Below are 60,948 nucleotides of genomic sequence, written 5' to 3'. Positions count from 1 at the left end.
TGCTCTATTTCAGCACTTTGTTTTTTAACTCGCACTTCATTTACTCTGCTCCCACTCGACCTGTGCATGGAATCAGCGCATAGGCACCCCCTTGCCTCTTCCTCACATCCCCAAGTGGAATAAAAACATGTGCCGGGAAACCTTCAATTTTCAAGCCAAAATCCTAAAATATTGCCATATTAAATTCAATGTCAAATGACGAACTTTAAAAAAAGGTACACATATCTTCCCCCCACCCAATTCCGTCTCTCCCCCTCCCCGACACTGATAGTTTTGCAAATTTGCTCTGGCCTTCCTGGAGTCTTCAAAGGGGCATTAGGTAGAATGAACTTCCAAATGAAACTTGGCAAATTCCCTTCCTCTTTAGCAAATTCACATGTATACCCAAGCATGCATCCTCAAAGGCTCTTTGAGATTTCAATTTAATGCATGCTTACATGGGACTCAGGCATGTTGAATTCACTGGGGCTTACTTTTGAGTAAATGCGCCAATTGAAAACAATCTGATGAGAGTTGTTCTTTAATACCTAGTTCTTATAGTTTTGACAGAGCATGTTTTAGCTGGATTGAGGCCGCTGGAACTTGCTCCTTAGTTAAGACTAATGTCATGTGTGTAAGTCGTTTAGGCAAGTATATTTACTTCCTGGGAGTAGATCAAGATGGGTAGCCGTGTTAGTCTGTCTGTAGCAGTAGAAAAGAGCAAGAGTCCAGTAGCACCTATAAGACTGACAAAATTTGTGGTAGGAGCTTTCGTGAGCCACAGGTTCACTTCTTTCACATCTAAAGAAGTGAGCTGTGGCTCATGAAACCTTAAACTCTACCACAAATTTTGTTAGTGTTATATGTGCTGCTGGACTCTTGCTCTTTCCTGGGAGTAATTTACTTCCACAGGCAGAATAGAGAGCTCTTTTGAGTTTTAAAATATCTTTTTGGGGAAAAGCATAGTGGAATTTTATGTTTGGGAAGGAAGTCTTACAGGTTCGTTAAAAACTTGGGAACTGAAAAAAAAAACTAAAACATCAAATTGGAGGTGAAAAATATCCATGAAAGCAAAGGAGATTTATTCCTCTCGATTTGCAATCAGTTGTAATATTTACAGAATTTTCTTGACTAAAGCACATCATGTGACTACATCTGACGAAGACAGCTGTGGTTCTCGAAAGCTTATGCTACAGTAAAGTTGGTTAGTCTTAAAGGTGCTACTGGACTCTTTTCGATTTTGCTACTACAGACTAACACGGCTAACTCCTCTGGGTCATGTGACTACAGACTTTCGGCCTGATCCTGTGCATGCTTACTCAGAAGTAAATTCAAGTAATTACATAGAATTGCAGCTGGGGAGGGGCAGAAAGAGGAACTACCTGTCTTGACTTTATCATGCAGATTGGAATACAATTTATATTTACTGAGAAGCAACTGGAAAATGAAGTTATTCCCTTTCTCTTTAGGTTTTCCCTAGATTTCCAGTATTGTCTTGCTGTTGCAGGAGAAAACACCCACAGGGCATGATCCAGCTACTGATAAACTCAACTGAATTGAGTGATTTCAATAGAACGGCATGGGGGGCCCTGCCCCACTGAAATCAAGGTTGGTTTTTTTAAGTGCTTCGTTTTGCCTGAAGAACACCCACGTTAAAACTGTTGCAATTCAGATTTTTTAAAAAAAATTTATATAAGCATCAATGGCAAAATTTTGTGTATATTTTTATTAGGAATTTTAAACGAGAATAAAAAAGGAAAAACAGCACATAGATATAAAGAAAAAAAATAGCAATGAACACCAATTTTCTCTGCAAAATATAGATATATAAGTGTTGCCTATTATACACTAACTCCAAAATTCCCATGAGTAAAAAATTCTCCTTTTCGTCTAAACATTTTTTTTCCCTCTTAATTTTCAAAAGCACAAACCATCCGCTCATTTCTTTCTGTTTCCTCCCAAAAGTCTATAACAGGTTTCCAGGTTACAATAAATTGAGCTAACATCTTTTCCTTAATCGAAGACGTACGTTTGGCCATCTCTGCAAATCCCATCGTCTTCACCAGCCGTTCCTCTGTTGTAGGTAATGTTGTCGCTTTCCATTTTTGAACATATAACAATCTTGCTGCTGCTAGCATATACAAAAACAATGTGCCATGAATAGTTATCAGTGGCAAAACTTGAGCATTGTCACATGCAAACTTAAAAGATTTGCAAAACATTCCCCTTTCCCTTTCAAACAGCCCTGTGAGGTAGGCTGCCATCTGACTTTCTAGCAAGCTGAAACTGAGTTCTGTGACTTGCTCCAAAGCCACTCCTTGCATTTGATTATTCAGGATCTAAAATCAGTGTTGTGTCTATATATTGGCCCAAAGATCCAGGCAGTGTAGAAGCCTCTGGCCTTTACCAGGCAGACCTGGACAAATGCAAAAATCTTTCAGCGCAGAGGAGTTGCAAAGCTCTGGTTTCTTTTCTGGAGGTTCCAGTTTTTCAGCCGAGGTTGGAAGCACCGGAGGCCAGAAATGTTTGCAAAAGGAGAGTGTCTTCCCTAGAAGATGGAGGCTAAGCTAAGGAGCTGCAAACTGAATGGGAGCTAGCGCAGCATAAATAGCGCCCTGAATCATAATGTCCCAAGGTTGAGCAATCGCCTTCCCTGTAGCTGTAGGCGCACTGTGATCTCTCACCCCCATATCCCTAATGCCAGGACATCAGTAGCAGATCTACTTTACAGGACTGTTGTGTACATTGCCAAACAACTAACATTCGGAATGTTCTAAAGTTGGCATTATTTGTGGAAGTCAGCAAGCAGCCTGAATAGCCATGAGTTGTTCTTCCTCTTCTACTCTCCAGTTAGGGTTGCCAGCTCCAGGTTGGGAAATTCCTGGAGATTTGGAGGGGTGGAGCCTGGAGTGGGCAAGGTTTGAGGAGGTGAGGGACCACATTATAGAATCATAGAATCATAGAGTTGGAAGGGGCCATACAGACCATCTAGTCCAACCCCCTGCCCAGTGCAGGATCAGCCTAAAGCATCTCTGACAAATACAGTCCACCCTCCAAAGCAGCCATTTCCTCTGGTTGTGATTCCAGGAGATCTCCAGCCACCACCTGGAGGCTGTCAAGCATATCTCCAGTAGAAAAGAGCAAGATTTCAGTAGCACCTCTAAGACTAACAAAATTTGTGTTTGGGTATGAGCTTTCATGAGTCACAGCTCACTTCTTCAGACTCTTGCTCTTTTTTACTGCTACAGGCAGACTAACACAGCTACCCATCTTGTTCTACTCTCCAAACTTACTATTTTAGTGGATTTAGGTGCTGCTGGGTAAACCAGCAGAGTGGGAATTCCAGTGAAGCAACATTACAGCGAAAGATCAAAGATTCAGAAGGAGCCAGCCACAAGGCAAAATTCATTGTGATGAGTGTACTCTTCATACACTGTATTTTCCACTGACTTCCTTTAAAAGTCAAGGCGGCTTGCATACCAGAGAAGATAGTTTCAGGCTATGTCGACCTGCAGCTGAACAGCAGGATTTGAGTTCAGTGGCACCTTGGACACCCACAAGATATTCAGGGTGTAAGCTTTTGAGAATCACAGCTCCCTTCTTCAGAAGGTATCACTTGTTTCAAATGCTCCTATACCACAGAAGAGTATCATATATATTTAAAATACTTTAAATTACATACAAGATTCTGTGGGGGGAAAGCAAGGATGAATTGGTAGATAGTTTTAGGTGGGTAACCTTGTTGGTCTGCTGTAGAACAGCAGGACTCATCCTGGTGAATTTGTAGGGTTGGTATCTGCAAAATTAGAGGGGGTGCCAGGTCTCCGGGATTGCTCTCGATGAATGGAGGATACAATCTTGCCAAATGGGCAAGGCAAGAATTGCAATTTCCATAGTTATTTGAGGAAACAAAACACGAAAACGAAGAAAGCTGTTCTGTTTGGAATCCTTTCTTTGTTATTTTGGCTTTTTGTACTGCAATGATTTTTTTAAAGCTTTAAATAAACTTTGTTAAAACAGAGAAAAATTGTATAATAACAGCTTAAAAACCACATACATCAGACGTTAGAAATCAAAATATTAAAAGATGCTAAATATTAAATATATACACAAGAATTACTAAATAATTAAGAACAATGGGTCAACTAAATTTACAATCATGGATAGAACTACAGCTAATGATATATCTACATCATAGATGTATGTTTGTGGTGGGTAAAGTGGAATGTTCCTTCATTTGTTGCTATAAAGTCAATTATCGGTTGCCACGTCTCAGCAAAATCAGAATGATACCGGTCTGACTCGATCAGCTTTTGTTTCCCAAATTCTGTTTATTGTTTGCAAAATCTCAATGGTGCAAATAACTTTTTACAAAGATAAGTATCTATAAGCAAATGTTACATTCAGTATACGTTTTCTAAATCATTGTACGTTCATACATTCAACGGTAACATATATTTACAACTTGTAATGCCAATAAAGGTTGCTGTTGTTGTTGATATATTTACAACTTGCATTCGACCTTCTAGTAATGATTAGATCTTACTGTAATGAATATCTATCCTATTCTGTGCTGTTGTACACGAGCATGTGAAAGTGAGTGTGTATATCTAGTAGTGGGGATTTCAATAATAGTCATGTTTTGAGGTGAGATAGAGAAACGGTATACTTTCAATTTACCACAGATCTAGATCTTCAAGTCTTTGGGGGATTTCTTGTTTTATTAGCTATTCTAAGATTGGGTATGAGCTAGGTATAAAGTCTCTTGCTTTTGTTGATCTAGAATTTTCTCCATTACAAATGTGTCCCATATCTTCTCGTACCGATCAGATAACAAAGGGAATTCACTGCTCGTCCAAGCTGTATTGCGATGTTTATAGTAGTTAGTAGTTACCTAAAAAAAATTAAGTAGTCTTCCATTAAACCTGTATCAAGAAATCAAGTGGTGCTTGTCTGAGGAAAAGTCATTATGGAAACAACCTAATTCTACTTTTTGTACCTGATGGGAAGTTTACCACTAAAGCGGAGCGGTTAACATCGGAGGAACAGAATTGACCAAGAACCAACTTCAGATTTTAATGGTTGATGGTCACAGTGAGGGTGGGGGCTGGAATGGAAGAGGCCATTTGACGCTCCCTTAGAGAAGATTCCTGCATATCAATAGTTCCGGGAACTGTCTCAGGAGGAGGGGAAAGGCAGGAAATCTGTGGCCTATAGGGGGTTGGGGGGGGGAAACGGTCTGCATTTGAAAGAAAGTTGAATAGACAGAGGGGCTTTGTTATGGGAAGATTAAGTGCTTCACCATCAGCTACCTCAAGCCACATACTCCCCTCCCATCACTTTCCCCCCCATCATAATCTTTTTGAGGTAGTTTTAGAAGCCTGGAGCCAAGGTCGACTTGTAAATAGGTCCTTCTCATCAACCTTCAATTGGGAAGCAAATGAATCTCGGCCAAAAAAAGGTGGGTGGGGTCCTCTTGTTACACTCTTTTGCTCAGGGGCTTCTTCTCTTGAAGAGACTCCATTTTTTTTGTGCTTTCCTGTATCATACAGGCCGTGGTTGTAACCCAGGCACAGCGGCCTACCACAGGTTCCATAACTCCCCTTGTTTTTGATACCTGTGCCCGAGAATGTGAAAATGGAGTTACCAAGCCCTTGACAAGCCTCAATCTTTCGGAGGGGTCAGAGTCTGCTCAGGTACATCCAAATTTGGGAGATTGCAGGAGTTGTTTCAGCACCCCACGGCTGAGACGGGCGGAAGCTCTGATGGGAAACAAGCTTGACCTTGAAAGTTCTTAAGAAACTCTTTTTATACAAAATGGCACAGCCCTTCACAAAGTTATACCCTTCTAAGCCCATTGACTTCTGTGGTCTTTGAGGGGTGTAACTCTTCTTAGGTGTGCATTGAGTGGACTTTAAAGACTAAGTTATTGTGGAACAAGCTTTTGTGGACCACGGCATACTTTGTCAGATCTAGTGGGCTTTGGTTCACTACACATGAATGCCTCTGACGAAGAGAGCTGTGGTTCTCGAAAGCTTATGCTACAGTAAAGTTGGTTAGTCTTAAAGGTGCTACTGGACTCTTTTCTATTTTGCTACTGCAGACTAACATGGCTAACTCCTGGATCTATGACCATGAATGCATAAGTGCCTCAAATTGAGTCAGACCTTTAGTCTAACAAGGTTAGTATTGTCTACTCTGACCTAGTATCGGGACGTGCCAAGGATTGGACCTTGGGGTCTCTGCAAGATGCTCTACCACTGAGCTACAACTCTACCCCTGTATAGCTCTTGCTGTGATAAAACGGTTGGCTGTTTTGGATGACAAAGACTCACGCAGCTGCCCTCTGGATTTCTTCTTCCACTGCCCTATATTTACTGCTGTGGGATGGAAAGAGTGTCATTTGTTTTGATATCTCCCAATGTTCCTTTCCCATTCAAGCACATGAAATGGTCTTCCAAACCTCTGGAGCTTTCCTGAATTTATACCCTGGAACAGGATGTTCAAAACCCTTCCTACATCAAGCGGTCCAGATCAATCTTTCCTCCTCCCTCTGCCTTCTACTTCAACTGGGTGAAAATCCACTATTCAACACTGAATAATGGATTTTCACCCTTTTTATTTAGTCAACGATTAGTTTAACCATTACACCACACCAATTGAAGCAAGATGCATGGGGGGAAAGGAGAGGTTGTCATGAATTGTGTGTGTGTGTGTCATGTGCTGTCAAGCTGCCTCCGATCTCTGGCGATCCTATGAGTGAGAGACCTCCCAAATGTGAATCACTCAATACGAATTGAGTAATGTGAATTCACCAAATGAGAATTACCCAGTGAAAAGTTTTCCTGCTCCTTAACCAGAAAAAAATTCTTCCTGCCTTGCTGACAATATCACTGGCTTGTCCCATCAGAGGCTGCTTCCACACACGTTGGATAATCCACTTTCAATCCTCTTTAGTGAACATTTGGAACAGCTTTTCCATGTGCGGAACAAAAAATCCATTTCCAAAGGATTGCTAAAGCGCATTGAAAGTGCATTATTCAACGTGTGTGGAAACAGCCAGATTTCTAGTCCTGATGCTAGAAATCAACAACTGGGACTTGGGACCAAGGACACAGTTCTAGCAATTCCTATTGCCATTTCAGTGCTATTACGGCTCGGTTCCGGCAAATGATACACAGAGACCACTGTATGGTTGGAATGGCCACAACTTTATTGATTACAGCAGATGGGAGCATTGGCAAGGCATATGGACACAGATCCTCCGTTGGCATTGACAGATCCACATGCTGTTCAATGCATAACACTCCAGCCCAATGCTGGCCTCCGCTCCAGCCCAGTGCTGGTCCCCATGGGATGGCAAGCCGTGTTCCGCCACCAGCCATGCTGATTGGGCCTTGCCTCCCTTTTCCGCAGGGGTGAGCAGCCCGGCTGCTGCACTCACCCTATTGAGGATCCAGCCCAATGCCTCAAAACTGCCCTCCTGCCAAAGCATTGCTGGAATGGTGCCAACCACATTGTGCCCCCTTCGGAAGAGGCCTCCAGGTGTTCATCCTCTTCCCTCTCTGTCTGCGCCTCCACTTCTGCCTAGCTTTCAGTGGCAACACAGCCCGTGCACTGAGAGCCAAGCTCCAAGTGACGCCTGACACAGGTTGGACACTTGTCAGCTTCCCTCAAGTTTTGATGAGAAATGTAGGCGTCCTGGTCTCGCAGCTGTAATGGAGAGCCAAGCTGTAAAACCAGGACGCCTACACTTCCCATCAAAACTTGAGGGAAGCTGACAAGTGTCCAACCTGTGTAAGGCCTCACTTGGAGCTTGGCTCTAAGCCTGCGAGCTTCCTTTTAGGGAGAAAGGAAACATGACATTCCTGTTTCCATTTCACCCGCTAGATCCCATGGGGTCCAGGGTACAAATTCTGGATCTGAAATTGAATGCATCCCCTTTAGTTTCAGCTGTGTATTTTATGAGTCTCTGCTACTGAGCCAGTGTTATATAGTGGTTAGCGATCCAGAGGAGTTAGCTGTGTTAGTCTGTAGTTGCATCTGACGAAGAGAGCTGTGATTCTCGAAAGCTTACGGTTATACTACAATAAAGCTGGTTAGTCTTAGAGCCAAGCTACATGTGACGCCTGACACAGGTTGGATACTTGTCAGCTTCCCTCAAGTTTTGATGGGAAATGTAGGCATCCTGGTTTTACAGCTTGGCTCTCCATTACAGCTGCAAGACCAGGACGCCTACATTTCCCATCAAAACTTGAGAGAAGCTGACAAGTGTCCAACCTGTGTCAGGCGTCACTTGTAGCTTAGCTCTTAGTGCTACTGGACTTTTTACAACAGTGGTTAGCATGTCAGATGAGGATTTGGGAACTCCAGTTTGTATCCTCTCTCTTCCACAGGAGCTCAGAGTGACCTTTGGCCAGCTACATACTCTCAGCCTAACCTTCCTCACAGGATTGTTGTGAGGATAAAATAGAAAAATAGAGAACGATGTTGTAAGCTGCTTAGGGGCCCCATTGGGAAGAAATGTGGGGTATGAATGAAGCAAATAAATACATGTTGGGTCTGGGTCCCCCCCCCCCCGATCATCTCCAGTTGGGAGATACTGGGTTTATATCAACACAGGCAGGATGTTCTCAAACTGCCGCTCATGTCCAAAACGCTTAGATGGATTTCCACCAGTCTAGACCTTTTCCCACCCCAGCTGTTGGGAGAATTTACCCTCCATGGCTGGATGGGATGGGCCGATTCCCTGGGGATTTCCTGAGCTTTGCAGGGATAGATCATTAATTAAGCTATTGGCCAAGGGTGGGACAGAAGATGCTCCAGGGAGTGACTCAGTCTTTATCACCCAACTCTTTGTGTCAATTCTATCACAATCCAGGCAAAGGTGACTGACTCACACCCAGCTCCAATCCAATCATCTCTGGTGTTTGTTCACCCATCTGAAGCATTTTCAACTGCGGACAAGGGAAACACTTAAGTCTCACTTTAACTATGTTTTCCAGCCATTATGCATAACCAGCAATGAGAGTTTCCGACTCCTTAACTGAGCTTCTTTCCTGACGCCTATTAAGGTGAAGATAATACTTAGCAATGTGTATGGCTGGCGGTTTTTTTTTTAAATGTTTTCTGAGTTTATTTAGATTCTAAGATCTTGAATACTTTAAACAACACAAAGCGATTCCTTTGTGATTAATTTTCTTCACAGAGGATTAAAACCTTGTCAGTCGAGACAAGATCAATTTAGGTTAGATTGATCCTGATTTTCATTTGCTTTGTGCGCCCCCTCTGTTAATTTTTAAACGCCAAATCTCTGTGTAGGGATTTTCTGCAAGAGCCTCAGCTTTGCAGAGAAATCTTGACATTTAAAATGGCTCCAAAGCAAAAAAATATTGGAGCCATTTAAGAAGTATTGGAAACATTTAAGCATTTTTTAAATTTCTGAGAATTGCCTGCCATTGGGGAACCTGCCTGATTCCCCCCTCGCCCCCTTCATATTTAGCTAGGCTTAGATGCTTTGCATTCTCACTTGAAGACTATGCCAGATTTTTATTCTTTGTGAAACTGACTTTTAAGGTTATGATCAACCAAAGGATTTCTGCTTTCCTTTCTTGATTCTCAGTGCCTTGTTGATCCCAGAGCAACATGTGTAGGGCCACAATTGGTTCAGATTATACATCATATTTATTTAGGGCCTTAATATGCCATCTCTCTAGAAGAACTGAAACGGAGGGGATGCAATGATGTTCTAGACCTATTGGGCAAATTCAAAACTAGTAAGTTTTCTGGTTCAGATGGTGTACGCTTGAGGGTTTTTAAGGAACGCAGATGTGAAATTGTTGATCTACTGACCAGTATATAGATCCAGAGGAGTTAGCCGTGTTAGTCTGTAGTAGCAGATGAAGAGAACTGTGATTCTCGAAAGCTTATGCTACAGTAAAGTTGGTTAGTCTTAAAGGTGCCACTGGACTCTTTTCAGTTTTGACCAGTATATGTAACTTGTTGCTAAAAATCAACCATGTACAAATGTAACACCAATTTTTGAAAAAGGGATCCAAAGGGGCACCAGGAAATTTTGGTCTGTTTAGCATAGCATCTCTTCCAGGCAAATTCGTAAAAATTGTCTTTAAGTATAGAATTAATAAGCACATAGAAGAAAAAAGCCTGCCGAGAGAAAATCAGCATGGCTTCTGCATAGGATTGCCAACTCTGGTTTGGGAATTTCCTGGAGATCAGGGGGCACAGCCTAGAGAAGGTAGTGTCTGAGATGCCTCTACAGAAGATGCCTCGGTGTGTGTTCATCAAGTGTAGGGAGACACAATGTTAGCTGAGAAGCATAGTTTAAAAAGAAAGAGCCAGTGCAGATAGCTACTCAGAGGGATTGTTAATTTCACCTTCACCTCCTGGAAGCCTCTGTCAATTTCAGCCCATTTTAATCTCTCCAGGTCCAAGCTGAAATTTCCCTTCTGGCATTTCACAGCCCCTTCACACAGCTCCAGTGTACAGCAAAGCCTATGCCCTGCTGCCGGCTCTGTCTTTTTAAACTACCCTTCCCAGCTAACATTGCATCTCCCAATATGTATTCTTCACATGTCAGATGTCCCGTGTAGATAGACTCTGAGGAGGGGAAAGAGCACATCAGGGATATGAAGCCACAGAACCCACCCTCTGAAGTTGCTATTTACTCCAGGGGGGCTGATACATAGAGTCTAGAGATTAGTTGTAATTCTGGGAGAATTCCAGCCCCTACCTAGAGGTTGGCAACTCTTCATTCTGCAAAGGGAAGGCCTGCATCACCAACCTTTTGGTATTCTTTGAGAAAGTGAACAAGCATATAGGTGATGGTGATCCAGTAGTCATTATATACTTGGACTTCTAAAGGCTTTTGACAACATACCTCTCCAAGGACTCCTGTGTAAGCTTAGCAGTCAGATAAGAGTATGGGTCCTTTTATGGATTAAACAAATGATAAAGCGAAATGAAAGAAAGCAGAGAGCAAGAATAAATGGACAGTTCTCTCAGGGCCAAGCTACACATGACAAATGACACTTGAACAGCAAGTGTATTTCTCTCTGTTCACTTGCCCTCCACTCAATCCACTTGCCGTTCAAGTGTCATTCATCATGTGTAGCTTGGCCCTCAGTGAAGGGAAATGAGCAGGGGGGTCAGGATTGGGGCCAGCGTGATGCTATTTATTGTTTATAAATGATCCGGGAAGAATATTAGGGAAATTTTATGGTAATACCTCTCCATGCATCTCTTCCGATAATCAATCAACTCCTTACATTTTTGAAAGAGTGCACACATGTTGTGGCATCAGACCTAGTTTATTATTCCATTCCTCTAAACTCATGTTCAGAGAATTATGCTAAATTAGGAATGTTTGCAAACTTGCTTCGCGTGAGTCAATTTCTCTGGTGGCCAGGTTGTGCTTTTTATGTGTGTGTTTATGTGCTTTGTTTAATTGTTTTAAATATGAGCAGGTTTGTTAATGATAGGATGTTTGGGAGGTCTTTCATTCATAGGGTTGCCACAGGTCGGAGGCAGCACGTAACACACACATGCACGTGTATGTGTGAGTATGTATTGTAAATGCTGTTTTACACATTTGAAATTTTTTAATGTTTGCTGCCTTGGGGACGCTGAGTTGGGTTGAAAGGCAGCATTGAAATGCTTTAGATCAATCCATCGATCAATCGTGGTGTTTGCTGCATGCTAAATTTTAATTAGACGATTGTCCTGACACTGTCCTAAATTTCTAGTGTCTGACATATGTTACTGTAAGTGTTAATATTTTTTAAATTAATGATATTTGTATGAGTTTTTCCAGGTACACAGCCATGATGACAGATGATATAAAATTTCTCAGGATGGTGAGAATTTAGGCTGACTGTAAAGAGCTCCAAGAAGATCTCTTCAAATTGGACGAGTGGGCAATATTTGGCAAATGAAGTTCAGTGTAGGTAAGTATAAGCTGATACACACTGGAACAACAACAACCCAAAGTCCCAACTTTAAGTATGTGATGATCGACTGCTGAAAATGAGAGGTCATAGCGATAGCTCAGGGCCAAGCTACACATGACGAATGACACTTGAACGGCAAGTGTATTTCTCCCTGTTCACTTGCCCTCCACTCAATCCACTTGCCGTTCAAGTGTCATTCGTCATGTGTAGCTTGGCCCACAGTGTGCCACACCAGTGGAAAATAAAATTCTAAACCATATTCTGTGCACGCCTTATGATTACTATATTTAAGAACTTTTTAAATAACGATCTCTACTTTTATCGTTTTATCCTGCAATCTGTACCAATTTTATACTGCAATCTGTACTGTCTCTTGTCCCACGTTAGTTTTGTACTTTTTACCGACTCTTATGCCATTAAAGGTGTTGAATTTGAATTGGATTACTCTGTTTAATGAAGGCTGAAGCGCATGCATTTTAGTAAGAATAGTTTATTGTATATTTGAGATTTGAATAATGATGGTTTATTTGCACATGACATTTTTAAGTGCGCAGTTCCTTGTTGGTCTGGTGAAAGAGAACTTTGCTTGTTCATCCAAAAAACAGGGTACTCTTTCACCAGATCAACAAGGAACTTGTGAATATACATGAATAACTACTTGTTTGACTCTTGAGCAAATGATTATGTTATATTTATTACTTGGTTATGACTTATATTTAGTAAGATTTCGCGACTTGTTCTCGGGGCTGTAACAGCAGTGGGGAAAGCAATTTCTGTGCAGGGAATTAATAGGGAAAAGATGGAAAATAAAAACTTCCAATATTATCGCTTTTTTATAATTAAAGTTTTATTTCAATGGATAACTCAAAAACGTACAACATAAAATACAATCAGTCATCCAGACCGTATCGCTTCCATTATCCACAACTACAAACAGCAATAAATATCGAGCTCCAAAACTTCCAATATTATCAAGTTACTGTATAGACCTGGGCTGACAACACCTGGGAACTATTCTGGGACAAGGTTATTTCTGGTCAAAACACCGGAAGTGATGTTACATGTCACCGTGATGCTCTAGCAACCCTTAAAACCACAGAGATTTTTAGGGATTGTTAGAGCATTGCAGTAATGCGTGTATGAGACTGGGAGTGATGTTGTGGCGTTGTCACAACGGTGCTCTCCCCTGCTGCTGAACCAGGCGGTGGTGGGCAGCAAGAATTGGGGACAGCAAGACATCTGGTCCCCCTAATTCTACATCTTAACCTCATTTTTTCCAGTCTCATTGGTGCTCTCAAAAGGCAAACAGGAGAATGCAACTGACATGATTCTTTATGATTGAGAGCATACCATACTTTACTCAGAAGGATACACACCCTTGGTTAAATATAATAACTTTAATTTTATCATGATCTTAATTAAATTTAATGAGGTCAAGAATGAATAATATCCCGTTACAGTGGAGGGTTTTTTTGGCCAGTCAGCATTGGAGCAAGTTTGTAGATGCTGGACTTCGAGGCTGGGATTACTGATACTGGCTGGATACTCTCTGGAGTTCAGGGCTGTGTGATTTGGGGTGATCCAAAGATTGTTTTGGGGTGCTTGGATCAGCACCAACACATGACCTCTTGTAGGGGTCAGTCTCTGGAGTTCAGGGCTGTGTTATTTGGGGTGATCCAAAGGGGTTTTTTTTGCTGCTGCAGCTGCCCCCCCCTTTCTGCTTATTGATTTGTTCTGGGGGCACCCGACTTTTTAGCTGTTAACTCAAGAACTGGGCTTTGCAGGATGACCCAGTCTAGGTCCACTTAGAGGACGGACTCTGCTCAATATGGAGGTGTGTGATATGTGCCCCTACAGTCTTTATTTTGGGTTACAAAGCTTTTCAGTTTCCCCCAATATTTGTATTTGGCTTTGCGAATAAGGAACTAAGAACTGCAAATAAGGAACTGGGAACTGGGCACCAACTTCAGCTTCTTGGCTGGATTTGAGCCCGGTGACACCTGGCTGCACGTAATGTATTTTCAATGTCCCTCCTGCGCTTTGTTTTAAATTCAGATGGACTAGCACCACAGTCTCCATTTAATTTGAGAAAGGAAGGGAGCAGAAGGGAAAGACTCATGAAATCAAAAGACATTGCTATGGGTTGAGACAGCTAGATAAGAAGGCTTTGGAGATGTACAAATGTACGTCTCATATCCTTTTGTTTTTGGGTGACATCACAAATACTTGTGGCATATGCTTTTGTGGCACATAGCCCTCTTTGCTCAAAGCCTGTTATCTTTACCTGGCAGACCCATATCGAGAAACTGAGAAAAAACAAACGGAAGAATCACCCAACATGCTTCACTTCAGAAAGGGAATTTGAACTCAAGACCCTCAGATCCTAGCCCAACTCTCCAACCACTATACAGCAATGCTGTGGGAGAGCTGGAGTCTTATCTATGTGCACAAGAGTGTTGTTATTCCTGCAAATCAGTCAAGTTTGTTAATTTTCAGGCTCTTTTGCCTATCACTTTCCTAGTGGAATGATGCAGAGGAGTTCGCCGTGTTAGTTTGTAGTAGCAAAATCAAAAAGAGTCCAGTAGCACCTTTAAGACTAACCAACTTTATTGAAGCATAAGCTTTCGAGAATCACAGTTCCCTTCTCTGGCGAAGAGAAATGTGATTCTCGAAAGCTTATGCTACAATAAAGTTGGTTAGTCTTAAAGGTGCTACTGGACTCTTTTTGATTTTGCTAATGGAATGAAACTTAACTGGATTCCTACTTATGAAAGAGGCACTGAAGCAGCCAGCTACAGCAGTTTTGGTGCTAGGGGACAGACGGGTGTCTGCAGTTAGTATTCTTTCCCACAACTCTCCCCCACCCTGCCCCTCCCCATCTGATATGCAGGAATTTGGCCTTCAAGGCTGAAATTCATTTGCAAATTGAGGAAGGAGGGAAACAAACAAGTCTCAAAGACTAGGGTTTTGTGGGGGGGGAGGGGGGGACAAAGATCCAAGATTGCACCCAAAGGCTGAGCAAGCCTATCTTTGGCTACGCTCTTGCTCTTATTCTCATCTTTTTGGGGTGTCCCCACAGGGCATCTCCCCTCTTCAGCCGGGAGGAGAAGCAAATATCCTAGAAGGCAGCTTAAGGGGGATGGGATTGCAAGGAAATGATTTACAGCCAGGGCTTGCCTGTGTTTACTAAGGAGGCAATCCCAATCAGTTTAATGGAGTTTCCTCCCAAGTTAGCGGGCATTGGTTCGCTGGCGTCAGCCTAAGCCAGATAAACCAAATGGCTTTTCCAATCTGGCAGTCCAAGAAGTTGACTGTTCAGGAGAACTTCATTTCAAATAGACATCTGTGAAATGAATAAGGGCAGAGGATATCTTACTTGCTAATCCAGGGTGGTTAGCTGTGTTAAATCTGTAGCGGCAAAATAAAACAGGAATCCAGTGGCACCTAATAACATTTATTCTTTTGGGAATGAGAGCTCTCTTCATCCGATGTGCCGGAGTGCGCGCCCTTTAGGTCGATGCATTGCTGTTAAAGGCATCTCGGGTCCAGTCACTTGCTTATTTTCCAGTGCTCGGTTTAAAGTTTTGCAAAACTGAATTATTCAGAATGGCCTTTTTAACTCAGATAATAGGGCTATGCTGTGGAAAGAGGCTTAAAGAGATCCTATGGTGGAATGGCAGACTGTTGAAGAAGATATGCTCCAACGGGGTAGTTTCTGTTGTTTTTTAAAAGAAATTTTATTTAAAAGGAAAAAGACAACAGATGCTTAAAAAAGCTTACATATTATACATAATAGTAGATTTAGGCTACCCCCAAGAAAAAAAGAAAAACATAAACATGATATATAACAGCACAGATACATTGCAAAATATTACTCCTCTCTCTAATTACTTATACCCAAAATTTTATACTTAACATTCTTAATTCAATCTTATAGTTCTCATTTTATATTCACCTAAGTTTTATAAGTAGTCTATGTCCCTTTTAACTATTCTTAATTTTCCTAATTTCTAAGTTCATAATAAAAAAAAATCTCTCCATTTTTCTTGAAATTTCAGTGTTGGTCTGTTATGCATATAAGAAGTTAATTTAGCCAAATAAAATGAATTTACTCATTGTTGACAGAGGGAAAAAGAAGAGTTTTTTAAAAAAATTCTCAGTAGTCTGTATATTTGATTACTTATACTCTGGCCTAGAGTAATTGTTAAGTTTTGTTTTGTTTTGAAGTAATATGAATTTAATGTGGATAAATAGTATATAAGTCTTTATAGTTTCATTTATGTAGGATCCTCAACAATAGGTGGAAGTATAATCCGTATTGCTTTGGTGTATCTACTTAGAACTGAGGAAGGGATGTGAAAAAAAATAGTTCATATATTTTACCTACATTTTTAGGTACTGCAATGTATTGTTGTTATTATTCAATGTATTTCACAGCACATATAATCTGTTAGATTTATTCAATAGCTTTCTGTATAAGGTTCTATGCCCTATCAATTGTTCTTTTCTATTTCTTAAATTAATTTGTTTTTTTAAAAAAGGTCAGTTTAGCCATAGACGCATATTCACGTGTTATTTATTACGTTAAATTACTTATGTTTCAGCAATGTTTCATCTCTGTATTTGGAATCGATTCCAAAATTCTGCAATCGGTAGCCTATTGTATTGTTTATTGAACGTCCCAGCCGTTGATCGTATTTATTTACACTGTGATCCGCCTTGAGTGTTAGTAAGAAAGGCAGACTATAGATGAAATTAAAAAATTAATACAGGTTATATGACTGGCCAAACAGTGATAGCAACAGAATAAATGGATATGTAAGTCCATACTATTGGAAGATGAGCCCGGAGTGTTTTTAATGCAGCCACCTCTAATGGTTTTATTGTAGCCTCATCACGCTGCAGGAGTTTTCCTAGTATAACACGTTGGATAGCAGAGATCTGATATAATCCCAGCTCTACCACAAATCTCACTGGGTGATCCTTCCCGAGCTATCATGCCTTTCAGCCTAACTTAACTTTGCTAGAAAAAACAAGTAAGGCCGTTCCTGCTATGGTACCAATTGAAGCAAAGGAAGGGAAATTCCCTACAGGAAACACCAACACTCAACGTGCAAAGTCACTCGTATAAGTAAGTACTTGATTTTCCAAAGTGCAAATGCTTCTTATTTCTTTAGACCATATTACAAATTCATTCATACACAAAATTCCTCAATACACAGATTCTATAGAATATGTACAGTCGGCGCAGTACACAAATAAACTTCCAGGTTTAGTGGAAACTCTATCCAACAAAAGTCCTTTGAGTACTATTTTCTTTCGTTTGTTTGTTCTTTCTTCTCATGGAATTCTTTCGACTCGGATTCCTCCAATAGGAAAGACCAAATATTCCAACCGAAAGGCGAAGGAGGGGTTTCCACGCTTGATCTGGGGCCGGCTACGAACACAGATTTCGTGCCACCTTCTTCAGGAGCGTGTCACAGGAGCCCTAGGAGGCAACATCAACACTTCATTTCTCTCTCATCCTGGATAGTGAGTGGACAAGCATTCTCTTGCATGTCCTAACTTAACTTTGCGGCTGTTGGGAAGAGGAAAGGTGGGGTTGTCCTCTTGAGCTCTTTGGAAGAAGGCTAAAGAACAAATGTAATAAACTGCACGCTGGGCTCCTTAGTACCATATGGGTAATCTTGGGTGAAAGGCATGGGCGAAGTTTGGCTTCTTCAGCTGTTCTATCGCGGTCAATTGCCTCGGTGAGAGACCATCTGAGAACCACTGCAAGCTTTAAGCTCTTGGTGGGAAGAGTAGCATCTATTTAAGGCCAAAATTCAGCTGCAAGACAGAATTCTGTAGTGGTTGAAATGACATCACGCTCTCAACTCAGAGTTGACTTATGGTGACCCCTATGGTGGGGTTTTCATGGCAACAGACTAACAAAAGCGGTTTGCCATTGCCTGCTTCTGCAACCCTAGTCTTTGTTGGGGGGTCTCCCATCCAATGACTAACCAAGGCTGACTCTGCTTAGCTTCTGAGATCTGATGAAATCAGGCTAACCTGGGCTAGCAGATCAGGTCCTGTAGTGGTGTTAGGTTAAGATGAAGGTAAGCTGGATGCAAAGCCTCAATCTGCCATGGAAGCTACCAAGCTAGGACCAAGGGAAACCTTGTGGTTGTACACAACCAGCCTAAGCTACCTCACAAAGTTATTGTGAAGATATAACAGAAGAAGGAAGAATGTTGTATACTGCTTTAGGTCCCTACAGTGATAGCAAAAAGATTCAAATACATCTTTTATGCATATCACCTTATAATGCCTAGATCTGGATAGCACAGGCAAGGCCAATCTCGTCAGATCTCAGCTGCTAAGCAGAGTTGGCCTTGGTTAGTAATTCGATGGGAGACCTCCAAAAAACAGCAGAGTTGCAGAGGCAGGCAATGGCAAACCAACTCTTGCCTTGAAAACCCCAGCAGGGGTCGCCGTAAGTCAGTTATGACTTGATGGCATTTTCTACCACCACCTTATAATACAAGGGAACACAAGGATACCTGGATCAGAGCAAAGGTCCATCTAGTCCACCACCCAGTTTCCAGGTGAGGTCTGGGGAGACAACAAGCCGAGCAAGGGGGAAACAACATTCCATTTTATTCTGTGCATCTGGTACTTACAGATAAACTGCCTCTGAACACGGAGGCTCCATTTAGCTCTCATGAGTAATAGACCTTGGCTCACCCTCTGCGCTGCCTGTCCATGAGCACATCTTGTGTCAGCAAATGCCACACTTCTGTCTTAATTACGTAGGGGCAAGTGGTTAACTTCTGGAGCATGTTGACAGCATATACCCCCTTACCTTTCTTTGCTGTTTGCTCCTTCCCCATAAAACACAGAAAGTCAGGACACATTTATCTTTCTTTTCTTCTGCAGATCTCTCAAGCATGAGATGGGAATCCAGATTTCCCCCCAACCTTAGCATCCCTTTAGGATTTCCTCAAAATTTTTGAGCCTTCTAAACCTATTTGGCCTTCTGCAGCAACTAGTCTGTAGTTGCAAAATAGGAAAGAGTCCAGTAGCACCGTGAAGACTAACCCACTTTATTGTAGCATAAGCTTTCGAGAACCACAGCTCTCTTCATCAGATGCATCTGACGAAGAGAGCTATGGTTCTCAAAAGATTACGCTACAATAAAGTTGGTTAGTCTTCACGGTGCCACTGGACTCTTTACTGTTCCATCGAGCAGCGCAGAGAGATTTTTGTTTGCGGTTCCATGCAGGCAGTTGTAGGAGAGGAATCTTGATTGGGAGCACTTATCTACCACAGCTCTCTTCGTCAGAGCTGTGGTTCTCCAACGCTCATGCTACAGTAAAGTTGGTTAGTCTTAAAAGTGCTACTGGACTCTTTCCTATCATACACTTGGAACAAGATGACAGGGAAAGTGATGGCGGGGGGGGGGGAGCCAGTCACTCCCGCAACTATAATGGGAATCAGTGGGCATCCCTTAGTAGTGATGCAGTCAGCCCACCCATGTCTTGACTGAGGAATGGAAGACTCCTGGGGCTTCAGAATCTTGCACGAACACAGGGCGGGGGGGACTATTTCCACAACTGGATTTCTCCGGCTTTAAGGGGATGCATGTTCAGGACGGTCCCTTTGGTAATTCTAGGTGGACAGAATTGGGAGGTTTTGCAAAAATCAGTGAAGGGCCTTGGGGCAAGTCAGCCTTCATTGTTTCATATCTCCTGTGGGGCTCAGCTCACCAGGAGATGGGCTCCTACAGCCATGAATATCAAAGGAAGCTGGGAAGAGAAGGAGATGGGCCATTGTGTAGGGAGGGGGGAGCCGTGAGCTGTTGGCCCCCTGCTTGCTTCTCATTAACATTCAGACCAGATTAGATCAGAAGAGCCAATTAGTGCTGATGAAAGGGGGGGGCGGGCGGGGAGAAAAGGATGCAACCAGAGCGGAATTCCAACCATACTTGCTTCACCAAACTAGCCAACTCCCATTCAATCCAGACTCAAGCCCCTCTGCTGAACTCGGTTAAACCCCATTGAAATCTGACCCTGAAAGCTCCAGAGATAGAAAACAATACCGTCATTAGGAACACCACCAGCCCAGTTCTGAAAACCGTGGGCAAGCTTTGGAATTCATCAGAACGTTTTTTTCAGGTTGTGTTCATAGTCTGAAATCGGAATGCTGTGAATTCTAAAGATGGCACGATGCTTTAGGATTTTTGTTTGGTCCTGATATCCTGATATCGTAAAGAGTCCAGCAGCACCGTCGAGACTAGCCAACTTTATTGTAGCATAAGCTTTCGAGAACCACAGCTCTCTTCGTCAGATGTGTCTGTGGAATTAAAATAAAATAGAGTCCAGTAGCACCTTTAAGACTAACCAATTTTATTGTAGCATAAGCTTTCGAGAATCACAGTTCTCCCAGCCCTCCATGCATCTGACGAAGAGAGCGGTGGTTCTCGAAAGCTTATGCTACAATAAAATTGGTTAGTCTTAAAGGTGCTACTGGACTCTTTTTGATTTTGCTACTACAGACTAACACGGCTAACTCCTCTGGATCTGTAGAATTAAGACATTCTAAAGTGAAACAGAATAAATAAATATATCGTAGCTTAAATTGTGAAAGGTGGAGAGGGGGAACACAGTGTGTTTTAGAAGCCTGTGTTGTGGTTCCTTTATAGTGTATAACAGCTAAAGCAATATTCTCAATGCAGGTGAAAATTGCTTACACTTTTAAGGTAATGGTATTTGAGCCTCAGGCAAGCATACCTAGTACATAAAAACCATATAACAACAACAACATGCGATTTATAGTGTGTTATTATTATCCTCAGGACAATCCCCCTGTGAGGTGGGTGGGGCTGAGAGAGCTCCGAGAAGCTGAGACTGACCCAAGGTCACCCAGCTGGCTTCAAGCGGAGGAGTGGGGAATCAAACCTGGCTCTCCAGATTACAGTCCTGCCGCTCTTAACCACTACACAAAACTGTTAATAGCAATAGATGTATATAGATTTGACCAGAAACAGCAATCAAATGCAGTCAGAAACACAACTTTGGACAATTGACCTTAAATGGCATCCTAGAATAGAGTTTTCAAGGCCTTGCATGAGTTTGTTTGTGAGACGACCCAAAATGGCTGCCTGTCAGTGCATGTCATTGTACAAATAGCCAGCGTCCCCACCCACTTCCTCCCCCTCTGGTCCTTCCCATCAAGGTTTCACTTCCTGCGGACACTTCCCCTGAGTCTCTCCAGTGCTCTGCGTAAGGCGGCTTTCATGTCCCCATTCCTCAAGCTGTAGATGAAGGGGTTGAGCATTGGGGTAACCACCGTGTACATAACAGTGGCCATCTTGTCCTTGTCCCCCGAGTAACTGGAGAGGGGCCGGAAGTAGACCCCAATTGCAGAGCAATAGAAGAGGATGACCACGGTCAGGTGAGAAGCACACGTTTGGAAGGCCTTGCTCCGGCCTTGGGCCGAGGGCAGTCGAAGCACAGTTTGGACGATGAAAGCGTAAGAGATGAGGATGAGGATGAAGTTGCCGATGATGATGGTGCCTCCTTCGAAGAAGCTCAACATCTCGCTGAGGTGCTTCTTGGCGCATGCCATCACTACCAAGGGCTGGAAGTCACAGAAGAAATGGGGGATGAGGCGACGGCCACAGAAGGAGACCCGGGACATCAGGACGGTGTGCATGAAGGAGTGGAGGTGGGCCAGTGCCCAAGCCACGAATACCATGAGATGGCATCGGACAGGATTCATCAGCAAAGTGTAGTGTAGAGGCTGGCGGATAGCCACAAAGCGGTCCAAGGCCATGGCGCCCAGGAGGAAGTTCTCGGTGATGGCAAAGGCTATAAAGAAATACATCTGGGCCAGGCAACTGGCATAGGCAATGTTTTTGCGGCCCACACGAAGATTGTGTAACATCTTGGGGATGGTGGTGGAGGTGAAGCAGACATCCACAAAGGAGAGGTGACTGAGGAAGAAGTACATGGGAGTGGAGAAGAGCTGGGCATCGGACCGGATCAGAAGGACAATCAGCAGGTTGCCGGACAGGTTCAACAGATACAGGGCAAGGAACAAAGCAAAGAGGAGGCCATCTTGCTCTGGCCGAGTGGACAACCCCAGCAGGAGGAAATCTGGACGGCTGGTTCGGTTGTCAAGTTCCATGAGTCTGAGAAACAAGGACAAGAACACAAAAATACTGACGGCTGGGGGAGATCGAAAAAGGGACCAACGGGAGTCCATCCGCCCGACATCATGCCCTCGCTCATCTTTTCTCCAAACAATGCTCAAACTGGCCCTCCAGAACTGCCTGCAGGGTCCTTCCGATGCAAAATAGGACACTTGTCCTGGTGCATGCAATGGCTTTCTGCATGGCTGGAGCCCCAGCCAGTTCCTTGCTTTGAAGTCAGCCTCATGATTTAGAGCAGGGGTCACCCGCCTTTCCAGAACCAGAAGCCACACATGACAGGCAGATATGCGACACCAGAGCCATGCGGCGAGGGAAGGGCAGCCAGAGTTCTAATCCCATGGGCAGCAAGGCCAGGAGCACGGGCAGCAGATGAAAAGAGATGGGGACAAAGAAGCACCAGCCAGGCACTGGCAACACCAGACAACACAACATGCCTCCAAACAAACTCACACTCAAAACCCTGCTCCCTGCCAAGGAGGGACCTCATCTCAAAATCTTGCTGCTCTTCTCAGCACGCATACCCAGAGAGGGCAGGAGCCACGACACCCTTGCATGCTGCGCAGCCGGTCCTTCCACACGGCAGAAAAGCAGCAGCGGCTCTAACGTTAGAAGAAATGGCTTTGTGACCCTCCTAAGGGCTTCTGAACCCGTGGGTTCAAGGGTACTGGGTTTAGAGCATACAGCTTATGATTTTAAAATATTTTGGGGTGTTTAATCTGTTTTCCTTTGTGGACTTCCTTACTCACTGAGACTCAAGGTATAAAACTATGCAGACAAATCCTATGAGAGCTCTAATAAGCAATGCAACAGGACTAGGATTAACAAAATTAGAAAACTTGCCAAAAAATAACAGAAGTGGTACATCAAGCAGTGCAGAAAATGGAATTGCCAAAGGAGAGCAGTAAGAGCAGGATAATATGCAAAACAAATAGATAATATATACCACTCACAGTGGCTTAGACTGATCCCCTTCCTGAACCATCCTCTTATAGCTTAATGACCTTTATAAAATGACCAGGGTTCTTGAGTGCCCTGGTTGATTAGCCTTTAGCAACCTGAACATAACGTTTCTATCACCGACCTTCCTTGAACACCAAGTTATATCAATTTTGAGCCTTCTGTTTATCCATCCTTCTCCATCTTGAATTGAAATGAAAACTACTAGTTAATAGATGCTTATGTGGGTAGCAGGAGAACAGCAGGATTTGAGTCCAGTGGTACCTTGGAAAGCAACAAGATTTTCAATGTGTAAGGCGGAGTTGAATGATTTTTTGTGTGGGGAGAAGAGAGCTCTGACTCGTGAAACCTTACACTCTGAAAAACTTGTTGGTCTCAAAGGTGGCACTGGAGTCAAATCCTGCTGTTAGTGAATGCTGTTTATATTTATAAATTGGGCATTTTTTTGGAATATGGAATTTTTTAACCTGCTTTATTAACCAACTTCCCCCCATAATACTAGATTTTGACCTGGTTTATTAACCTGCCTCTGCCCATAATAGTCAATTGTGCATGAGGGTGGGGAGTTCTGAAAATATGAGTCTGCTTCTCTCTTTTTAAGTCAGGCTTGACTGCTGCAATGCAATCTATGAGGGACTGCCCTTGGAGACTGGATGCTTCAACTTGTGCAAAATGCAGGGGTAAGCATGCTTGCTTGCTTGGGTGGGTAACAGAACAAAACTTGCCAGTATTAAGGCATCTATATGGGCTGCTGATTTGCTTTGGGCATTATTCCTTCCCTACAAAGCCCTAAACAATGTAGGACCAGGGTAGTGAAAAACTGCCTTTCTCCCATATGAGCTGCCAACATTTAATCTATCTGCACTCTTGTCTTCAGAAAGTAGAGGAGGGGTGCAAGATTTGGGTCCAGTAGCACCTTAAAGACCAACTAGATTTTCAGGGTCTGAGCTTTTGAGAGTCAGAGCTCCCTTCGTCAAAAGCTCAGACTCTGGAAATTTAGCTGCTCTTAAAGGTTGGACCCAAATCTTGCTCTTCTACTACCAGTCAACACGGCCACCCACCTGAAAGTATCTTCAAGAGGAATGAAAGAGCAGGATCTTCTCCGTTGTGGCACCTCATTTGTGGAACTCTTCTCCATGATTTTGCCTGACACCATGCTCACTGAGATTTCGGCACCAGACAAAATCATTTATAATTCTTTCAGGCTTCGTAATTCCCCCCCCCCCATCCTCTCCCTCACTGATTTGTTCCAGTGATGCCCATCAGTTGTGCCTTAGGGATTCTCTCTGGTTTCATTTGTATTCTTTCACTCAGTAGTCCAATCACATACATTTTCGCCTTGTTCCCATTTTCTATTTTACCATCATTCTTGAAGTTATCTATTTGTTTGGAATTTGCCTCTTCAATGAGGCTGTCTCCCCACAGGAGACAAAATACACTCGAATTAAAAGACACTTGAATTACACAGGTAATTCAAGTGTGAGTGATTCCGCACATGTTGGATAATGCACTTCCAATCCTCTTTATAGATCATTTGGAATGGATTTTTGTGTGTGCGGTACAAAAAGTCCACCTCAAACGGTTGATAAAGTGCATTGAAAGTGCATTATCCAACGTCTGGGGAATCAGCCTGTATTGGAGTGTAATTCAAGTGTATTTTGTCTCGTCTGGTTTGACTCTGAGAATTGTAGGGATATTCCAGACCCTGGACATTTAGTAATAAACAGATATGTGGAATAAACAAATATGTGGAAATTGTGGAGGGAGTAAAGATTAGAGGAAAGATTAAAGCAGCAGTTGCCAACATTTCTTGGAACAAACGCTATTTCTGAGAAATGAGAAATGTGCCGAGCTACATATCCCTCCACCCCCACACACTCTCTCTGCAGGGAGAAAAGCAGTGTGTGGGGATGCAAAAGGAGCTGTTTTGAGTGGGGAAATGCCCAGTAAGGAAAACACTGTGCAGCCTCTTTTTTTCTTTCTCACCACTTCCTAGTGTAGGGAGACACAATGTTAGCCAGGAAGCATAGTTTAAAAAGAGTTGGTGGAGATCACTCCTCAAAGGGTTTGTTAATTTCATCTTTGCTCCATCAATTTCACCTCTCCAGTTTAAAACTGTGTGGGATGGCAACCAGAGGGCAGTGAGGAATGGAAATGGGCTGGAGCTGCCTTCCAGAGACAGGCTTGGACCTGGTTCTAATGGACTGGTTTCCCTTCTGGCATTTCATAGCCCCTCACACAGTTCCAGTGTATAGCAAAGCCTTTGCCCTGCCGCCAGCTCTGTCTTTTAAAACTACCCTTCCCGGATACCATTGCATCTCCTGACATGTGTTCTTCATGTGTCAGATGTCTCATGTAGAGAAATTCCAAATATAAGAATTGTTTTTTTAATGGTGAGGAATTTGATCATGAGAGAAGCTGGCTTGCTATTTCATCAGCAGTATGTATCTTAAACTCCTTCGAGGAAGGCTGGAATAATAGAATGGTCTACTCATGTGATTAGTGCAACATTGGATGAAATTAGTTTCAGGTGGACAGATGTGCCAGTCAGCAGTAAAACAGCCAGACTCAGACCACACCATTTCTATTTGTGCAATAAACTGACTCCATCGAGGAAAATATCCTTGAATGAATGCATACCTTTTCCTCTGGTTTTCTTTTAAACTAAATGCTGCTTAGCACATTTAGGATAATCTTTTGATGGTTGCGTGTGCAAATGGACCTTTGTTGACATAATGCCACAGATCTCACCTCAAATCCTTTTCTATGGACTCAGTGCAGACATTCAAGCCACTCGCCTAGAGCTGTTTAAGTAAGTAGTAGTGCATAGACCTGGTAAAAAAGTTTTAAGCGCTCATCCATTTAAAAGCATGATGGATTAATAAATGACTGACACTTGGCTGCTGTTAATGCATGAAAGTATGAGGACTAAGAAGTGTAAATCTAGAAGTTGGAGCTGACTTCCAACAGCTTGAGAAGCTCCGTTCCAGCACCCTAAGGTCTACTCCCCTCCTTACCTGCTTGCGCGAAGCTCCTTCACCAGCCTTTTTCTCAGCTTTAACCTCTGAGCTCTTGTGCTCCTACAGATGCTCAGAAGATCAGTGCTAAATCAGGGTGGCCATCGAAAATCTGGGGAGTGGAATATGATGCGTCTTCGGGAGAAAAGAACCAGGTTGGGATAAAAGAGGGGTTTATGAGCTGATTGCACATCTAGAAGAGAACTACAGCAGTCAAGAGTCTCATGAGACCACGGGTACATCAGAGGATACATTTATCTGGGGGCTTGTTAGCAAAACCGATCAGTGTTGGGGAAATCTTGTTTGCTAAATTCTGCGCTCCAGACCCAAGGCCAGGCCCATGGGCGGCAAGGCCAGGAGCACGGGCAGCAGATGCAAAGAGATGGGGACAAAGAAGCACCAGCCAGGCACCGGCAACACCAGGCAACACAACACGCCTCCAAAGAAGCCCATACTCAAAGCCATCTTCCCTGCCACGGAGGGACCTCATCTCAAAATCTTGCTGCTCTTCTCAGCATGCATACCAAGAGAGGGCAGGAGACACGACGCCCTTGCATGCTGCACAGCCGGACCGTCCACACGGCAGAAAAACAGCAGCGGCTTTAACGTTAGAAGGAATGGCTTTGTGACCCTCCTAAGGGCTTCTGACTCGTGGGTTGAAGAGGGCTGGGTTTAGAGCATACAGCTTATGATTTTAAAATATTTTGGGGTATTTAATCTCTTTTCCATTATCGACGTCCTTTCTCATCTATATGGGCTGCTGATTTACTTTTGAGCATTATTTCTTCCAGAGGTCATTTTGTAGAAAAAGAGCTGGAGGAACTCATTAGCATAACTCATTAGAATATGCCACGCCCCTTGACATCACTGGAAGTGTGTCATGGGAATATGATTTGCATATGCCACACCCCTTGCTATCGCCGGAAGTGTGTCATTTGCATAACTGATTTGCATATGCTACACCCCCTGACATCACCTATCCTGGCTGCTTTAGACCCAATCCTGGCCATTCAGGGCCGAAATTGGGCCCAAAATGGCAAAAAGGGGCTGAAAATAGCTGAAAAGGGACCCAAAATGATTATGATCAGGCTACTGCTGAGGCCCGATCCAGGCCATTTCGGCCCCAATCCAGGCCGAAATGGGCCCAAATGGCCAAGAGTCAGGTGGGCGGGGAACTGCCAGAACTGCGTTCCGGCACATTCCCCATGAGCTCTGATTCCTTCCCTACAAAGCCCTACACAGTGTAGGACCAGAGTATTGAAAGACTGGCTTCCTCCCATATGAGCTGCCAACATTTAATCTCTCTGCACTCTCGTCTTCAGAAAGTAGAGGAGGGGTGCAAGATATGGGTCCAGTAGCACCTTAAAGACCAACCAGATTTCCAGGGTCTGAGCTTTCGAGAGTCAGAGCTCCCTTCGTCAAAAGCTCAGATCCTGGACATTTAGGAATGGGTGGAACTACACCAGTCACCCAGGTATGCAAGACAAGGCCTAGCAGAACCTGGGGATGGGGCCACACTGTAGGCCTCACCGATCATATTGCAGTCAAAATTGGACAGGTCTTTGAGTCCATCTGGAATTGCTTTGCTGTGCCTGATTTTAATTCTGATTCTTGTCATGTCGGATGTCCATCCTTGTAGTTTCTGTCTGGAACAACGAGACATCTGGGGGCTTCTTATTAGACATGGGCACGAAACGAGGAAAACCCCGAAACTAGAGGTTCGAGTTTCGTCATGTTTCACGGATTGCAAACCACGAATTTCCACGAATCGATTCTGCAAATCGATTTGTTAGTTTCGTGATTCATCAGAACCAGGGGCATTTCAACGGCCCCTTCACCCCGAGATGCCAAACTTGCAGGGAGATTTCAGCTGGTTCTCCTCCACCCACTCTCCCAGTTTAGCCAAGATTGCAATATGTTGACCAGTAGCCAAGTGCTGCCAAAGTGCTTGACTGAAACGAGGACCAGGATTTGCTGGGTCAGTTTCAGGAGAAGGACGAAGGATTACCGGCCGTGGTGTGGAGCTGGGCTGGGAAGACAGAATGAGGGGTAGACTCAGGTAGGGACTGTCCAAAGAGTTTGGGGTGTGGCCACACTATAGGCCTCACCTGTAACATTGCAGTCCTAATTGGACAGGTCTTTGATTCCATCTGAGTTGCTTTACTGTACCTGATTTTAACTCTGATTCCTGTTAGATTGGATATCCATCCTTGTATATGTTTTACTGCCACTCAGTAATTTCTGTCTGGAACAGCGAGACATCTGGGATGAGATGTGGCCTGGGGATTCTTATACTAGGATCTAATTTATCATTTGTATATACTGTATGACATTATAGTCAAACGTGCCAAAATGGAAGGCAGATGCTAAAGGCTAAAAGAATATCAAATGACTAGTGGAGGTGTATATGCGTGGCCTGTGATATAACGACTGCCAGGATGAAGAGGTGAAACGGGCAGATTGCTGGCTTCCCGTCGCAGTTGTGTATCCATTCTTCATTGCCGCCTATCACTGTCTTCATATGAGATAATATAAACTGTTTCTCCAATAGAAACTTACTGCACTGAAGACCTTCTGGCATTGTTTCATCATAAACTTACTGGGACTTTGGTGATTACTGTTCAGACCTCTGGTCAATTCTAGGCACATAGCACTTTAATACTGTATAGGAAATCCTGTTGAATTATATTTCAATTATTTATATATGATGCTTTGCCTTCTGTAATCACCTACACTGTGTGTATATATATTCTCTGTTTATCTTGCTTCATTTGACTATAATGTTGCTTTAATTTGATTGATTTACAATAGAGACACTCATTAGTTAGATTTCACGGCTTGGTTGTTTTTGTTTATTTGTACATTACCGTGATACTCTCCCTTTGTTTAGGATCCTGATTTCTGCAGTTATTTTGATTCCACCATTCCTCCCAGTAGCTCAGAGTGGCAAGCTTTGTTTCTCCCTCTTCTATTTTACAAATGAAATCCTGCCCTCAAGTCATAATTGACTTATGGCGACCCCTGGTGGGGTTTTCATGGCAAGAGAGCAACAGAGGTGGTTTGCCATTGCCTGCCTCTGAAGCCCTGGTCTTCATTGGCAGTCTCCCATCCAATTACTAACCAAGGCCGACTCTGCTTAGCCTCTGAGGGCCAAGGTACACATGACGAATGACACTTGAACAGCAAGTGTATTTCTCCCTGTTCACTTGCCCTCCACTCAATCCACTTGCCAGGCAAGTGTCGTTCGTCATGTGTAGCTTGGCCCTCAGATCTAAAGAGATCAGGCTCACCAAGGCTATCCAAGTCAGGGCCATCTATTTTACAGCATTTATTAAATAAATAAATATTAATAACCAAACGTATAATACCCCACCCTTTTCTCAGATTGACGCTGCACCCCAAAGCTCTGTGGAATATTCTGTTTTGCAGCCTTGGCAGACCTCTGCAAACATCCAGTTGTGGGGCAGCCACTGGAAAAGCTCAAGACGGGACTGTTGTAGAACATGCCTTCGACAATGGATGGGATGCACCGACAACATATCTTGTTGAGAAGAAGTAAGGTGCTGCCCAGGCATATTTAGGGAGAGATGATCCTTCAGGTATTTAGTATAAATTGAAAAGATAGTCTTTCTAGAGTACAACTGCCTAGAAAACGTCGTGATGCGACGTCCCCCCATGGGTTAGTAACGACTCGGTGCTTGCACAGGGGACGACTTTTACCTTTACAGAGCTAAGGGTATTTTGTAGAGGCAAGCCCAGGTTGATCTCACCTTGTTCCTTCTCTCCTTTCTGGCCTCACAGCCCACCTACCACAGCACCATGACCCAGTTTTGTGTCCCCATCTGCTGAGAACCATTGGGTCAAGGGAATGGCCAAGAGGGGTCTCAAAGAACTGCCACCTATTTCAGCTCCAGGCTTCAATGGCAATATCTAATGTCTGGGATGGAAGAGGCTTTGGCACCCTGTCTTCAGATGTGGGCACACATGCACGCAGTTTCATGAACACCGTAGCACATGAAAATCTCCTTAGTGCTTGCTTACTCAGTAAAAAATTTCCTTGCGCTCACCCAGCAGACAAAAAGAGAGAGACCCAGAAGTCAGGAGTAGGTAAAAGTCGGATCCAGATGATTTTAAACGGTTCTTTGTGAATTCATATATTTTTTAAAATATGGAAACAAAACAAAAAGGCCGTCATGTTATAGATCGTGCCTAGTCTACAGACAGCACCAGAGCTCCAGTGGCAACGTTGAGAATTAGATGTCTTGACAAGTGGGGGGTCCACAAGAAAACATTAAAGATTGTCTCGGGGTGACATTGGAGAGGGAGGGAGACACATTGGGACGCCTTTCTTAAAGACCCTTCTCTGTTCCCTCCCTAAGGATTCTTTCCTGTCCCCCCTTCCCATGGATCTTTCTCTTCCATTCTTTCTCATAGATTCTTCCTTGTCCCCCCCCTTCTCAAAGACCCTTTCCTGATTCCCCCTTCCAAAGGATCCTTCCTTCTTTCCCTTTAACTCTTCCTTCCTCCCAGAACACCCTTACCCTGCCCACCAGCAAACACCCTTACCCTCCCCTCTTGGCAAATACCCTTCCCTCCTGCCTCCCTCCCAAACACCCCGAGCATTCCCCCTCCCCTATCAAAAACCCTTACCTTTCCTCCCCCAAACCCTTTCCCCTTCCCCCTTTTCCTATTTACTGGAAGTTGCTGGGCTCAGAGCTGGCCCTCCCTGGGCCTGGGGTGGGGGTTGCTTGCCTGGTTGCCTGCCAATCTCTGGTGACTGGTGGAAGGTAGCAACCCCCCTGGTGATCCCCTACCACTGGCAGGCAACTCAGGGAAGTGCACACCGGGCATACTCTCAACAGGCATGCTCCTGTGCTTCTCCGAGGCCAATTTTGTTCCCCAAAGAGCCAGAATTGGTCCTGCGCAAAGCACAGGAGAACACCCATGACCAACGAGATAACATCATTTCTCAGAAGTGCGCATGCACTAAGTCCTTTGGGTGGGATTTATCCTCCCCCTTTTTAAATGTTCCTATTTTTTTTGCAACCCTGAGGGATCCCCCAAGATTGCAGAAGCATCTGATGTCTAGATTTATGTATCTACAGGGTGGGGGCACTTGGCTGTTAGTATATAAGATGACCGGCTGGATCCTAGGAATACTGCCCCCTGCTGGGAGTGGGGGACCCCCTGCCTCCAGTCCTTGCTCATCTCCCATATACCTGGCCAGTGGGGGCCAAAGGCACATGTGGGGGAGGCATGTACACAAACTATGCACAGAAGTTACATGTCACTCTGGGAGGGGGGGGATTCACTAAAAATCCTCTCAATTTATTTATGTATTTAAGTATTTGTGTATTTATTATTTATTTATTTATGCCATTTATAGTCCACCTTTCTCACTGAGACTCAAGGAGGATTACACGGTGCGAGATTAGTACAATCAGTATCGAGTACTTTTCCATACAGTGTCAAGCACATTTCCATAAACAATGCCATAGGGTGCATAAATACAATTATACAAAGACAGAACAATAGCAAGGATCCAGTATGGGCTTGAAGAACGGCTGAAAGAGAACATAATTAATTCTAGGACTGACATTAGACAACATGAAGCACAGGTAGTATATAGGAATACATATTTAAAGCTACAGATAATATGAAAGGCAACATAGTGGTGAAGTCTATGGTCCCCAACTCATTAGCGAAGCATCTGAGACACCCTACCCCCCAAAAAAGCCTGTTTGGTGTAGTGGTTAAGAGTGGCAGAACTCTAATCTGAAGAACTGGGTTTGAATCCCCCCTTGTCTGCATGAAGCCAGCTGGATGATCTTGGGTCAGTCACAGCTCTCTCAGAGCTCTCTCAGCCCCACCCATCTCACAGGCTGATTGTTGTGAGGATAATAATAACATACTTTGTAAACCACTCTGAGTGGGCATTATGTTGTCCTGAAGGGTGGTATAAAAACGGAATGGTTTTGTTCTTGTTATTATCGTCATCAGAATAAATAAATATATCGAAGCTTAAATTGTGAAAGGTGAGGGGGAACACAATGTGTTTTAGAAGCCTGTGTTGTGGTTCCTAAACAGTGAATAATAGCTAAAGCAATATTCTCAATGCAGGTTAAAATTATCTCCCTTTTAAAGGTAAAAGTATTCCTTTTTTTGAGCCTTTGGCATCTATACCCAGAACATAAAGCTGATAGCACTATAAATAGCAACAGATGTGTATAGATTTGACCAGAAACAGCAACAGGTGTGTATAGATTTGGCCCGGACACCGCCCGATGAACAATCAAATGGAGTCCGAAACACAGCCTTTGACAATTCTTAAATGACACCCTGGAGAATTCAGGGACTTGCGTCACTCCATGATGGCTGCCTATCGCTGTATGTTGTTGTACAAATATCCAGCGTCCCCACCCACTTCCTCCCCCTCAGGTCCTTCCCATCAAGGTATCACTTCCTGTGGCCACTTCCCTTGAGTCTCTCCAGTGCTCTGTGGAAGGCGGCTTTCATGTCCCCATTCCTCAAGCTATAGATGAACGGGTTGAGCATTGGGGTCACCACCGTGTACATAACAGTGGCAAACTTGCCCTTGTCCCCAGAGTCCCCAGAGTAACTGGAGACGGGCCGGAAGTAGACCCCAATTGAAGATCCATAGATGAGAAAGACCACGGTCAGGTGAGAAGCACACGTTTGGAAGGCCTTGCTCCGGCCTTGGGCCGAGGGCAGTCGAAGCACAGTTCGGACGATGAAAGCGTAAGAGACGAGGATGAGGATGAAGTTGCCGATAGTGAAGGTGCCTCCTCCATAGATGCTCAACATCTCACCAGGGTGCTTCTTGGCGCATGCCATCACTATCAAGGGCTGGAAGTCACAGAAGAAATGGTGGATGTGGCGACGGCCACAGAAGGAGACCCGGGACATCAGGACTGTTTGCACGAAGGAGTGGAGGTGGGCCAGCGCAGAAGCCATGAAAACCATGAGATGGCATCGGACTGGATTCATCAGCATGGAATAGTGTAGAGGCTGGCGGATGGCCACAAAGCGGTCCAAGGCCATGGTGCCCAGAAGGAAGTTCTCGGTGATGGCGAAGGCCATAAAGAAATACATCTGGGCCAGGCAACTGGCATAGGCAATGTTTTTGCGGCCCACACGAAGATTGTGTAACATCTTGGGGATGGTGGTGGAGGTGAAGCAGACATCCACAAAGGAGAGGTGACTGAGGAAGAAGTACATGGGAGTGGAGAAGAGCTGGGCATCGAACCGGACCAGAAGGATAATCAGCAGGTTGCCGGACAGGTTCAACAGATACAGGGCAAGGAACAAAGCAAAGAGGAGGCCATCTTGCTCTGGTCGAGTGGAGAAACCTAGCAGGAGGAAATCCGGATGGCTGGTGTGGTTATCACTTTCCATGAGTCTAAGTGAGAAACAACGACAAGAACACAAAAAGTAGGGAAGGCTGGGAGAGATAGAAAAAGGGAAAAAGTGGAATCCCTCCACCCAACATCATGTCCTTGCCCCTCTTTCCTCCAAACAATGCTCAAACAGGCCCTCCAGAACTGGCTGCAGGGTCCTTCTGGTGAAAATAGGACACATGCTTTCTGTATGGCTAGAGCCCCAGCCAGCTCTTTGCCTTGAAATCAACCTCATGATCTAGAATAGGGGTCACTAGTAGATATGGGCACAAACAGCATTACAAACAGAAAAAAACAACGAACAGGCCACTCAGCTGCTCGCAAACAGACCGTTTGTGAGGCGCCATTCCAGCCGAACAAGTGGTCATCGTAAGCCTTGTTCATTGCGACTGGCCACTGTTTGGGAAGCTAGACACTCAGGCACCTTCAATCAATTGCTTCAGCAATGGAGCGGGGGGGGGGACCTGCCTGAACTCTGTCTGCACTCCCTCTGTCATTACAGTTCCCCACAGCCATTCCATTGAGCTCTTGCTTTGTATCTTAGCCGTTGTGTTGCAATGTCCTTTTGCACCCGTTTAACTTTTGCTTTCCAGCTTCCAGTGCTTCAGAGGCCTGGGAACCCAGCGTTATCTTGCGTTTAAGGCTCGCCGCCACGGTCTTAAAACTTCTACACTAATGTTACTCCCATCGTCTTATTATTGCTTCTATACTCTGTGGTCTAGAGGGGAGGGGGAGCAGGGAGTGGGTATTTAGAGAGTGTACTGTATTCAATTCGTTATTCTTAACAAGGGACCCGTGTACAGCCAGAAGCCTTTTTATTGCTTCTAATTATCCTATAGACATACATATAACAAAGCCGAGATTTTAAAATAAAACCATTTACTCTCTCTTTGTGGGGAGGTGGTGCTCTGTTGTCTTGGTGCTGGAAGGAAGGCAGTGGGAGGGCTTCTGGTGTCCTGGCCTCACTGACAGTCCTTTAGATGGCACTGGATTTCTAGCCACTGTGTGTGACAGAATGTTGGACTGGATGGGCCACTGGCCTGATCCAACATGGCTTTGCTTATGTTCTTATGTTCTTACTCAAAAGCCTGAGTTTCTTGCTGCAATGGTCCAGAATCTGGTTCACCATATCCTGTCTTCCATAGCCTGACATATTGTTAAGAATCATCTTTTCCTCTGAACCTGTACCCTTGGGAGGATGGCTACTGGCTTCCCGTTGATCCACCCAACCTGGGATTGATAGAGCCAGAGGACCCTACTACCCACCCAGATCTGCCACTGGGAATAGGGGCAGTGTCTGTAAGGACTGCTACAGAGCTCAGGACGATCCCATGGAGACGGGTCATCCTGAGGCAATGGGCACCTTGGACCCCCCAAGATTGAACCAAAGTGGGTGCCCATAAAGGACTACGTGGGGAGAACGTTTCAGCCCCTCTCTGAAGGGGAGGGGTGAGCATAACCACCAATGGGCAGGAGCTATAGTGGGATGAATCAGGACAGTATGTAATTGTCCCCTCCAAACGGGAGAGTTCTTTGCCATGGGGCTTGGAGGCCCCTCCGAATTTCCCTTCAGATGCCAAAATGGCATCCCATCAGGATTACCTCATGGAACAATCCAGTTGCTGCAGTGCTGCGGCATTGACAGGGCTTAATAGAGGTTGGATGAGAGGCATGACAGACGCCCAACGTACTCTAACCACTGAGGAAGTACCAGTGCTAGGGGACCCTGGATTATCCCCAGTGGGAGAGGACGCCACAGCGGATGGGATGGGAGTTGCAACTGGACTAAATAACCAGAGCCGGGGCTGGCTGTCGCAACCACCCATGCTACACAGGGAAGCAGCACAGCCGGTGTTGCCAGATATACAATTACAGGGGAAAGGCTACTTAGGGGACTACCTTGGCAAGGATGATATAAGCTCCTGGGACTCGAGTAATTACCAAGATGTGGCCAGGCTGGAAACCCCAAGGGGGGCTCAGACACCGCAAGACCTCAGGCAGCCACCAAACTTTCCCCAGGAAGAATTAGCCCATGCCTGGACATTACAAAGTGAATGGGGGAAAAAATCTCCACCGGTGTGTTCAGCAACACCCAAGTTCACCCGGGCCCTCAGTGAGTGGGCGTGAAATAACCAGAGAAGAGGAGAATCGCTACCAAGCACTTGAGGCTCAAGTGACTTGGATGCGAGGGGAACTGGCGCAGGCGGCACAACAGATAAATGAAATGCTGAATCAACCAGTGAGACCTGGGGCCCCAGAGGAATCTGGGGAAGGGCCTGTGTTGATACTCCCTGAACATTTTTCGCGGTCACTCATTAGTGTTCCACCTACCCAACCTTGGATTGCCCCGCCAGTCGTGAGCAGCACAGTGGCACACAGTTCCATGAGAATGGCAGTCTGCAGAGACTGTGTCACCCAAGTACCTGGGCCACCAGGCCCTTATGTGCCTGCTCCAGATGGGGCAGCTGCTCAGCCATGGGGGGGGCGGCTGTGAGAGTCTCACGAGCAGCTTGGGTGGACCCAGGGAGGGAGAGGATACCCCAACCGGTTCAACCACAAATCACTTCTATGACTGTTCTTGCAGGAGGGCAAGTAAGTCACTTGCCAGAGAGACCTCCCAGACGATTGGGACAGTTCCCAGGGGACTTGCCACTCGTTGCCCCAGGGGGGCCAGAAAAGCTAATATAGTACCCCCCTCCCAGAAGTCAGAGAGTGCAAGCACCGGCTTTCCAGCCTCAACATGGAGGAATGCTGTGAAGTGGGCCAAAAAAGCACCCTGCTAGGACTCAACCAATACCCATTTTGGGACTGGGTCACAACCTACCCTTATCAGCTGGTGGAGTATCGGGAACCAAAGGCTCCCGCGGTGGAACTGCTGCTAAAATAAATCAAACTCGACACCGCATTCAATGAAAACCCACAAAACTTAGGCTTCTTCATTGTGCAAGCTATCAAGTTTTTTTAACAATTGGGGACATTTGTTTCTGTCAGAACACAGTCGAGTAACTCATTTAAAATCCCAGCTAGGAGGTGTGGCGGTGGAATAGTACATAACCCTCCATAATACGGGAGCGCCTAAATTATGACTTAAATGCTTTCATTTATGCATTAAAAGCCCAATATAAAGACCTGATGGAGGGAGAAAGGGTGAAAACTAAACTCAAAGCCATCAGGCAGGGGTCCCGGCCAATAAAAAAACATGCCACTAAATTCAGGCAACTAGCCACTAAATGTCCGAATTACCAGAAAAAAGTCGAAATTAAGTTATTCCAAAATGGAATAAATACTGACTTACTAAATCATTCACTAATGCAGGACGACCCCTCTGCTTTGTTGGGTTGGATCCAATTAGCGTGTAAAGTCAAAAATAAAATGCAAATAGTAAAGCTAATAAATATACAGCAGCTTGCTGAGGCGAGGAGGCCAACACCAGCTACCGGCAGGGGCCGAGCGCAAACATCTAGGGTCCCAGGAGCTGGGAGGGAGGTAAAAGACCTAAAATAAAAACAAGGCCTATGTCTGCAATGTGGGGGGATTAAACACTTTCCCGCATAATGTCCCCTAAAACAACCATTTCAGGGGAAAGGCCAAAAAGTCCCCAAACCCACCTGAACCCCTAAACTGCCGGAGAGGAAGTTGTCTCCGAAGCGCGGACAACCCAAAACCAGCTTGAATGCCGAGGAAGGTCCGAGAGAACTGGAGAAACTCGCCGCCAAGGAGGAAGTGCTCCCACCACCAGGAAATGGGATAGATTTGCTGTAAAAAAGTCCAGACGGCAGGTCAATAAAAAGTCTACACTGCTCAAGGTGAGGGAAATTTGTGTCTGAGCCGATGTTACAACACCCGGATGAGAACCGTAAGTTCATAATGCAAATAAATGCAAGCAACACTGCGGTGGCCGAGGTTCTATTACAGCCCAATAATGGGGGGGATGGGAGATTGCACCCCTGCGCATACTTGTCCAATTTTTTTTCAAAAACTAAATATAGTTAAAGCGTATATTAAAAAAAAGTATTTCGCTGTAAAATTAGCGTTCACCACTTAAAAACGTGGTTGCAAAAGGTCAAATACGGTTTAAAATATAAACTAATCATAAAAACTTAAAAGCCCTACGCATCCCACAAAAGCTAAATGCTAAGCAATTAAGGTGGGTGAAATTCTTCTCCAATTCAACTTTACGTTAAAGTACCTCCCGGGGCGGTCGAACTTCCTAGCAAATGCCCTTTCACACATGCCCCAACATAACAGTCAGAGGGAGGAAATAATCAACACAGTTTTTTCACCAGCCCAACTGGGAAGGGCGGTAACTACACGCAGCCAAGCAGCAAAAATGCACATAAACCCAAAACCTAATCTCTCCGAGTGGAAAGAGAAAATAAAAGCTAAAACTAAAAAGGAAGGGAGCAGCATGCCCAAAGCCAAACTAAAACAAGCAAAAAATAGCAGCTGGTACAAAAAAGGTAAACGCTACATTCCACACAGTTTTTTAAAAAAAATCTTGGAGCAATGCCATGACTCGAAACTTGCTAATCACTTCGGCTACCTAAAAACTCTTCATTTAATGCAAAAGCAATTTTGGTAGGCAAACACAAGACAAAATGTCTCTCAATATATATCTTCTTATCCAATATATATAATAAAAAAACTAAAACCCCTGAAACTGTTGCAACTCTTAAAAACTCCTCCTAGACCATAAGCAGTAATTTCAATAAACTTTATCATTAACCTACCTTCTTCAAAAAATATTAGTAATAATAAACATATTCTCTAAACAAGCACATTTTATTCTGTGTACTACTATTCCCACTGCTAAAAAGTTAGCAACAACCCAGTAAAAAAATTGGGTCTCAAATACTTAGAACCTTTTCCTGCCAAAAATAATAATAAAATAACTGTAAAAATAAAGCTGCCAAAAAATCTAAAACAAATCCACTCCACATTTCACTTCAGCCTATTAAAAAAAGCTCCCGTACCAGATAAATAGTATCCAAAAAGAGGTTCCACATTCTACCCTAATAAATAATCAAATTCACTACAAAATAAAAAAATTCTAAACTCTAAAATCAAAAATAATAAACTTTATTATTTAAGCAAATAAAAAACTTAAATAAAACATTCAAAAATAAATAAAACTATCCAATGTTAATGCTTCAAAACTTATGTCAATGTTCCACAAAGGTGCCACTGTATCTCTAAGGTGCCACTGGACTCAAGTCCTGCTGTTAGTGGATGCTGTTTATGTTTATTAAATGGGCATTTTTTGGAATATGAAATCTTTTGATCTGGTTTATTAACCACCCCTCCCCCATAATACTAGATTGCACAGGTAGGTGCAAGGAGTTCTGAAAATATGAGTGCTTCTCTCTTTTTAAGCCAGGCTTGAATGCTGCAATGCAATCTATGATGGACTGCCCTTGGAGACTGGATGCTTCAATTTTTGCAAAATGCAAGGGCAAGACTGGTAGCTTGTTTGCTTGGGTGGGTAACAGAACTGCTGATTTGCTTTTGGGCATTATTCCTTCCCTACAAAGCCCTACACAGTGTAGGACCAGGGTATTGAAAGACTGGCTTCCTCCCATATGAGCTGCCAACATTTAATCTTTCTGCGCCCTCATTTGCAGAAAGAAGAGGAGGATGTATAAGATTTGGGTCCAGTAGCACCTTAAAGCCCAACTAGATTTTCAGGGTCTGAGCTTTCGAGAGTCAGAGCTCCCTTCGTCAAAAGCTCAGATCTTTGAAATTTAGCTGGTCTTAAAGGCACTACTGGACCCAAATCTTGCTCTTCTACTGCAGGTCAACATGGCTACCCACCCGAACATATCTTCAAGAGAAAGGAGTATGCAGGGACTTCTCTGTTGTGGCACCTCATTTGTGGAAATCTCCTCCATGATTTTGCCTGACACCATACTCACTGAGATTTCGACACAGGACAAAATAATTTCTAATTCTTTCAGGCTTCGTAATCCCCCCCCCATCATCTCCCTCACTGATTTGTTCCAGTAATGCCCCTTAGAGCCAAGCTACAAGTGACGAATGACACAGGTTGGACACTTGTCAGCTTCCCTCAAGTTTTGATGGGAAATGTAGGCGTCCTGGTCTTGCAGCTTGGCTCTCCGACTGCTATCCAATGGACTTTTCAACCGTCACTTGTCCAACATTCTGCCAAGCTGCCTACATTTCCCATCAAAACTTGAGGGAAGCTGACATATGTCCAACCTGTGTCATGCAACACTTGTAGTTTGGCTCTCAGTCAGTCGTGCTGTAGGGACTCTCTGTTGTTTCATTTGTATTCTTTCATTCAGTACTCTGATCACATACATTTTCGTCTTGTTCCCATTTTCTATTTTACCATCATTCTTGAAGAGATCTAATTGTTTGGAATTTGCCTTGTCAATGAGGCTGAGAGTCTCACCACATGAGATAAAATACATTCGAATTAAAATACACTCGAATTACACAGGTAATTCAAGTGTATTTTGTAATTCGCATGTATTTGAGTGTAATTCGAGTGTAACTCAAGTGTATTTTGTCTCGTCTGGTTTGACTCTGAGAGTTGTAGGGATATTCCAGACCCTGGAAATTTAGTAATAAACAAATATGTGGAAATTGTGGGGGGAGTATGTGAAAAGCGGAGTGCTACTTATGAGAAATGTGCCAAGCTACATATCCCTCCACCCCCACACACTCTCTCTGCAGGGAGAAAAGCAGTGTGTGGGGATGCAAATGGAGCTGTTTTGAGTGGGGAAATGCCCAGTAAGGAAAACACTGTGCAGCCTCTTTTTTTCTTTCTCACCACTTCCTAGTGTAGGGAGACACAATGTTAGCCAGGAAGCATAGTTTAAAAAGAGTCGGTGGAGATCACACCTCAAAGCGTTTGCTAATTTCATCTTTGCCTCCCTGTTCTATCTCCCTTTCCGTCCCTAGGAGAAAAGATTATAGTAGCAGTTGCTGACATTTCCTGGAACGAGTGCTATTTCTGGGAAATGAGAAATGTGCCAAGCCACATTTCCCTCCCCACCCCCCACCCCTGCAGGGAGAAAAGCAGTGTGTGGGGATGCAAATGGAGCTGTTTTGAGTGGGTAGCCTCTTTTTTTCTTTCTCGCCACTACCTAGTGTAGGGAGACACAGTGTTAGCCAGGAAGCATAGTTTAAAAAGAGTCGGTGGAGATCACACCTCAAAGGGTTTGTTAATTTCATCTTTGCCTCCCTGAAGGCTCTGTCAGTTTCACTTCTCCAGTTTAAAACTGTGTGGGATGGCAACCAGAGGGCAGCGAGGAATGGAAATGGGCTGGAGCTGCCTTCCAGAGACAGGCTTGGACCTTGAGAAGTTATAATGCACTGAAGTTTCCCTTCTGGCATTTCACAGCCCCTTCACACAGTTCCAGTGTATAGTAAAGCCTTTGCCCTGCCTCCAGCTCTATCTTTTAAAACTACCCTTCCCGGATACCCTTGCATTCCCCGACATGTGTTAGTCATGTGTCAGATGTCTCGTGTAGGGAAATTCCAAATATAAGAATTGTTTTTTTTTAACGGTGAGGAATTTGATCATGAGAGAAGCTGGCTTGCTATTTCATCAGCAGTATGTATCTTAAACTCCTTCGAGGAAGGCTGGAATAATAGAGTGGTCTACTCATGTGATTAGTGCAATGTTGGATGAATTTAGTTTCAGGTGGACAGATGTGCAGTAAAACAGCAAGACTCAGACCAGACCATTTCTATGAGCATTATTTGTGCAATAAACTGATTCTATCAAGGAAAGTATCCTTGAATGAGTGCACACCGTTTTCTCTGGTTTTCCTTTAAACTAAATGCTGCTTAGCACATTTATGATAATCTTTTGATGGTTGCATGTGCAAATGGACCTTTGTTGACATAATGCCACAGATCTCACCTCAAATCCTTTTCTTTAATTTTTTTTTAAAAACATTTTTATTGGATAGGTTGAAAAAACATAATCACTTCAATATTTCTTCCTCCTACAAATTACATATTTCATCCCAACCCACCCTTCCCCACCCCTCCCTTCTGACCTCCAACAGCACTTGTACCCTTTAATTTACATAATATTCCCTCTAATTCTACTATTTCTCATATTCTTCTAAGGTAAAGTTACAGTCAATATAGAATTCAACAGATTACCTAATGCTCATCAAAAATCGTCCATGGACCACAATTGGTCCGCCCCTCAAATCCTTTTCTATGGACTCAGTGCAGACATTCAAGCCACTCGCCTAGAGCTGTTTAAGTAAATAGTAATGCATAGACCTGGTAAAAAAGTTTTACACACTCATCCATTTAAAAGCATGATGGATTAATAAATGACTGACATTTGGCTGCTGTTAATGCATGAAAGTATGAGGACTAAGAAGTGTAAATCTAGACATTGGAGCTGACTTCCAACAGCTTGAGAAGCTCCATTCCAGCACCTTAAGGTCTACTCCCCTCCTTACCTGCTTGTGCGAAGCTCGTTCACTGGTCTTTTTCTCAGCTTTAACCTCTGAGCTCTTGTGCTCCTGCGGATGCTCAGAAGATCACTGCTAAATCAGGGTGGCCATTTAAAATCTAGGGATTGAATGTGGTCCAGAATGGATATTCCTCCCAGCCCACCTGTGAGAGTGGAAGATGATACTTCTTTGGGAGAAAAGAACCAGGTTGGGATAAAGAGGGGTTTAGGAGCTGATTGTGCATCTGCTACTGCAGAGTCAAGAGTCTCATGAGACCATGGGTACTTCAGAGGATACATTTATCTGGAGGCTTGTTAGCAAAACGGACCAGTGTTGGTGAAATCTTGTTTGCTAAGTTCTGCACTCCAAACTGGACTCGACCACACCCTGCTAAGTCCATTGAAGTCAATAGGTTTAGAAAAGTGTAACTCCATTTAGGACTTTTCAGAATTAATAAAAAGATAGCAACATCCTACTGCTAAATGTTTCTTTGCTACCATCCAAACTCCTTACAATAATACAGAAGATTCAGATAATGAATCGGGACCGATGTACAGCAGTTGGAGGATGATCAGCTGGTGTGTGTGTGTGTGTGTGTGTGTGTGGTAGATAGAAAGTTGCCACAGGAAAGTGCCTATTACGTGGTTAACACAAGGGGCCCTGCCCAAGCCCATGATAAATTCCAAAGCATGTGCTAATCGAGAAGGATCCACTGATGACATCTAATCTAGGAATGGGTTGAACTACACCAGTCACCCAGGTGTGCAAGACAAGGCCTAGCAGAACCTGGGGATGTGGCCACTGTAGGCCTCACCGATCATATTGCAGTCATAATTGGACGGGTCTTTGATTCCACCTGGAATTGCTTTGCTGTGCCTGATTTTAATTCTGATTAAACATTTAATTCTGATGGACATGTTGGATGTCCATCCTTGTAGTTTCTGTCTGGAACGAGACATCTGGGGTGAGATGTGGCATAGGGATTCTTATTAGACATGGGCACAAAACGGGGAAAAATCGAAACTAGAGGTTCGAGTTTGGTCATGTTTCACGGATTGCAAACCACGAATTTCCACGAATCGATTTTGCGAATCGATTTGTTAGTTTCATGATTCTTCAGAACCAGGGGCATTTCACTGGCCCCTTCACCCAGAGATGCAAAACTTGCAGGGAGATTTCAGCAGGTTCTCCTCCACCCACCCTCCCAGTTTAGCCAAGATTGCAATATGTTGACCAGTAGGCAAGTGCTGCCAGAGTGCTTGACTGAAACAGGGACCAGGATTTGCTGGGTCAGATTCAGGAGGAGGACGAAGGATTACCGGCCGTGGTGTGGAGCTACAGTATATACAGTATTCTTATACTAGGGTCTAATTTATCTTTTGTATGTACTGACATAATCCTGATTTCTGCAATTTTTTATTTATCCCACCTTTCCTTCCAGTAACTGTGCTGTGTTTTCCCCTCTTCCATTTTATGAATGAAATCCAGCCCTCAAGTCATAGTTGAGTTATTGGCGAACCTTGGCCCAGTTTTCATGGCAAGTGACTAACAGGAGGTTTGCCAAGAATGCAAAATTTCCGGCTAGAGCTACAGACTGCCCAGAGTTGCCTTTCCCTTGAAAATCTTGCATTTGAAGTTTCTGAATTAATAAACAACTGTGGGTGGTTGCATTGGTACCTTGTGGCCTGGCCTAGCTGGGAAGGGTTAAAGCCTAGAGGGGAAAGGAGACAAAATCTACAACTGGCCTCAGTCAGGAGCACAATATCTCCCCCTAGTGGCTCCTTTTGAAACAATTTGGGAAAGGTCACTTGAGAATAAAGTTTCATAGTTTTTAAAGTGCCAGCGGAGACTCTTGTTTTATTTTGAAACAATTTGTTGTTAATGTCCATTCATGTCCTTAAGCCAACCAAAACTCAACAGGTAATAAAAATCAGTCCCAATGTGTCTTTATGTTTGACATTTCAATGGATTTCTGGCTCTTTTGGACTTTGTTACCAATTAATTCTCCAGCTGCATTTCCAGTTTCCCTCCTTATTTTTGGCATGAAATTATATATCACATTCACAGCGAAACCTGTGCAAACAAAGAGCACGTCTTCTTTGCATACTTCTGTAGGTTCTAGGGAAGATAGCTTGATTCCAGGTAAGTTTTTCTCTAGCCTTAAGATGATTTTGTCTGCTTGGGGAAAAAAAACACACAAGGAAAAGTTTCAGGTGGGTAGCTGTGATGGTCTGTAGTAGAAGAGCAAGATTTGGGCCCAGGGGCTCATTAAAGACCAACTAGATTTCCAGGTTACGACTCTCAAAAACTCATACCCTGGAAACCTATTTGGTCTTTAAGGTGCTACTGAACCCGAAAGAAGGAAAAGTTGAGTCAACTAGGCAAGGTGGTGCAAAGCAGGTAGGTCGATAACTCTTTGCCTTTCACTAAAAATAGTCAGATTATTAGTTGCGATAGAGGGGCTTCCAGATTTTTTTTTTTGCTTAAATATTTACACTCCACTTTTCTCCCTCAACAGCAGCCCAGAGCAACATTCAACATTGTCCCCCACCCCTGTTTATTTTATCCTCACAATAACACGGAGCTATTATTTATTTACTTCATTCGTAGCCTGTTTCTGTCCCCAGTGGGAAGCCAAAGCTGCTTATATCCTCCCTCTCTCCTCCATTTATCCTCACAACAACCCTGCGAGGTAGGTTAGGCTGAGACTGACTGGTCAAAAGCCATGCAGTGAACTTCTTTCGTACAGTGGGGATTCAAACTCAGGGCCAAAATACAAGTGACGCCTGACACAAGTTGGACACTTGTCAGCTTCCCTCAAGATTTGATGGGAAATGTAGGCCGCTTGGCGGAATGTTGGACAAGTGACAGTTGAAAAGTCCATTGGACAGCAGTCGGAGAGCCAAGCTGCAAGACCAGGACGCCTACATTTCCCATCAAAACCTGAGGGAAGCTGACAAGTGTCCAACCTGTGTCAGGCATCACTTGTAGCTTGGCCCTCAGTCTCCCATGTGTCTGCATGACACGGGCAAGCACGCTTTGCATCCTTGCCACATTCTGAAGTGCAGTGGGTGCCCCTCACTTGTAGAACCTTTTCCAGGAGCAAATATTCAACTCTCCTTTGCAGCATCAAGTGACAGTTAGCAAAAAGGCTTTCCCACATAATTCTGATTTTATTTATGTCATTTCCAGGAAGTGAGATCATCATGCCGGCTATCGGCGTGTTCCTATGCTTCGTGCCGAGCATATTCAGCCCATTGTCAGGCCCCGGTGTGCACTTTCCTGGGTGGCCTGCTGGTGGTGGTTGATCGCCAGGTGGTTTGCCACCTCCCATCAATCGCCAGCATTTGGCGGGCAAGGGGGTAAACCTCCGGGAGATTGTCTGCCACTAGTGGGCAATTGGGAAGCCTAATCCAACTCGGATTGCCTGCTGGTGGCAGGTGATCAGAAAAGTGGTTTGCTACCTCCCGTCCATCGCCAGCGTTCAGTGGGCAAGGGGACAAACCCTTGTGAAATTGTTCGCTACTGGCAGGTCACTGGGAAGCCCAGGGGTCATTTTGTAGAAAAAGAGCTGGAGGAACTCATTAGCATAACTCATTAGCATATGCCACACCCCTTGCCAGCACCAGAAATGCATCAAGGGCATAACTGATTTGCATATGCCACACACCCTGACATCACCTATCCTGGCTGCTTTGGACCCAATCCTGGCCATTCAGGGCCAAAATTGGGCCCAAAATGGCAAAAAGGGGCTGAAAATGGCTGAAAAGGGGCCCCAAATGGTCAGGATTGGGCTGCTGCTAAGTGAGAGAGTGATCCCCCACCCATCAGAGGCCAGATCTGGGCCATTTTGGCCCCAATCCAGGCCAAAATGGGCCCCAAATGGCCGAGAGTCAGGTGGGAGGGGCCACCTGTCATGTGCCCTCTTTGGGGAACTGCTGGAACTGCGTTCCTGTGCATTCCCCCTCAAAATGAGCCCTGGGGAAGCCTAATCCAACTCAGAATTGGCAACCTTATTTCACTTGGAGCCTTACACTCTGCCAAAAGAGGACCAATGAGTACACGTGACATCACACATGAATAGCTGGTAGGGCTGCCAACCTCCAGGTGGGGTCTAGAGATCTCCTGAAATTACAGCTGATTTCCAGACTATGTAAATCTGTATACCAGCGACCTCGCTTTCACCAGCTAAAACAAAGGAAGAACGATTGGTTTGATTATGAATGCCAGATCCTCCTGAGAAAAGTGAGAGCTTATCATAAGGAGTTTAGATTGGAGAGAGGACTACTGAAATTAGTTCTCCTGGAGAAAATGGCTGCTTTGGAGGGCGGACTCTATGGCATCTGCTGAAGTTCCCAAACCCCACCCTCCACCAGACTCCACCCTCAAATCTCCAGGAATTTCCCCAGACTAGTGTTGCCAACCTTAAGAGCAGCGAGTGGATGGCCTGTTTATTAGGCCCAAACGTCTTCTCCAAAAGTACAAACACACCTGCCCGATGCCCCCCAACACAATTTTTCATTTTCATTTTAAAATTGCTATCAACAACCACATGGATGCTCTGCTGTTTTCATGTGCTACTGTCCTAAATGGTAAGAATGTACTTCTGCATAAAGTAGCCATCCACAGAGGAGCCCAGCAGTTGACATCCTCCTTCTCCATGGGATACCGACAGAGGGCCAAACTACAAGTGATGAATGACACAGGTTGGACACTTGTCAGCTTCCCTCAGGTTTTGATGGGAAATGTAGGCCGCTTGGCGGAACGTTGGACAAGTGACAGTTGAAAAGTCCATTGGGCAGCAGTCGGAGAGCCAAGCTGCAAGACCCGGACGCCTACATTTCTCATCAAAACTTGAGAGAAGCTGACAAGTGTCCAACCTGTGTCAGGCGTCACTTGTAGCTTGGCACTGAGTGAGAAGAACTCATACCATAATATGAAGAAGTGATCTGCGGCTCACGAAAACTCATGCCCCATCACGATTATTGTTAGTCTTATAGGTGCTACTGGACTCTTGCTCTTTTCTACTCATACCATAAACTCTGCCCTCCTGATCATGTTTTTTACAACCTGCCCCATGTGTTGTGGGACCGCACCATGATAAAACTGCTTCCACCTGGCTGGTGGTGCACATATGAAGGACTCCTTTCCTAAATTTGCCAGTGAGTTGAATGCACTGATTTTCTTGATGACACATGAACTTCCTTTACTAGTATAATAACCATATTCTCCTATCGCACTGCTTACAGACATGGACTTTCCTCCCCCAAGGCTAGTTACGTTCATTGGCCTCTACAGTAGCAAAGATTTCCTCAACTTATTTTTAAAAGTTTCCTCATTAGCTTCAGGTTTGTTTATTTGTCATAATTGGCTGATAGGAGAAGACGTCCCTGAAGGAAACGAGGAAAAAATTAGGTTCATTAGTCAGAAATCCCTTAAAGGGCTAATTTGTAGTGGTTCCCATAGGGGACCCAACATCTCTGGGTGGTATTTTTAATGTTTTGTTAATTCTGCATGAGACAAAAGTCTGCCAGTAAGTGAATAACAGCGCAGTCCTCCACAGAGTTACACCCTTATAATGCCGTTGAGGTCTATGGTCTCAGAAGGATGAAACTGTATTTAGGATTGCACTATAAGCATTGGACAGGTTTTCAATATGGTGGTAAGAAAACCAGTCCTTGGCAAAAGGCCACTTGTCAGCATGGCAACTCATTCAAAGAGAACACTGTAAAGACTAGTAAATTTATCACAGCCTCAGATTTTATAGGAAAAGGTTACTTCGTCAGTACAAACAGTCCTCAGACACACACAGTGAAGTCTTAAGTAGAGATGGGCATGAACCTGAATACGAACCAAAAAAACCCACGAACCAGCCTGGTTCGCGGTTCGTGAACCAGTGGTTCGTGGAAGCTCGTTTCCACGAACTTCCACGAACTGGTCTACTGGTTCATTTGGTTCGTATTAAAGGGCAGTTTAAATGGCCATTTCCATGGGGAAATGGCCATTTAAACTTTCCCTGCCACTTGCAAGCGGCAGGTCCCTTTAAACTATCAGCTGGCAGGGATCCCCCCCCCTCACCGCCTGCCAGTTGATAGTTTAAAGGGACTGGCTGCTTGCAAGCAGCAGGGCCCTTCCAATGCCCAAATCTCACAAATCCTAGCCCCACCCCCACCCCACCTCTTACCTTGTCTTCTCCGCTGCCACGGCCTCCTCCCCCTCCTTCTGCTAGAGGGGCCCGCAGGATGGTGAACAAGACCAAAAATGGCCTTCCTGCCCCTAGCGAGAGGAGGAGGTGGCAGCCGCGGCAGCAGAGAAGACAAGGTCAGTGGGGGGCTGGGGCTGGGTGGGGTTTGGGCCATTTAAAGGGCCCTGCCGCTTGCAAGTGACAGGAAAGGGCCATTTAAACGATTAAATGCCCCTTTCCCTGCTGCTTCCTAAACCCCAAGAACCACGAACTGGTTAAGGAACTTGCCCCATTTCACGGGAGTTCGTGGTTCCTGGAAACCCATGAACCACGAACCGCATGGTTCGATTTTTTTGTGGTTCATGCCCATGTCTAATCTTAAGCAGAGTTACTCCAGTCTAAGCCCATTGAAATCACTGACAGGATTTCACTGACAGATTTCATTGACAGACATGAGGGGAATAGCAAGATTGGGAACTTTTTTTGCGTGCAATATTTTAAGACCATTTTTAAACTCATTCACAAGAGATTTTTTCAAAAATCCAAAACACAAGTTTAAGAAAACATGGGATAAAACAATAATTTAAAACCATGCGAAAGCAACAGTGAAGTAATCTTGAAGGAATACGGTCCTTCTCAGGGTATGTGAATTCCATCACTTCAGGGCTACCCAGCTCTAAACAGCAGTTTAAGTTATACCAGGAAATGGACTTGTATCCAATATAGATTATTTCAGAACAGTTATAATATTTCCCTACCAACTCACATCCATCCATGGCCATTATGTAAATGTCAGTTTTTAAACCATTTTCAAAAGTACCTTCATCTCAGAGTCACTAGCTTGTTTTTGTTTTTGTTTAAAGAACTTGGTGCTGCTTAAAATGTGTGTGTGTGTGTAAAGTGCTGTCAAGTCACAGTTGACTTATGGTGTCCCCTCTGGGGCTTTCAAGGCAAGTGAGAAGCAGAGGTGGTTTGCCATTGCCTTCCTCTGCAGAGTCTTCCTTGGTGGTCTCCCATCCAGGTACTGCCTTTGCTTAACTTCCGAGATCTGACAAGATCGGGCTATACCATGCTGCCTCCCTTCCCACTGCTCCAAATGACCAGCTGGAATATTCTGGAGGACTGGAGACAGTAACTTGGAGACCCTCAGCTCTCTCTGAGTCCCTCTACATGAGACATCTTACATGGGAATGCTCAAGTGTAGGGAGATGCAATGTTAGCCAGGAAGTGTAGTTTAAAAAGAGCCAAAGGCTCTGTCAATTTCACCTCTCTACACAGAGCAGGCAGAGATCTCCCTAGAGGGTTTGTTAATTTCATCTTCATCTCTGGAAGGGGAGGTGAAATTGACAGAGCCATCCCGGATACAAAGATGAAATTAACAAACCCTCTGAAGGTGATTGTTGTAGGGATAATAATAACATACTTTGTAAACTGCCCTGAGTGGGCGTTAAGTTGTCCTGTAGGGCGGTATATAAATCGAATGTTATTATTATTATTTACGATTTAATTTTTTAAGCACATTTTTGTTCTTAACTAGATTTGATAAGCTGCTTCAAGCATAATGTGAGGCGAAGCCATTTATTTAGATTTTATTTAGATGACCCTAAATAAATAAAATGTACCAGTCAGTATCAACCCATACGACAACTCTGCTCCTTGGACCAACATTTATTGATTATTCCCTCCTGTAGGAGGGAATAATCCCTGTGATATTTGCTGGCTGCTTCCGTGTTATGAAGTTTTTAGGAAGGCTCTACATTGTTGGGATACAGCAAATTGTGCAAGGTGAAATTATTTTGACAGGCTTTTGATACCACCACGTAATTTTATTTTCATGTTAGTTTTTGTGGATTTTTAATTGTTTAATTTTTTTGTATCGTGGCAACCTGCCTTGAGTCAGGTTTGATACAGTTGCCAAATCTGAGTTAGGAAATTTCTGGAGAGTTAGGGGTGGATCCTGGGGGTGTGTGAACGAGGTTTGGGGTGAGAGGCATGGTATAATGACAATCATCGTTGTCGTTGTCGTCGTCATCATCATCATCATCATCATCATCATAAGAACAAGAATAATGATTAAATATAGAGATCTGGCAATAGAAACCACCCGACTATGGATGAAGAATACAACAGTAGTCCCCATTGTCATCGGGGCACTGGGAACTATTTTGAAAAACTTTGCAAACTTATATGGAAAAACTGCAGCTTTCTCATATAACACCTACAGAACTGCAAAAGATGGTGCTACTTGGAACAGCGTACCTATTACATTGATACCTGGCTGATACTTAGATCTCTGGTGGAAATTTGTATCAGCTCAGCAAGCCGATCAATGATAACGTGATCTTTATTTATTATTGATTGTGTTGCATGAAATTCAAATAAATAAATAATAACAACAACAACAATAATAGCAGCAATTCCTGGGGATGTCAGAGTTGAAGAAAAAGAACAAGAAAAAAAATGATTAAATATAGAGAACTGGCAATAGAAACCACCCGACTATGGAAGAAGAATGCAACAGTAGTCCCCATTGTCATCGGGGCACTTGGAACCATCTTGAAAAACTTTGCAATTCAAATGCAAAAACTGCAGCTTTCTGACATAACACCTACAGAACTGCAAAAGACGGCGCTACTTGGAACAGCGTACATATTACGCCGATATCTGGTGGATACTTAACGTCTCCGGTGGAAACTTGTATCAGCTCAGCAAGGCCAATCGATGACAACATGTGATCTTTATTTATTATTGATTGTGTTGGGTGAAATTTGAATGATAATGATAATAATAATATATTTGATTTATGCCATAGAGTCCACCCTCCAAAGCAGCCATTTTCTCCAGGGGAACTTATCTCTGTTGTCAGTCTCTGTAGTCTTTCAGGATACTTCCGCCCTGTGATTTTGGCTCTGCAAAAGAAGACAAAGCAACTGAGTGTAAATATTCATCTATTTCATACTTACCTGTTTATTCTGGTGCTTCCTTTGAGCACCCATCTTCTGCGCACCTGCAAAAGAAAACAAATAAGCAGCTTTATCAGGTGGTTATATGTGCATTTGGACTGAGTATTACTGCACATTACTGAATGGACTAATCTGGTTTATCGTCTATTTTTGCATATGCTATTTATTATGGACTGTGGATGTTGTGGATGTTTTATACTTTGTGATGCATTGTAAAAATTTGTAAATATTTATATTGAACCAGCACTTCATCACTTTGCACTTTATATAAAAATTATATTTATATAAATATCCATAATTTATTGTTAGATTGCCTTTATCCCCTTGGTTGTGGTATTCCACCTTTGTGTTTAGCCCTGCCGGAGGTTGGCAAGTCTAGGTTTTGAAGAAAGGCAAGCTTCAAATGCTCTACACATTTGAAGGTACACTGCCAAAACAATTCAGATTGTCATAGTATTAGCTGTACATGCATTAGTAGACCTAGGGCCAAGCTACACGTGACGAATGACACTTGAACGGCAAGTGTATTTCTCCCTGTTCACTTGCCCTCCACTCAATCCACTTGCCATTCAAGTGTCATTCGTCACTTGTAGCTTGGTCCCTAGGTAAAGGTAAAGGTGACCCATGGGGGGCCGTCACATCACGACATTTTCTTGGCAGACTTTTTGTTATGGACTGGTTTGCCATTGCCTGTCATCTACACTTTACTCTCAGGAAACTGGGTACTCATTTTACCGACCTTGGAAGGATGGAAGACTGAGTCAACCTTGAGCCGGCTACCTGAACCCATCCAACCAAATATTACCCCGTGTCCAACTAACTAAGCTCAAATAAGACGTAATCCAATTTTATTATACAAATGAAAAGCAAACTTTTTTACACTTTATCACCTTACTCTACTCGAAGCGGTTGGCTAAAAGAGCTCCACGTACTGGTGAGAGAGAAGTACCCTCCCAAGAACTACAAAGAGTGGAAGAGCACCCAACCCTCCCAGCACAACACTCGCTTCCAAAGTAAACAAAATTCTTTTTGACCTGAGCGAAAACAATTGAATACGATGTCAATAACAGGCGTGAAATTCACAATTTGCCCTTCAAGGGTCCAAGAGTGATATAAATGTTTCAAGACTTGCAACATACAGAGAGATACAAAATTTCTCCACCGAAAATCAATTATGACAATAATATTTCCAAAGTAAATTTTGTAACCGCTGACGGGTTCGCCCGCAAGAGGTTCCCGTTTCCGAATGCCCCTTCCTCAAAGCAGTTACAACTAGAAAAAATACAAAAGATCTTTAGTATAATAATTCATCAGTTGGAAAATATATAAATATTTAAAATGCTATTCATACTTACAAACCACATTTCATATGGATGTGCAACCTCAGTAAATACTATAAAAAAGAATTAAATAGTACTTCATCAATTTCACAACTATATATCTCATTTTAAATACAAACACACATAGCCGTTAAGCAGACTAATACTTACAATACTTACATAGCTATGCACTTTATAGGTTGTGATTTTCTTTGACTTGCTGCTTGTAAGTCAAAGCAGGATCGAACTCAGGTCGTGAGCAGAGCTTGGGCGGCAGTACGGCAGCTTACCACTCTGCGCCACGGGGCTCTATATTAGTAGACCTGTCCTACATGAAATCAGAGGCTCATAACTTCATTACTTTAATGTGAACTTTCCATATTAGTTCTTGATGGAGTAAGAACACAGGACTCATTTCCTCTGCTCTCAGTTTTCATTTCCAAACCTTGTCTAGCAAGGTAGGAGAAGAGATTTCTCCACTAAAAAGATCCCCAGATAAGACATTGATAAATCCTTTGATATTCAAATCTAAAGCCAGACTTAGGAAATGGCCTCTTTGGAATTCTAAGCATTGATCATTAACTACGATTGACTATTTCCCAACGGACAATGAGTTTTTAAATCTCAGAATGAGGAGCGGGGAAGGGATACAATGGAGTGATTCTCTGTCGGTAGACATCCCAATGTGCATTTCCTACCATACATTTCAATTTGGACAATTAGCTCCTGTTTCCAACTCCCTGGGGGGCGGGTAGGATGTCCGAAGCTGTTCACAAGAGATACAGAAGCTGGAAGGATTTACACCAGTAATTTACTACTTGTTTATGGCCAGAACTACTGTTGGGGTGTGCCTCCAGAATACATACTTGGCTGATGGACATTTTGTGTTCAACTACTGGTGGAACAACTGGGTGTAATTTATTCCTCTTTCTTGGGAAGTTTAAAAGAAAGTGCAAAGGATTTTTCTGGACAATACTAGCCAGGCCTGACTAAGATACAGATGTGCATTAAAGTAGCCTTACAGGTGTAGTTAGCTTTTCTATATCGGATCATTAATCTCCCGGCAAGAGGTACACCTCGAACAGAGTATTGGCTTGTTTTAGGTATAGTCCACAAGTAAGAACATTATCAGGGAAACTTTGCTTCCAATTTAGCTTGTTATTTAAACATAACTATGTTTTTAATGTGGACTAGTAGCCCAGGCAAGCCTGCTCTTATCAGATCTCAGAAGCTAAGCAGGGTCGGCCTTGGTTAGGAATTAGATGGGAGACCTCCAAGGAAGGCCAGAGTTGCAGAGGCAGGCAATGGCCAACTACCTTTGTTAGTCTCTTGCCATGAAAACCCCACCAGGGGTCGCCATAAGTCAGCTATGACTTGAGAGCACTCTCCACCACCATCAATTTAAAAGTATATGATTAAAACAACCGACTCTCCATAGATAATTATAGGAGAGCATCCTAAATAAAAGTCTTCAGCTGCCTCCTGAAGATAGAGCAGCCAAGCACACTTCCGTAATTGTGGGGCTGCCACTGAAAAGGCCCTGTCATGTTCCCACCAACCAAGTTTCTTTAGGCTTTGGGGGACAGAACTGACACCTTGAATTGGCCTTGAGAGCAAATCAGTAGCCAGTGTAATTGCTGTAATATCAAAGTCATATGTTCCCAGTAGCTGGCCCTGACTAGCAATCTAGCTGCAGAATTCTGCACTAGCCACAGCTTCCACACACTCTTCAAGGGTACTCCAAGTAGAGCCCATTGCTACAGACCAGTTTAGATGTTACTTTTTTGGATATTTACTTCATTTATACCCTACTTTGCTCCCCAATAGGGATCCAAAGCACCTTAAATGATTCTCCTTTCCTTCATTATATTCTCACAATCCATCAAGTATCAGGAAGGGATCTGGCTCCACAAAACCTGTTTTCAAAATAAATTATATTGGAAAAAATAAATAACACCCCCGGTTTCAAGGTATGGGGATCTGGCAACACTGCGGGAAGGGACGATTAGCCCACCCCCCACAAAGTTGAGGTTGTTCTCATTTTCAAAGGCTCCGAGAACCTTGAAACTAAAAAAATCCTAACTCCCCTCCCCATTATTATTTTTCTTCTCAAAGTGTTTTTTGTCCAACAGAAATGTTCTTCTGTCTTGAACTTTGGGGGGTAGTGATGAAATGGGGCCAAAAATAAAAGAGTTGACGAGACCACCCTAAAACAGTACCGTTTCTCGCTCTTCCATTCACTGTTTGCTTCCAGAGAGATGGATTAATAATGAGACCCTCAGGGAACGCTTTGTCCCGCTGTCCTCTAGAGGCCATGTCTTGAAATACAAGTGGGTTCTTTTAAAGAGTATATTCTTTCCTTCACAGTTATAAAGCTGCTATAAGGCATCAGACTACAGTCCCATCTAATCCAGTGTTGTGTTTCCACCCAGATGCTGCTGGGATTGTCAGAGAGCCTTTCTAAGAGAAACAGTTTAGTGTTTTCGCAAAGTTTAGCAAAGTTTAGTGTCTTTTGCTGAGATCTTATGGAACACGTGGCCTCCTGCTACCCTCAACGATGTCTCGATTTGGTGAAAAGCTGAGGTCAGTTTTTTTTAAAAAAGCTCCGCTCCTCTTCTTTACTGACCCAAGAACAACCACGGATGGGTCAGATTAAATTTAGTTGGGGTAGATCAGATTTCAGTTTAGCATCTTCTTCCAGAAGCTATCAGCTGGAAGCCTGTGGGAAGCTCAGATGCTTGTTCTAAATTGTTCTAAAGATTAGCGGCCAAGTTTTGCTCAGCAGGGTCAGGCTTGGAGGTTCTGGGTTGTTCAGAAATAGAAAAAGCGTAAGAGGCTGACGTTATTCCTGCCCATGAATCTCAAATCCAGTTGGCCATTTCTGCATGCGCTCATCAAATCTGTATGGAAGGGACATGAATTCATAGTTCAATAATATCCCATCAGGCCTACTGGTTGGGCTGTTTTAAAGTTCGGACCAGCCTCTTTGTTCTTGTCTTCTGCCCATTTATTGCTCGGCAACGCATCGTGTTTCTTCCAGTCCTTGCTCATACTGATATTGTTCTGTATCTAACAAACAATGGCTGCCACATCAACCTTGTCTGGATTTCAGTTCATTATCGGAATGGAACATAATCATTTCCAGGTACAACTCACTGTTACTGGTAAGTTAAGAAAACAGGCTAAGAGGGACGCTGTATGTTAATAAAAACCCAGTTCCAGTCAGCCAGCGGAACCAAGAGAAGCAAGTTCTGGTTAGAGCAGGCTGTTCTTAGGGATTTTTAGTTTAATTCGTAGGCTGCCTTAAGTTTAACTGGAGTTAGGCTGATTGTTGTGTACTGGGTCGAGCAAGGCCTCTAAAGTAGTTACTGTATTGATTGTAATGCACTATACTGTGTTGAGCTTGAGGTTCAGTCAAGGCTCCCAAAGCCTGCATTCTCATTGGTCCATAATCCCTGCAATATCACTGGTTACTTTCTCATGACAGCAGCCAATCGGTCCTCTATAATAAAGACCAATCAGTGGCCTGTCTACTTCAAACAGTGTATATAGTTTATGCAGATGATGGTATTCTAAAATATGTATTCTCATTGGCTATCAGTTATTCTGGGGGTGGAGCTGCTGTATATATATTGAGGACTTCTGTTCAGTCTGTCAGTGTGTGTTGTGTTCCTGCTAAATAAAGAGCTATTGAATCACCTCATGTCTGAACCCACTATTTAATACTGATCTTAATAAAGTACCAGGAGTGGAGGAAACACTTGATGCAAAAGTAGACCGGGAAACAGACAGACATCCTATGAAACGTTGAGGACATTTGGAGGAAGTGGTCGCAATGAGTATGGCCAGCTACACTACAAGTAAATGAAGACGGACAAGAAATGATATAGGCTGCAATCCTACCCACACCTACCTGTGAGTAAATCCCATTGAACTTAAAGGGACTAACTTCTGAGCAGACTTGAAATAGATTGCACTAGTATAGCTGTAACACATACCTTGTATTAGGAGTAGAAAACAATCAACGGGGACTTTTGCAAGGGACTCTCATGAATGCAAGGAATGCTTTTGGAGAGGTTTGCCTTGGGGGGAGGGTGCCTTAAAATTCAACTGGTTCAATTGACTCTTGGTTGGATGGGGAATCTTTCAGAGGGAATGTCTATCTCGATGGCCCTCTGGTTACAGACAGGTCTTTTCTTGGTGGGCGGGATGGAAGAACTAGTTTTTGCTACAGGAGAGGCGATGTTTTCTCATAAGACAGTGGGAGCAAAGCCTAGTTGCTTGTGCTGTGTGCACTCATTTATTTTTCTTTTTTGCAATTCTTCAAAAACTGCAAAACGTGCTGGATCACGGACAAAGGAAATGTGTGTGTGTACTACCCACCTTCTTTAACATGTGAGCTGTCTCCAGTTAGTTGGGAGACTACACCCAGAAACAACAGCAAACTTATTGGGACAATCACTGGAAGTACCACAATACACATTGCTCCCCAGCGCCCTCTCACAGCTCTGTGGCACGTGCTGCTACCTGTTCTTAGCAATATAGGTGCACTTCATTCCTAAACATATTGCCCATGATAATGGAGAGCCAATTTTGAATTGGAAGCTTTTACAGTAGAGTTTGGTAGACATGAAAGATGTCATAGAATCATATGGGACCTCCAGGGTCATCTAGTCCAACCCCTGCACAATGCAGGAAATTCACAACTACCTCCCCCTCCTCACCCCCAGTGACCCCTGCTCCATGCCCAGAAGATGGCAAAACCATGTTTACTATTTATGATCCTGTATTGACTTGCTAGTAACATACCCATCCATCATTTTACATATGACAGCAACGACCTGCTTTCTTTCAGCTGTAGGGACATGCTTCCTTCTCCTCTTCCTCCTGCACCAGGGACATGCTCTTTGATTAGCAATATATCCTAAAGCTTTTTGAAAGGATCTGTTCTTCTTCCCATGTTTTATCTTGCAATACAGCCATGAAAGCTTTGCTCCCTGCTCTAGTGATTTAACAACATTTGGTTTACATACCACTCTTCAGGGCAACTTAACACCCACTCACAGCGGTTTACAAAGTACATTATTATTATCCCCACAACAATCACCCTGTGAGATGGGGGCAGGGTTGAGAGAGGTCCGAGAAGCTGTGACTGACCCAAGGCCACCCAGCCGGCTTCAAGTGGAGGAGTGGGGAATCAAACCCGGCTCTCCAGATTAGAATCCTGCTGCTCTTAACCACTACATGACAGCCTGTCCTTCTTTGATATGAGAGCCAAGATGGTACTTATTATTTATTTAAAACATTTATTTGCTGCCTTTCCCTCTTAGAGGAACTTGAGGTGGCTTACGATATAAAACAGAAACAAACATAAATATACATCCAAAACACAGTAAAATCACTGATATATTTAGAGGGTCTAAACAAAAGTCATTCTAAATAAAACAGTCTTCAGCTGCCTCCTGAAGAGAGAGTAGGGTTGCCAGGCCCCCTCAAACTCCCAGCGGGGGGATAGGGGCCTGGCACTTACCTTGGGGGAGAGGGGGATGCACGTGGGCAAAGCCCGCGTGCGAGCCCCAACAAGCGTGATGACATCACTTCGGGAGTGATGTCATCACATGGCCCCTGGGCGTGTGCCCACGCTCCGCAGGGGCTCAAAACGGGCTCGTTTTGAGGCGCTGTGGAGCATAGCAGCACTCCTGTGCTCCGCAGTGCCCAAAAATGGGCCTGTTTTGCCACGGACCGGGCCTAAAATGAGACCGATTTTGGCCGAAACAGGCCCATTTTGAAGTGGTGTGGAGCGCAGGAGTGCTCCCACGCTCTGCAGTGTCCCCAATCTGGGCCAAAATGGCCCGATCCCGGCAGCTGCTGCACATGGGAGCACACAGCGCTGCGGGGGAGGTAAGTGGGGGCAGGGTGTGGGGAGCAGGGGTGGGGGATCCTCCACCCCCACCGGGGGTCTGGCATCCCTAAGAGAGAGAGTGAGGGGGCCAGGAACATTTTCCTGGGGGATTGTTCCATAATTATGGGCCTGCCACTAAAAAGGCCCTCTCTTGTGTACCCACCACCTGAGATTCTTTGGTTGATAGCTCAGAGATCTTAGCTCTCAGGCAAGAACATACGGGAGAAGATGGTCTTTCAGGTACTCTGATCCCAAGTCATGTAGGCTAGAACCAACACCTTGAATTGGACTCAGGGGCAGATCACTAGCCAATGTAATTGGCTGAAGCAACTCTGTGAAAACAGTGATCAATAAAATCCCTAGGATAACCAGTGGGGGCTACTATTGCAGAGGGAGAAACCATGTATGAAATTTGCTCACCTCATTTTAGAATTCATCATAGACCACCATTCCTGGGAAATCTGTATGTAGAAGTTGAGGGTGCGTGATCAGTGTTCATTTTTCTCCCTAGCTGGAACATGGAGCAAGGGAATCGATCTTCTGTTCCTGAATTCATCCTGCAGGGACTCTTCAACCAACCAGGATATGAAGACATCATCTTCTCCATTCTCCTCTTCATGTATCTGTTGAGTCTCCTGGGCAACCTGCTGATCGTTCTTCTGATCCATTGCGATGCCCATCTCCTCCGCACGCCCATGTATTTCTTCCTCAGCCACCTCTCTCTGGCCGATGTGGGTTTTGCATCCTCCATTGTCCCCGTAACGCTACGCAACCTGGTTTCCCAGGACAAGATAATCTCCTATGGCGGCTGCTTGTCCCAGATGTACTTCTTTTTGGCTTTTGGCAACACTGACAATTTTCTTCTTGCCGCCATGGCCTATGACCGCTACTTGGCTATCTGCCGTCCACTGCGCTACGCAGCTTTGATGAACAGAAAGCGTTGCCTCTGGATGGTCACTGGATGTTGGCTCCTGGCCTTTCTACATTCCATGATGTATTCGTTAATGCTTTCCCGTCTTTCCTTTTGTGCATCCCAGGAGGTTCCCTATTTTTTTTGCGACCTCTATCCACTCTTAGGACTCTCATGCTCAGACACCACTGCCATAAAGATGGTGGCAATGACAGAGGGTATGTTAGATATTCTGGGACCCTTTATACTCATTGTGTTCTCCTATGCCCGTATCTTCGTGACTGTAATGAAGGTCCCCTCTTCAAGCAGCAAACGCAAGGCCTTCTCCACCTGTGGTTCTCACCTGACTGCAGTTATCTTATTCTACGGCACTCTCTGCTGGGTTTATTTGCTGCCAGCTTCTGAGAACAACGCATTGGCTTCTCTCATGTATACTGTGGTTTCCCCAACGCTAAACCCCTTCATCTACAGTCTGAGGAACAATGAGATGAAGAGTGCCTTGAAGAGAGGTGTTGGCTGGATGCGAGTCTCCCAGAATACCTGGAAATAGGTTAAGGTTCTCACAGGACTACTAACTTTTGATTTGACCCCTGCAGATGCATCTCAGTATTGATATGTTGACAGCAGCCACTGATAATTGGCGTTTCTGTTAAAAGCTTCGCTGTCCTGTTGTCTGTACATAGAGTTCATGCGTGGCTCAGAGTGGTAAGCTGCAGTACTGCAGTCCAAGCTCTGCTCACAACCTGAGTTCGATCCTGGCGGAAGTTGGGTTCAAGTAGCCGGCTCAAGGTTGACTCAGCCTTCCATCCTTCTGAGGTCGGTAAAATGAGTACCCAGTTTCCTGGGGGTAAAGTGTAGATTAATAGGGAAGGCAATGGCAAACCACTCCGTAACAAACAGTCTGCCATGTCAGGATCTGTCATATTGTGGGTACTTAACCTGAGTCACACCATATTAATTGTTTAGTTGTTAGTCTCTCTCTCCCTCCAGGTCCAAGCAGTATCATGACCACTCTTTCCATGGGAGAGGATGTCGCATCTTATCTGTTTCCTTCAGTGTCAACCTTGAGGAGCCCAGCGTTCCCACAGATGAACTCTCAGCAATGTGAACTCTGGGGGGAGGCTGGGAACGAAGGGTTTGATGTGTAGCAAGTTTCACTTTGTACCTCATTCCTAACAAAGCTTGTGTTCAGCCAAGACCATCTTGGTTTTGGATTGTGGACATCTGTGTCTGAATGCTGTCTTTCAATAAAGCCTTTTGAAATCAAGAAACCTTGGCTTCTTGCAGAAGGGAGGAAGATGGACTCTAGATAACTGGGATGCCATAGTCTGACATGCCAAGAAAATGTCGTGATGCGACATCCCCCCATGGGTCAGTAATGACACGGTGCTTGCACAGGGGACTACTTTTACCTTTTTCTTTCTCAGTGCTCAAGCGAGCAGATCAGATCTTTTTTCTTAACATTTGTAAGTCTAGTGTGTTTGTGTGTCCATACCAGACCCGCTGACTCTTGATCTCTTTCTGTCTTTCTCATACATACTCACAGGGCAGAGACAAAGGAGGGTTGTTGGGTTTTTTTTGAGAAAGGGAACAGAGTATTGCTGTTCTGTGAAGTTTCAGGTAGTTTTATTGCTTTGCTTCTCGTAGCTGTTACACTGCTCCACTGTTCTTCCGGATGTGTAATCCAGTTTTGT

The 60,948-nt window shown here is 44.0% G+C and overlaps 2 protein-coding genes across 2 annotated transcripts; one reads left to right on the top strand and one right to left on the bottom strand.

Annotated features, from left to right (window-relative positions):
* Window positions 1-21,164: 21,164 nt before the first annotated feature.
* On the bottom strand, window positions 21,165-33,530 carry LOC129346512 (uncharacterized). Its single transcript, XM_055003856.1, has 2 exons — window positions 32,575-33,530; window positions 21,165-22,119 (listed from the first exon to the last, which is right to left on the bottom strand). Exons 1-2 carry the CDS (start codon window positions 33,528-33,530, stop codon window positions 21,165-21,167), a joined length of 1,911 nt encoding a protein of 636 aa, XP_054859831.1.
* Window positions 33,531-56,324: 22,794 nt separating this feature from the next.
* LOC129346511 (olfactory receptor 1L4-like) lies at window positions 56,325-59,804 on the top strand. Its single transcript, XM_055003855.1, has 2 exons — window positions 56,325-56,357; window positions 58,856-59,804. The coding sequence occupies exon 2, from the start codon at window positions 58,863-58,865 to the stop codon at window positions 59,802-59,804; it is 942 nt and encodes a 313-aa protein (XP_054859830.1). The 5' UTR covers window positions 56,325-56,357; window positions 58,856-58,862.
* Window positions 59,805-60,948: the final 1,144 nt, after the last annotated feature.

This window comes from Eublepharis macularius, chromosome 19, assembly GCF_028583425.1.
Source record: "Eublepharis macularius isolate TG4126 chromosome 19, MPM_Emac_v1.0, whole genome shotgun sequence".
Taxonomy (NCBI): domain Eukaryota; kingdom Metazoa; phylum Chordata; class Lepidosauria; order Squamata; family Eublepharidae; genus Eublepharis; species Eublepharis macularius.
The sequence above is the reverse complement of the archived record's forward strand: the minus strand, read 5'-3'. Positions and strand labels throughout refer to the sequence as shown.

What these genes read in the sequence shown, in the direction of transcription:
- LOC129346512 (XM_055003856.1), bottom strand. Translation starts at nt 33,530, where the DNA reads ATGGAAAGTGATAACCACACCAGCCATCCGGATTTCCTCCTGCTAGGT. An exon ending in AAGGGAAGTGGCCACAGGAA is followed by an intron (nt 22,120 to 32,574) that starts GTGATACCTTGA and finishes CTTGTTTCTCAG; the next exon opens with ACTCATGGAACTTGACAACC.
- LOC129346511 (XM_055003855.1), top strand. Translation starts at nt 58,863, where the DNA reads ATGGAGCAAGGGAATCGATCTTCTGTTCCTGAATTCATCCTGCAGGGA.